We start from the raw sequence: 72,089 nt of genomic DNA on the forward strand, positions 1-72,089 counted from the left end.
GCATTCTTCAATAACATCAACTCACCACGTCCAGTCTGAAAAGTAACAAACGCTCACTACCGCTGCAGCGTGCATTTAAAGCAAACGTGATTTGCATCCCCATAGTGACGCTACTGGCGCTACTCTTACGCGACCGGCGCGAAATTTGAATAGATACACGTGTACAACTCCATGTTCGTGATGCAATTTCTTTCCCGTCGGTTTATATTCATCCATGCCTGCTAATGAAATGGAATGCCAAAGCCAAATTTCCTACACTTCTCTGTTCTATACCACACTTCACAGGCAAACTACTCAAAACGAACTTGAGGTTGCAATTGATACGAGCTGGGGTTATTTCCACTGATTTTCCGTCACTATCTAAGACAGTTTTTGAATTAATCTATGCCGATGAAATGAAGGGAGAAAGGAATAAAAACGATCTCCGTCTAATTGTGTACTTTTTAACAACATAGGTCGGAACTTAATGTTACTAGTCACCGATAAACCTATCTTATGTGACAGCCAGTGTGAATCTCGCTATAAATCCTGTGTGTTTGTTGCAGATATTTGACATTGCAAGTGTATATGAAACGTGACAGTGGAAATCCGGTAGAAAGCTCATGTTGACTTCAGCTTCAATTATCTGTGTTGTCACAACAACACATTCGATTATGTGAATTCGTGACATCATTAAGAATCAGTAGAGTCTGAAGGTAAAACTTTTTTCCAACAGACCATTTCGAAATTTCAACAGCATATCAGTGACCGTCTTCTACTCGTAGTTCAGTGACCTTCGTGACAGTTCACCTACACTTGCAGACATGAGACGTGCAGTGGCAGAAAAAAAAGAATGAATGTAATACAACCAATTCGAAGTCTGTAAATTTAAATTCCTGACTGTTACGTGGTCTACAGGGACTGATCACGGGATTTCCTTCCCTGTTCCATAAAAAAAGAGTTTGGCTTTTTGTTCTGTTAAGCTCGATTTCTTGCCACACTCCTGAGCGGGGCTGTATGCTACCCTTTGTACAGGTGGTTATAACTAACCTTAACTTACTAGAATGGGCCCGTGAAAAACGAGTGATCGTAGGACAATGAAGCAGATCAGGGGTGCACAACACAAACGAAGCAGCTAATCGGGTAGCAGAGTGCTTGTGTACTTGCAGAAGGGAAATAACGAATAAACCATTGAAAGAAACACATTATAATTTACACATGAGAGGGAAACATTGTTTAATAGCGTACAATGTTCATGTTCCAGGTTACAAACGTTGCTCAAAGTGACGCCCATCTGCGTCCACGGCAGTTTGGGACCGCGCTAGACTACCACTTCACAAGTGTTCGCAGCACTTTTCGAATGGTCGACCACGGAATGTTCAGCTGTCGTGCCACTGCTTGTCCGCTGCTTGACAATCGCACATTGCGTCCAGCGTTCTCAGCCAATAAATTTCGCGCGTGTTTCTTTGCTTACGTGATTCAATCTCGCGTTTTTGTAAGAGTGAATTCATTCAGTCTGTAGCGCAATAGTTGCTCACTGAACAGCCAGCTACATAGCTCATTAACGCATCAGCGTCTATCGGTGACACGTCAGGAGGATAGCAAGTTGTATATCTAGGATTCTGTCTGCTTTTATAGTTTACTTTTTCAGTTAGTCTTGATAACACGGTTAGGATGTGTGCCTGCAGGAGGAGCTGGCCGCAGGTCGCCAACAACTGAGTGCGCTTTCGGCTACGGCCAGTCACCTTCAGGCTGCTGCCTCGGGGTGTAGCGGTGGCAGAGATATTGGAGTGTAACATAGGGCTTCTCAGGTGTCACTTGTTTTGCCCGTGGGCTCTGCTTCCGAGGCACATCCTGCTGTACCCGACGTGATGGATCCGCCCTCACCGCAGCGTGAGTGACGGCTGGTGACACATTCGCTTCGCTCGAGGCGGAGGGCCAGTGTGGAGAGCGGCCGCCTGGCCTCGCCCATTCACCCTAAGGCCGTCGGCACACGGTTCGTTGAGCGTGCCGAGTTTCTGACGTCACAGCGTGGAAAAAGCACGTTGGGGAGTCTTTCCGAACGTGCAGAGCAACGTTTAGCATGCCAGATATTCTGAACTTGCGTTTGAACGTTGACCAATGAGATGGAAGAACGCCACCTACGTCACAACCAGGTCGTCTCTCCACTCGGCATTCAGTAGTATCAGAACTTTCGAAGGAGAAATATGGCCGCCTGGACACGCGATGAATTGTGTGTGTTAATAGACGCGTTCAAGGAAGAACAGTGCTTGTATAACGTTAAATCGAAGAACTATCATAATAAAAATTTCCGGTCGGAAGGTCTAAGTAGAGTGTTCCTGAAAGTTAAAAGTGTTCGGTCGCATTTACAGAACCCAAAGGAATGCCGAATCAAGTTTTCCAATATGAGAAACATGTTTAACGTGGAAAACAACAAGAGAAAAGAGAGTATGAAAACCGGATCAGTAACAGATGATGTAAGTATTTATTTTCCTTAGATTTGTCTGTTATAGTGATATTGTAGTTACTAGCGATCTAAGTAAATTGCAGCACGTTGTTTTTATAGCATTTACTAGCGATATAAATCGCTGTGTGTTTTTATAGTATTTAGTAGCGAAATAAATAAATCGCTGCACGTTTATTTTAGGTATACACACCAAGTTTATGGTATTTTAAAAATCTGCTCTTCCTGGAGGAGCATTATGTGCCACGGAAAACGAAGGCAACTGAGTTGCCATTCATGGCAATTGCCCACGATTTTCAGTTTTGTATAAGTACTTATATGTATAAATGTTGCTCCACATTTGGGAATCGACAAACTAATGTTAATTTATTGCTATAACGTACTTATTTGAAAGAAATTACGACTATGGGGTACTGTCATTTGGGAAGAAACTCTAGTTGCAGTTAGTCTATATGTATCTTGCCACCTGCACAATGGTTTGTGTGTGTGTGTGTGTGTGTGTGTGTGTGTGTGTGTGTGTGTGATTGGGATGGCTGACATTGTGTGTAGCGCCGGAACTATTTTGTGGTAAGTAGTCGCTTTTTTTTTTGGTCTATTGTTCGCGTGTTATGATGTTCGGTGGGGTTTTTGTGTTTTGTTGGGTCAGTGTTATTTACTGCTTGTGTTGGTGCTTGATGTTTTGGTATCAGGTCTTGTGGTTCATTTGTGTATCTTAGGGGAAGTACACGATTTCAATTTTTTTTTTTTTTTGGTATAGTCAGTAGTATGGAAAGAGATTCAAATTTGTCGTCGTAGCTATATGTGTTTTGGTATCGTGAGCTGTTGTTGACCTATATAGGGCAAGGGAAGTGTCCGATTCCAATGTGTCGTCGTAGCTGCAGTTGACTCATATAGGTCAACGGAAGTGTCAGATTCCAGATTTTGTTGTTTTAGGTGTTGGTTTTGTGGTATCGATAGTTGCGGCTTGATTATAATTTTTGGAGTAGTTGGTTTTTACTTCATGGTATGGAGAAATGCGGTTGAGCTATGTAGGTGAAGGGAAGTGATCGATTCCTGTCGATATTGTAAGTGTAGCGGAATTTGGGATCGTGGTGTGTGTATGTATTTATATTTAGTTTGTCCCCACGCAACCCCCCCCCCCCCCCCATTTTCCGCGCTGGTCCCGTTACTTTGATTATATTTTTGGAGGGAGATGTGTTTGTTGGTTTTATATGTAAAGCCCTTATTTCCAACGACATTTCACTTTAATTTTATTGGGACAGTTCAGATAGCATAAATATATATTAATGTCTATTTTCCAATTGTTGCTTGTGGTACTTTTGTAATGTAATGAGTAAGTGCAGAAGAAACTACAGTTGATGTTGGTCAGACAGCCAGCTCAAACATACAAAAGTTAACTGTCATAAAGTTTTATTTCTGTTCATTGCAATTTTCAGTGAATAATTTCTATACAGTCTTCACTAAAATCAACCTGGGTGTTTTGTGTACAACTTTATTTTATGTTTCAGGTAGATGATTGTGGCACCTACAAACAAAGTGATCCAGCTGCTGCAGATTGTGAACTGGAGGTGGACCCTGCAACTACCAACATTGAGGATGTCTGCAGTAACAATAACAGCAGCATCAGTATGCTTGCACCAAATGAGCAGGCATCCTCTCAGACAATTCAGGAGTCAGTAGATATGTCCGCACCTACACCCTCAACTAAGAGAAGAAAGGGAAATGAAGACTATGGGTCTGCAGTTAGCCTAATTGCAAAGGCTCTACACGAAGATGATGAGAGTGATGAAACAGATCTGTTTGTAAAATTTCTAGGAGCAGAAATTAAAAAAATTAAACGCGACAAAAGGAAAAGACGTGTAAGATTGGAACTAATGAGAGTATTGTATGAAGCATTAGACGAATAAATTTAATTTTGAAATGTAATATGCTTCTAGACTATTCTGTGCCTGTCCCACTACCTGTATCCTAACATTACCTTCTGAGAGAGAGAGAGAGAGAGAGACAGAGAGAGAGAGAGAGAGAGAGAGAGAGAGAAATATGGGACCATTTGTGTCTCCAGGCAGTGTTCCTTCATATGATCAACCCGACTGCATTTAATCTCTCTAAATCTGATCAAATGGAGAACAGACTGCTGTATCACTATTCTTGTGCACAATGATCAGTTTAAGTAATTCAGCCATCCAATGTGAACCATATTATAGGAGCATGTGAAACATCACATTATAAGAACCTAATTTGGGTAGAATTAAATTCAAGGTTAATAGCAACATTATATAATACTGGTAGTTTCCATGTTTATGTACTTTGGTTTTGTATGATAACATGCTTTCAGTGAGGTGAAATTTACCTGCTCTTTTTTTAGTACCTATTTCATTGTCAGTGTGAAATGATAAGTTTAATCATCTACATGGTTAAAGGGTAACATTTCATGTATTTCCATTTAAAATGTCATTGTTTATGTGAATGCAACATGCTTTGTAACTTTGGCAAAAATATGAGTGCAGTTCTCTATTCATCTAAATAAAAGGGAATTTGGCAGTGAGTACTACATACATATAATATACTGGACATTTTCCAGAGTGGACAGGTGGCCGGTCCGAGGACGAGGAGGCACATCGGGGGGAAGAGGCGTTTACTAGTTATTGGGAGCTGAAACGTTAGGCGCGTTATGGAGCCCCTTAGGCACACAGCACTCAGCGCCGGAAAGAAAGCCAATGTGTCTGCCAGGTGGGGAGGGGGGCAGCCTTGCCTGTGGCTATGAAGTGTGCAGGGTGCAGTCGTCTGCAAGTTGTGGCTCACGACGCATGTCGTTTGCGTTCTGACACCCTCCTCAGTTCGTACAGGCAGGTGGTGAAGACTGCTGAGCTCGAGCGCGGTGTGCAAGCAGAGCTCGTAATTTTCTACGTTGTTACCAGGCTCGATCGGGGTCCCCTGGTTCGGAGCCAGTGGAGGGTATCAACCAAACGCTTTGTCGACTCTGAAGGCTGCAGGTTTAGAGACCTGCGTTATCGTGTGCGGATTTGCAGAACTCCCCTCGATAGATCAGTAGTGCACTACACAAAGGAAGCAGCTACTCGAGTAGCAGACTACCTGTGGAGTGCACAAGAGGGTTTTTTAGGCTAGACGGTAGTTTGAGGTGCTCTGATAAACACTCGCCTATCGATACGCAGCAAGGGAAGTCAGGCGGAGCTCAGAGTAAAGACAAGTCGACTTTCAAAATTTTATCAATAAATTGTCGAACTATTCGTAATAAAGTTCCCGAATTACTGCCCTCCAGGATCGTTATCGCACTCAGATTATTCTTGGGACCGAGAGCTGCCTGAAACCCGAAGTGGAGAGCTCTGAGAAATTTAGCGAGTTGTAGAAAATATATCGGAAAGACAGATTATAGGCCATAGGAGGGGAGTGTTCATTCCAGTTGACAAAAATATTGCCTCTACTGAGGTCGAAGTTCAGTGTGACGGTGAAGTTATCTGGTCACATTCGACAGGTGTAGGTAAAACCGAGTTAATTGTTGGCTGTTCTTACTGGCCACCTGACTCCGCTGTGACGGTTCTAGAGTCATTTAAACAAAGTCTACCGAGTATAAAATGGGATCACCGTGGATTCACTGCGAGCGGTACAGACAGACAGTCATGCGAAATACTTTTGAACACGTTTTCTGAAAACTGCCTTGAGTAGCTCTCTTGGCAGCCAACATGTAATGGAAGTATCTCAGACCTAGTAGCTACAAAGAGGCCGGACCTTATCAACAATGTCAGTATAGAAACGGGAATTAGCGATCGTGATGTCATTATAGCAACTGTGTTTATGAAAGTTAATAAATCAGTCAAGAAGGCTAGGAGAGTGTTTCTGTTAGAGCAGATAAGCGGTTGTCAACATTTCACATAGACAGTGAATTGACATCACTTAGTTCCAGTAAGATGGACGTAGAGGAACTATGGGCAAAGTTTAAGCAGATAGTAAATCGTGGACTGGAGAGTAATGTGCCTAGTAAGTGGATAAAGGATGAAAACGACCCACCGCGGTTTAATAAAGAAATTCGGAAGATCCAGAGGTAGCAGAGGCTGCTGCACTCCCGGTTCAAAAGAAAACGCACAAATGACAACAAGCAAAGCATAGTAGAGATTCGTGCAGCTGTGAAAAGATCTATGTGCCAAGCATACAACTACTACCACCATCACACCTTAGCAAAAGATCTGGAAGAGAACCCGAGAAAATTCTTGTCCTACGTATAATCGCTAGGCGGGTCCTCGGCTTCCATTCAGTCCCTTGTTGACCAGTCTGGTGTGGCGGTTGAAAATAACAAAAGGAAAGTCGAAGTTTTAAGTTTCACGTTCGAGAAATCGTTCACGCGGGAGAATCGTACAGACATGCCGTCATTTCACCATCGAACAGACTCCCGTATGATCGACATAGTAATAAGCATACCTGGCGTAGAAAAACAATTGGAAGATTTTAAAGCAAATAAATCACCAGGTCCGAATGGAATCGGTTTGACAATGAGTACTCTACAGCATTGGCCCCTTACCTTGGTTGCATTTATCGCGAATCTCTCGCCCATCATAAAGTTCCAAGCGACTGGAAAAAAGGGCAGGTGACTCCAGTATATAAGATGGGTAAAAGAACGGGCCCGCAAAATTACAGACCAATATCCCTAACTTCGGTTTGCTACAGAATCCTTAAACATATTCTCTGTTCGAATATAATAAACTTTCTCGAGACTGAGAAACTTATGCCCACGAATCAAACTCAGCTTGACCTTTTCTCTCGTGATATACTGCGAACTATGGAGAAAGGACAACTGGCAGAGATTCCATATTTCTAGATTTCCGGTAAACATTTGACACGGAGCATATAGACAGTCGTTTTTCCCTCGCTCTATTTGAGAGTGGATCAGGAACGGAAATGACTACTAGTGGTACAGGGTACCCTCCGCCATGCACTGTACGGTGATTTGGGGAATATTTGTGTAGATGTAGATCTAGAAGTGGCAAAAGTAACGTCTTCAACACTTTGTGGCGCAGTTAGCTGTCGGCCTCTCCTAGGAGAAATTCTCAAGCTGCTAGTTAATTCGAACTTCCTCCGATGCAGAAAGAGGACCCTTGTGTATTTCCTTAATGTGTCGATATTCAAGCAGCAACACTGTTGTTGTTTTGATGAAATACCTTCGAGTAAAGCCCTACTTGCTTTGTCCAGACCGATGTTGACTGTCTGCAACACGTCGTCGTACCTGTACCGGGGCCTAGCGGCAAGTCATGACACTAACACTACTATTAACGCAAATCCTGAAGCGCACTGTCTGGACAACATTTCTGTAACGAAAAATGGTTCAAATGGCTCTGAGCACTATGGGACTCAACTGCTGAGGTCATTAGTCCCCTAGAACTTAGAACTAGTTAAACCTAACTAACCTAAGGACATCACAAACATCCATGCCCGAGGCAGGATTCGAACCTGCGACCGTAGCGGTCTTGCGGTTCCAGACTGCAGCGCCTTTAACCGCACGGCCACTTCGGCCGGCTATTTCTGTAACGTTGAGTATCCATATGGTAAACAGAATTCCGTCTACACTGACTCAAGTGACGAAAGTTTAATTATATCCACCCTGTAGTTTGGTAGTGGAAGGTGACTTTACAAAGTAAATATGATGATGTAGGTTTTGAAATTTTAAAATATTCGCTGATGCAGTGTAAAAAAAGAAGAGGAGTGACTGTGGGATTACTACATTACAAGAACCATAACTTCTACATTTTATATTTCGTGTACTGTGGCCCTGGATGTCTATTGGGTAGAGCAATAGGCTCCAGCTCTGGAGGTTCTAGGCTCAATCCCTCCAGTTCCTCAGTCCAGTTCCCCCAGGACCGTGAATTTAGATAATAGTGGGGACAGTAATGCTATGCTGATCCCAGCACATTTTGACACTGAAGTGACCTTCAAGATGATCACTTGATCATCACATGATCAGAGTCATGTATGATGTCATCTTCACCATTATCAGTGTTGTCATCAATCAATAAAATAAATAAAGTGAGTTTTAAAAATCCAACTACTTCAGTTGTGAATTATACCCCCCGATCTGTGTTTCGGAGAACGTGGGCATTGGCTTCACCACCTAGACCGCGAGGAAGGTACACATCTATGTAAAAAAAAACCTCAACCTCAAGGTATGCTACGTGCTGATGAGATGAATGGCTGTTGATGTAAGATAGTTTCTAGAGGGCAACCTCTGGGGGCACCTGCCACCTCTAGTGTATAAGGTTTGCTCAGGCCTGCATGGGTCTGCCTGTGTCGATGGCTGTTTCCCTAGCGTCTCGTAGGATCCCTGTGTAACGATCTCATCAAACTACTAATCCTGAAGGGATGGGAGTACCGTCAGGTAGTACCTACACCCATTCATCAAAGAGAGCTCTGTTGGTCAGTCCTCCTGGAAAGAAGTCTCAGAATCATAGTAACATGGCATTAGTGTGCCATAACACTTTCATTGAAATCAAGCGAACAGGGGAACCTTTGAGAAGGTATCCCCTTTCTATATTCACAAGGCATTGGAAGGTATTGCTGGGTCCCTAAAAAGTGTCAAACGACTTAGTAATGGAAACTTCTAGTTGCAACTGCTAATTCAAAAGAAATATCTAAGCTTCAGGGATGTAAGGCCTTAGGTGACTACCCAGTCGAGGCTCAGTTGCATAACACCATTAACATTAGTAAGGGCTTGGTTACCTGCTCCGATGTAATGGAGGTGGACCCTGCGGAGTTACGTGAAGAATGGCAAAATATGGGCGTCACGGAAGTGCAGAACTGTATGAGGAGAGTCATTGGAAAACTGGAAACGTTTGCAACATTTATTCCAACGTTTACTACTCAAGAATTACCTGAACATATCCTTGCAGGCTATATTTGTCTTAAGGTTCGCCGATTTGTTCCTAACCCAATAAGATGTTTCAAATGTCAGAGATTTGGCCATACCACTCTGGGATGTAATGGGAGGGCGACGTGTGGCAACTGTGGGGGCTGAGCTCACGAATCAGGCAATTCTTGTACACTTCTTCCGAAATGTGTAAACTGCTCTGCGGATCACCCTGTGTGGAGCAGAAAGTGTGAGGTTTACAATGAGGAAAGGAAAATTCGGGAGTTGAAGCTACGGTGGAGCTAAAACGCTTTTCAAAGCTACGCAACTTCCTGTTTTCGCTACTTCTTTTACATCAGCCGCTAAGACGCCAGTCGCCAAGTGTGATGCCTTCACACAAAGTCAGACCACAGATTGAAGTACGAGCACATGCACTTATCGGTGTACTTGTGGGGAAACGCTACACTTGAAACAGAAGTCATTTGGAAGCCGTCAGCTATGGGCTTACCAACTAAGCCACATACCAGTGCCCTCCATCAGAAGCCTACTAAGCCATTCCCTTAACCCAAGCAACCACCTCCTCTCATAAGTACAGAAAAACGTCCATCGAAAAGTTGTTCCAAGTCGAAGAAGAAAGTGGTAGTTAAACCTTCGAAACAGCGACCTCTCTCCCTCTCTGATGGGGAGTATGCCCTTGAGAATATGGACTTCCAATTGGAGGAACCAGAGAGCTGGGAACTTGCTAACATTTCCCCTGACATCCTTGGTAAATCACCACCTCCAAAAGAGAAAGAAAAGAATAACCGTCGTTAAACAATGGTTTCCACAGGGACTTCTGTGTTGCAGTGAAATTTAAATAGATATCAGTCTGGTCCCCCCCATGAACCATGGACCTTGCCGTTGGTGGGGAGGCTTGCGTGCCTCAGCGATACAGATGGCCGTACCGTAGGTGCAACCACAACGGAGGGGTATCTGTTGAGAGGCCAGACAAACATGTGGTTCCTGAAGAGGGGCAGCAGCCTTTTCAGTAGTTGCAGGGGCAACAGTCTGGATGATTGACTGATCTGGCCTTGTAACATGAACCAAAACGGCCTTGCTGTGCTGGTACTGCGAACGGCTGAAAGCAAGGGGAAACTACAGCCGTAATTTTTCCCGAGGACATGCAGCTTTACTGTATGATTAAATGATGATGGCGTCCTCTTGGGTAAAATATTCCGGAGGTAAAATAGTCCCCCATTCGGATCTCCGGGCGGGGACTACTCAAGAGGACGTCGTTATCAGGAGAAAGAAAACTGGCATTCTACGGATCGGAGCGTGGAATGTCAGATCCCTTAATCGGGCAGGTCGGTTAGAAAATTTAAAAAGGGAAATGGATAGGTTAAAGTTAGATATAGTGGGAATTAGTGAAGTTCGGTGGCAGGAGGAACAAGACTTTTGGTCAGGTGATTACAGGGTTATAAATACAAAATCAAATAGGGGTAATGCAGGAGTAGGTTTAATAATGAATAAAAAAATAGGAGTGCGGGTTAGCTACTACAAACAGCATAGTGAACGCATTATTGTGGCCAAGATAGACACAAAGCCCATGCCTACAACAGTAGTACAAGTTTATATGCCAACTAGCTCTGCAGATGATGAAGAAATTGATGAAATATATGACGAGATAAAAGAAATTATTCAGGTAGTGAAGGGAGACGAAAATTTAATAGTCATGGGTGACTGGAATTCGTCAGTGGGAAAAGGGAGAGAAGGAAACATAGTAGGTGAATATGGATTGGGGGGAAGAAATGAAAGAGGAAGCCGCCTTGTAGAATTTTGCACAGAGTATAACTTAATCATAGCTAACACTTGGTTCAAGAATCATAAAAGAAGGTTGTATACCTGGAAGAATCCTGGAGATACTAATAGGTATCAGATAGATTATATAATGGTAAGACAGAGATTTAGGAACCAGGTTTTAAATTGTAAGACATTTCCAGGGGCAGATGTGGATTCTGACCACAATCTATTGGTTATGAACTGCAGATTGAAACTGAAGAAACTGCAAAAAGGCGGGAATTTAAGGAGATGGGACCTGGATAAACTGAAAGAACCAGAGGTTGTACAGAGTTTCAGGGAGAGCATAAGGGAACAATTGACAGGAATGGGGGAAAGAAATACAGTAGAAGAAGAATGGGTAGCTCTGAGGGATGAAGTAGTGAAGGCAGCAGAGGATCAAGTAGGTAAAAAGACGAGGGCTAGTAGAAATCCTTGGGTAACAGAAGAAATATTGAATTTAATTGATGAAAGGAGAAAATATAAAAATGCAGTAAATGAAGCAGGCAAAATGGAATACAAACGTCTCAAAAATGAGATCGACAGAAAGTGCAAAATGGCTAAGCAGGGATGGCTAGAGGACAAATGTAAGGATGTAGAGGCTTGTCTCACTAGGGGTAAGATAGATACTGCCTACAGGAAAATTAAAGAGACCTTTGGAGAGAAGAGAACCACTTCTATGAATATCAAGAGCACAGATGGCAACCCAGTTCTAAGCAAAGAAGGGAAGGCAGAAAGGTGGAAGGAGTATATAGAGGGTTTATACAAGGGCGATGTACTTGAGGACAATATTATGGAAACGGAAGAGCATGTAGATGAAGATGAAATGGGAGATAAGATACTGCGTGAAGAGTTTGACAGAACACTGAAAGACCTCAGTCAAAACAAGGCCCCGGGAGTAGACAACATTCCATTAGAACTACTGACGGCCTTAGGAGAGCCAGTCCTGACAAAACTCTACCATCTGGTGAGCAAGATGTATGAGACAGGCGAAATACCCACAGACTTCAAGAAGAATATAATAATTCCAATACCAAAGAAAGCAGGTGTTGACAGATGTGAAAATTACCGAACTATCAGTTTAATAAGTCACAGCTGCAAAATACTAACGCGAATTCTTTATAGACGAATGGAAAAACTGGTAGAAGCGGACCTTGGGGAAGATCAGTTTGGATTCCGTAGAAATGTTGGAACACGTGAGGCAATACTAACCTTACGACTTATCTTAGAAGAAAGATTAAGAAAAGGCAAACCTACGTTTCTAGCATTTGTAGACTTAGAGAAAGCTTTTGACAACGTTAACTGGAATACTCTCTTTCAAATTCTGAAGGTGGCAGGGGTAAAATACAGGGAGCGAAAGGCTATTTACAATTTGTACAGAAACCAGATGGCAGTTATAAGAGTCGAGGGACATGAAAGGGAAGCAGTGGTTGGGAAAGGAGTGAGACAGGGTTGTAGCCTCTCCCCGATGTTATTCAATCTGTATATTGAGCAAGCAGTAAAGGAAACAAAAGAAAAATTCGGAGTAGGTATTAAAATTCATGGAGAAGAAGTAAAAACTTTGAGGTTCGCCGATGACATTGTAATTCTGTCAGAAACAGCAAAGGACTTGGAAGAGCAGTTGAACGGAATGGACAGTGTCTTGAAAGGAGGATATAAGATGAACATCAACAAAAGCAAAACGAGGATAATGGAATGTAGTCAAATTAAATCGGGTGATGCTGAGGGGATTAGATTAGGAAATGAGACACTTAAAGTAGTAAAGGAGTTTTGCTATTTAGGGAGTAAAATAACTGATGATGGTCGAAGCAGAGAGGATATAAAATGTAGACTGGAAATGGCAAGGAAATCGTTTCTGAAGAAGAGAAATTTGTTAACATCGAGTATAGATTTAAGTGTCAGGAAGTCGTTTCTGAAAGTATTTGTATGGAGTGTAGCCATGTATGGAAGTGAAACATGGACGATAACCAGTTTGGACAAGAAGAGAATAGAAGCTTTCGAAATGTGGTGCTACAGAAGAATGCTGAAGATAAGGTGGGTAGATCACGTAACTAATGAGGAGGTATTGAATAGGATTGGGGAGAAGAGAAGTTTGTGGCACAACTTGACTAGAAGAAGGGATCGGTTGGTAGGACATGTTTTGAGGCATCAAGGGATCACAAATTTAGCATTGGAGGGCAGCGTGGAGGGTAAAAATCGTAGAGGGAGACCAAGAGATGAATACACTAAGCAGATTCAGAAGCATGTAGGTTGCAGTAGGTACTGGGAGATGAAGAAGCTTGCACAGGATAGAGTAGCATGGAGAGCTGCATCAAGCCAGTCTCAGGACTGAAGACCAAAACAACAACAACAACATCAGTCTGGTTCAGGAGAAACGCTTCTGCATCTGCTTACAAGAAAAGTATGTTACAGTCACCAACACATCTGAATTATGGGGCTACCAGGCGTACAGGAAGGATGATATTACTGGAGACGGGGTTAAAGGTGAAGTGGCTGTTTTCATTGATCACAGGTGACACTCCTCTCCTGTCCCTCTTACCACGACCATCTGAGCAATCTCCGTGAAAGTTCTAGCACGGTTTATATCACAGTGTGTTCTTTGTATCTTTCACCTAATGGTGCTTTGAATGCAGACGCACTGACAGAACTCTTATGGGCACTCCCACGCGCATTCCTCCTTGTGGAGGACTTCAGTGCACACAATGCGCTGTAGGGCTCGGCTACCACTTGCTCCGGGGGTCGGATGATCGAGCGACTCATCCATTCTGAGAGTATTTTCTTTCTGAACTCGGGCTGGATGACACACTTTTCCGCCGGCCAGTGTGGCCGAGCGGATCTAGGCGCTACAGTCTGGAACCGCGCGACCGCCACGGTCGCAGGTTCGAATCCTGCCTCGGGCATGGATGTGTGTGATGTCCTTAGGTTAGTTAGGTTTAAGTAGTTCTAAGTTCTAGGGGACTGATGACCACTGATGTTAAGTCCCATAGAGCTCAGAGCCATTTTGAATACACACGTCTCAAAAATGATATCGACAGGAAGTGTAAAATGGCTAAGCAGGGATGGCTAGAGGAAAAATGTAAGGATGTGGAGGCTTATCTCACTAGGGGTAAGATAGACACTGCCTACAGAAAAATTAAAGAGACCTTTGGAGAAAAGAGAACCACTTGTATGAATATAAAGAGCTCAGATGGAAACCCAGTTCTAAGCAAAGAAGGGAAAGCAGAAAGGTGGAAGGAGTATATAGAGGGTCTATACAAGGGCGATGTACTTGAGGACAATATAATGGGAATGGAAGAGGATGTAGATGAAGATGAAATGGGAGATATGATACTGCGTGAAGAGTTTGACAGAGCACTGAAAGACCTGAGTCGAAACAAGGCTCCCGGAGTAGACAACATTCCATTAGAACTACTGACGGCCTTGGGAGAGCCAGTCCTGTCAAAACTCTACCGTCTGGTGACCAAGATGTATGAGACAGGCGAAATAGCCTCAGACTTCAAGAAGAATACAATAATTCCAATCCCAAAGAAGAAAGAAAGTGTTGACAGATGTGAAAATTACCGAACTATCAGTTTAATAAGTCACAGCTACAAAATACTAACGCGAATTCTTTACAGACGAATGGAAAAACTGGTAGAAGCCGACCTCGGGGAAGATCAGTTTGGATTCCGTAGAAATGTCGGAACTCGTGAGGCAATACTGACCCTGCGACGTATCTTAGAAGAAAGATTAAGGAAAGGCAAACCTACGTTTCTAGCATTTGTAGACTTAGAGAAAGCTTTTGACAATGTTGAGTGGAATACTCTCTTTCAAATTCTGAAGGTGGCAGGGGTAAAATACAGGGAGCGAAAGGCTATTTACAATTTGTACAGAAAGCAGATGGCAGCTATAAGAGTCGACGGGTATGAAAGGGAAGCAGTGGTTGGGAAGGGAGTGAGACGATAAATAGTTTAGACTAGAAGAGAATAGAAGCTTTCGAAATGTGGTGCTACACAAGAATGCTGAAGATTAGATGGGTAGATCACATAACTAATGAGGAGGTATTGAATAGAATTGGGGAGAAGAGGAGCTTGTGGCACAACTTGACTAGAAGAAGGGATCGGTTGGTAGGACAATTTCTGAGACATCGAGGGATCACCAATTTAGTATTGGAGGGCAGCGTGGAGGGTAAAAATCGTAGAGGGAGACCAAGAGATGAATACACTAAGCAGATTCAGAAGGATGTAGGCTGCAGTAGGTACTGGGAGATGAAGAAGCTTGCACAGGATAGAGTAGCATGGAGAGCTGCATCAAACCAGTCTCAGGACTGAAGACCACAACAACAACAACTCCACCACGATCCTTAACCCAGCGCCATGCCCCCTTACCGACCAAAGTTGTCGCTCAATCATGCACTAACGTGTACTAATGTGCATAGTGCATGACTTAATCCAAGATGGTGGGGCGAAATGGTGGGAAAACGACTCTCTCTATTATGGACATAACTTATTATTTTGCAATCAATGTCTCCACCATGAGATCTAGAGTCCAACCGACCTAGTACACATCACTACCACCAGAAGGTACTATCATCCCTCCTATGACCTAATCCCACAGCATGGTCTGTATGGAGAAAATGGCGCGAAAATGACTCAGGTGGCCCTTGGCTGCTGGGGAGAGTAAGGAAGGAGTGCACTCTGTTTATTTTGGAACATTTTATTCAGCGATCGAGTATATTTATCACACTAATACAAAATACTTGCCCTGATGTGCTAGGGGTCACAATACACAGTCTGCAGACACGCAAATAACTCCTAATTTCAGTACAAACCTGCGAACTGCTCATAAATGCGCGGGATTAGGCGAGCGGTCTGGGGCGCTGCAGTCATGGACTATGCGGCTGGTCCCGGCGGAGGTTCCAGTCCGCCCTCGGGCATGGGTGTGTATGTTTGTACTTAGGATAATTTAGGTTAAGTAGTGTGTAAGCTTAGGGACTGATGACTTTAGCAGTTAAGTGCCATATGATTTCACACACATTTGAACATTTTTTGCTCCTAAATAATGCTTCACAGTGATGTGTAGACATGCTCAGCACTCGTAAACTGTCCAAATGGCGCATTGCGAAATAATGCAATCAACGCGCACAGGCAGCCCAGCAAGTGACGTATCTGTCAGCTGTCAAACCACACACAGCTACACACAGTCATGAGGCGGATACATCCCTTTTCATACTTGACACTAGAGAAATTCCTATCGCAATAAATGTTCACCTAGACGCCGATGATGACGCGATCGGATGGGAGCGAAGACATATTTACAGCGCACAAACGCTAGAAGCTGGTCCGCACACTTGCGGTCGATGCGGCCGTCAGCTGTCAAAGCACACAGATGTCCGTTTAGGACCGTGCTCTGTCGCAGCCCCGAGCCGCGGTCATCAAACTCAGGTGTAACTTCGGTCTATACAGTCACCGTTATACCGATGTCGCAGATTTCCAAGGCGCAGCCCCTATACGCGAAACACCTCCTGGCAGAGATGTCTTTACCGCCTATGACACAATAGCACAGGGCGCACTGCTCCTAGCGCGACATGACCTTCGACCATAGATAGTAATAGACTGGGCAAACAGTGCAGAGGCTATACATCTGGCGTGGCTGCAACATAGAATCACGTGACTGTTGGCAGAACGTCGGCGGGAGTTCAAGGCAGCATTCTGATTCCTGATTTCACTTCCAGTATTTCTCAGTGGATTTCCTGCTAACTTCACCACATTAAATGTAGCTTATGCAAACACAGCTAGAAGTGATAAATTATTGCGTAACCACTGTACAAATTTAGTTTTACAGCCATTACTTCACAATGAACTTTGTGAACTGCTGAAACACTTTCGATGTTCGGCAATATATTCGCCGCGAATATTTCAGTGTTACCAATTATGAGATGCATTCTCTACTAACAATACGCGTTATGCACTGCATAAAATGTAAATATTGCGTGTGTGTGTTTTAGTGCCTTGGTTGTAGAAAGTGTTATAGACTTCATAAACCGGCATAAACAACGAAACCTGTAACGTAAACACACGTGTTCACATCGAATGTAACGAACTCAGTTGTGTCGTTCACCCACAAAACGTAAAGCAGTTTCATTTGAAAGCTCTTTTTTGGTTTAAATAGTTTGTTTCGTAGATGTATCAAATAAGATATCTACAAAATCAGTACCTACTTACATGAATACTTGTTCCACAGACCATGAATACGATACTTAACAATGATGTGTCAGTTTAATGAAAGGTAGACCTATCATTACATGACAATTCTTCCAATCACTTATTTATACCTAAAAAATCGTCTACTGAGTAGGAGCTGTCATTCATAGATTCTTTTAGTTTGATTTTAAATGCTGGTTGGCTATCTGTCAGGCTTTTAATGCTTTTTGGTAAATGACCAAAGATTTTTGTAGCAGCATATTATTTATCTCATACATTACAGCTTATTATCTGGAAACTAACATAGGCCATACAACTACCTTTTTGCAAATGGTATTCAGTATTTGTTTCTGATATTCGTATGTTTTGTAACTGGGAAGTACAAAATAAAACTAAACCCAGATGAGAAATCAAACCCCTAACTTGTTTTTGCTAATTGTTCTTTAAAATAATACCAGCATAATTCACCCCTTTTTGTACCAAACTCAGATTTAATCCAGGATAGTAAAAATCATCCTTTCTTCTTATGTAGTAGCAATGCACACTGCCATTGCTTTTGGAGTGGGAAGGGTTATTGGTAATAAATATCTCTCACACACACACTATATATATATATATATATATATATGTGTGTGTGTGTGTGTGTGTGTGTGTGTGTGTGCGGATGGATATGTGTGTGTGTGTGTGCGAGTGTATATATATATATATATATATATATATATATATATATATTCTTCAAAGTGCTTCGAACAGATGCGTGTGTGCGCAGTAGGCTTGAAATCTTTTCGTTTCACTGGCTGTATCCACATCTGCCTGCGCCCTTCATCCTTTGGAAACCTATACGAAAGAGAAAAAGCAGCTTTGTAGCTTACCATTTCAAGAAATATATACGATTGCAATGTGCGCCTGGAAACACACACAGCACTTCAAACCGCCAATTTACGTAACTGTGGCGTTCTGGGTAAGGATATGATACACACAATAGTTTATCAGTATTCAAGAAATGCCGCTAAATTATACTAATAATACTTACACGTGAAATTTAATGTTACTTCCCTTCACAAAACGCTCGGTACAAACATAAGCACAACAGGATACCACCATTGTTTTGCCAATAGTCACGTGGTATAGCAGTAGAGATGTTGGTGCCACGAAATATACGTCATGACCAGTCTACCAATATCTATGGTCGAAGGACATGACACACGCGTTTAACCCTCGCATTACCAAGCAGGGTATTCTGTCTACCTCAGGTTGATTTTTTCCCTATAATAATGACATCTGAAGGGCCACATGCTTATGGTTTCATCACTTTGTACAAAAATTATTGACGTTGAATTCATACTCACGACTGTCTAATTTTTTTGGCTTTATCATTGTTATTCAAAGTATTTATTGGTGGGATTGTGAGACTACCCCGGTTAGTATGAAACGTCTTATTTTCTTATTTGTAGAAAAAGAAGATTATGCGAAATATATCTGTCATTCATCTTCTTTGTTGAGTTTTGCCATAGATCCAATGTTTGTTATTGTTGCTGGTTACTATTGTTGAGTTGAATTTGACGTTCACTGTTGAGCTGACATTACGCGAGTCAATATTTCATCTGCAAGTAAGGATCTCCAAAGGACTTTCTAGCGAAGAGATCATGGAAATTCTATGCAATTCTGATGTCAGTGACGATGAAAATGAATGGGACATTGATAATGAACTGAATGAATATATGGAACCTCTTGACAAAGACCATATCATAGCATGAGATGATAAAATATCAGAAGACACTACACATTCACCTGAACAAGTAGGAGAAGAAGAAGAGGATGATGAAGAAGAAGAAGAAGACACTGGAGATTTGTTCGTTTCTAGAAGTGGACTACAATTTTCTAATGAACCACCAAAAGGTGGGCGGCGTCAACGTCACAACATTTTGAACGTAACACCTGGCCCAGTGAATGATGGAAAGGCAATCAAAACAATAACAGAGTCATTTTTATTATTTATCTCACCGGAAATTGTGAGCATCATTGTAGAAGAAACGAACAGGGAAGCCAAACGAGTAATTTCTTTGTGGAATGCAGCTTATTCTTCGAACAAAACGACATGGAGAGATATAAATGCAACTGAAGTGTACACTGTATTAGCAATTCTAATAGGAGCTGCTCATGGACATTTCACAAGTGCTTCCGATCTGTAGGGAGGTAATGTTGCCTTTCGGCAACCATTCTTTTCTGCTGCCATGTCAAGAAACCGATTTTTGTCTATAATGAAATTCTTGCGATTTGACAACAGTGTCCCACAAGAGCACAGAGAACTGAAGCAACCAAGGACAAGTTACAAGCCATCAGGGCAGTGTTCGACAAATTTCAATCTAACTTGTGCAAGAACTTCTATCCTTATGAATACGTGACTACTGATGAACGATTAGCAACCTACCGAGGAAACTGCCCTTTCAGGGTTTATATGAAGAGCAAGACTGGCAAGTATGGCATTAAAATTTGGGTTTGTGCTGATGTGAAGACATCTTACTTGTTACAGATCCAAATTTACGCAGGAATGGTGGACAATACTCGGGAAGTGAATCAAGGACAGAGAGTTGTTTTGGATCTGATGGAACCATTTCTGAATAACGGTCATGATGTAACAACTGATAATTTTTTCACCAGTTTTCCATTGGTTGCCAACTTTTAAAACGAAACATGACATTGGTTGGTACTTTGCATTCCAATAACAAAGAGATTCCGAAGGAATTCTTGCCCAACAGAAAGAGAGAAGTTCACTCTTCAATGTTTGGTTACACAAATGACTTGACCCTAGTTTCCTATGTTCCAAAGAAGGGAAAGGCAATAATACCACTCTCTACTCAGCGTAATGAGAGACAAGTGAGTGGTGAAGAAAGTGAACACAAACCCGAAATCATACTGCACTTCTACAAAACCAAAGGTGCTGTAGATAATGGGCACAAAATGACAAGAGAATACAGTTGTGTTAGAGGAACGAGGCGGTGGCCACTAAGAATTTTCATGGAAATGATAGATATTGTAGCACTGAATGCATATATTTTGTACACTCAAAGATTTCCTGAATGGCAGAAGAATAACCGAAGCCGAATTAAACTCTTCACGACTGAACTGGTATTTGGACTCAGCAAAGGCAACATGGAAGAAAGAGCCAAAAATATCAACGGTCTTCATAAAGATGTACAAGATGCACTAAAGCTTGTGGTACTGCAATTCCTACAGCAGTGATCCAGACCCAGTGTTCCAAGTTACCAACGCCACAACGATGTCAAGATTGCAAGAGAAACGAAGATCGGAAAACAGGATTCTGTTGTGTAACGTGCAAGAAAGCTGTTTGTAATATACGCAGAGAAGAAACTGTTACTGTGAAGTGCATGCAGTGCAAAAAAGTACTTGACTGAAAAGTTGAAAAAAGTCTTGTGTTATTTTACTGCAGTGACTGTTGAGGTACATACATTATTAATTTTCTGCTCGTTGAGTGCTGAATTTAGTGAAAGATATAAAAAAAATTTAGTATTTTGTATCTGTGATCTGATTAAATACTTCTAATAACCTGAAAAGCTGTTTTTCAATACTAAATAAACCCATTCAGTGAAAATTACGAAATCTAAGAACAAATATTATAATAAAACACATAACTCTTTTGGGGAAGCCCAAATATCGCGCTTGATAAAATAGAGGTGTGAAAAAGCTTGGTAACGGGATGGTTAACCATACTTAACTACCCAGCGTGACTGACTCAACTCCGCCAGGTGCACGCACATAAATACAAATGCATCTAACAACGCCCCCATTGTTGTTCTTACATCACATCTCTTTGTAAGAAAATAACAGCCAAGTCAACCTCTCGGGAATTGTATACTGTTCCAGAAATAGTTAGCCCCACTTTCTTCATGCCTCAGCTTGTATGCACGGAAATTCCTACCCTAACAGAACCTGTTTACGAAAATAACATCGAATGCACTCTCCCCAGCGATCCTAACATATTGCCCTTCCTGCTCTCAACATAAGCAAATGTTCCCTACGTTATGTAGAGGCTCCTATATCCCAGCACAAACGATGGAGTATCAAAATTGGCTCTTATAGAGTTTACCCGACGAATTACTGATGCCGCCGGTATCGAACCTCCATCCACCTACTCTTCTGGACCCTTCAGAGGTAAAATTACTTTCCACATATGGCTAAATTGCATTGACAGTTAAACCTGCAAAGTTGTCTACAGATCGTAAAATACATACTACACTCACAAGAATATTCTCAGCCAAGAAGATACCGTGTGATCAAAAAGTCAGTATAAATTTGAAAACTTAATAAACCACGGAATAATGTAGATGGAGAGGTAAAAATTGACACACATGCTTGGATTGACATGGGGTTTTATTAGAAGCAAAAACAAAACAAAGTTCACAAAATGTGCGACAGATGGTGCTGGACAGCAAAACGCCAGTGACTGCGCATGACAATCGTGTATAAAAGGAGCTGTAATGAGAGAGAGAATCCCCCGGCCTCTCACAAGTCGAGTGGACATTCGCGCGCCGGAGATCATCGCCCTCAGTTTCTCATGTGTGTGCCGTCGTTTTGTGATTTAGTGTTTTTCGCCGCCACGCTCCTTCGTTCACTTGTACCGTCCAAGTCATCAGTGTTTGTGCGCAGTGCCGACAGTTTTTTGTGTTTTTTTCGTCAAGTGTGAACGGCTTCGTGTTTTTAATTTTTGTGTCTACTATTTTTAACCACCAATCTGTTACTTTTTGTCTTCATTGTCTCTTTACTTGTAATTCTTGTGGCTGAAGAGCTGAGTATCTTTATCCGCTGCCAGCCCACCTTTGTATGAGGTGAAAAGTAACAATAAAAGGGAAAAAAGAGAGAGAATCAGATGCGCCAGCAGTCGCAACATGTTGATGTTAACTGAAAAGGTGCTTTTAGTGAAGCTGTATTATCAGAATGGGGAATGTGCTAGTTCAGCGCTACGATCCTATCGCCATAGGAGGGAATTCGAATGGGTAAAGGTCCGTTGACAAATGCAGCTGTGGCGAGAATGATTTCGAAGTTCGAAGCCACGGGTTGTTTAGACGATAGAACGCCCACAATTGCAGAATTTGGGCTACTGAAAATTCTAGAACTGTCGTGGAAACTCCATTGCAGGACGAGAAAGTCACGGTATTGGTTGGATTTACCACATCTACCGTTATCGGGCCTTTTTTCTTCGAGGAAATGCGTGATTCGGGTTTTGTAACTGCTACCGTGACGGGTGAGAGGTGCGCCGATATGTTACAGAATCGCATCACCCCCAGCCTGACTGATAAACACCTGCTGGAACGTACGATATTTATGCAGGATGGCGCTCCACCCCATTTTGCTGGACGCGTGAAAGATCTCTTGCGCGCGTCGTTTGGTGATGATCGTGTGCTCAGCCGCTACTTTCGTCATAGTTTGTCTCCCAGGTCCCCAGACCTCAGTCCGCGCGATTATTGGCTTTGGGGTTACCTGAAGTCGCAAGTGTATCGTGATCGACCGACAGCTCTAGGGATGCTGAAAGACAACATCCGACGCCAATGCCTCACCATAACTCCGGACATGCTTTACAGTGCTGCTCACAACATTATTCCTCGACTACAGCTGTTGTTGAGGAATGATGGTGGACATATTGAGCATTTCCTGTAAAGAACATCATCTTTGCTTTGTCTTACTTTGTTATGCTAATTATTGCTATTCTGATCAGATGAAGCGCCATCTGTCGGACATTTTGTGAACTTTTGTATTTTTTTGGTTCCAATAAAACCCCGTGTCATTCCAAGCATGTGTGTCAATTTGTACCTCTCTATCTAAATTATTCCGTGATTTACTCAGTTTTCAAATTTATGCTGACTTTTTGATCATCCGGTATTTACCAGTATCACTACAATTAAAAATTACAATTGCTGCTACAGTCTGCCACTGATCAATGTACATGTAATGTCTCCTCTTGATGACCTTGCTCCAGTATCTATAGCGTATATAATTTTACACATAAAAAATCTCTCTCATACCCTCGTGGTTACTATGCTCGAGGTCTTAGAAATATGTAGAGCGCTGTCTGGTATACTTTGACGATTTATGTTTTCGAGAATTAACTGTGAATAGGTGTACTGAGTAGTCATCTACCCGTGTTCGCAATGATACTCGCAAAGTAGAGAAGGGATGTTTTAGCTATGACACTGAAATTTGGGAAAGATGCTGTTGCATGATTGGTCGGTGTTGGAGTTACTGTAAAATTCTTTGCGCTATCAAGTGTGTTGCTTAATATTACAGTACAAGGCGGTGTCTTTTCCATCCCATCCGTGCATTGGTGCGCTGTTGGTTACCACATAATGACAGACAACGCTTGTTTAAGTTGGGGAAAAAGTTTTGTGGATGGGAAACAACTTCTGGGCGTTGCTAGTAGTGAAACAGTGATCCCGTACATGAGTGCAAAATGAGGAATCACCCGAAATGGAATGCGGAGCCATCATCTATTCCGTCTCTGTGACATGCGATTTTAAATGTTAGGTCGTGAATACCTTTTGGACGGTAGTTTGGAAGCTCTCCACAACGCAACCAAACTCTTCTAATTTCCTTATCTTGTAACTGTCTTTTATTTAAAATTATCCAGTTTTGTGCTATCGGCCGTAAGAATGTCATTTACACCGTGCGATATCTAGTTTCCTGTGAGACTCCGTGGATCAGATCGTCTTAATGTCAGTTTAGAACCTGACACAGGCTTGGAAGTCGTAACAGAAAAAGGAAATGTTTGGCGTTGTGCAAAAGCGTGTTAGAAAACAGTGTTTTTGGCCGGCCGAAGTGGCCGTGCGGTTAAAGGCGCTGCAGTCTGGAACCGCAAGACCGCTACGGTCGCAGGTTCGAATCCTGTCTCGGGCATGGATGTTTGTGATGTCCTTAGGTTAGTTGGGTTTAACTAGTTCTCAGTTCTAGGGGACTAATGACCTCAGCAGTTGAGTCCCATAGTGCTCAGAGCTATTTGAACCATTTGAACCAAAACAGTGTTTGAGACAAGTAAACAGGGCCAGAGGGAGCGTGTCATACGATAATTCGCCTAGAGTATAGGTGATCAAACTTTAAAGTGGCCTCGGCGGCGTCCACATATTTAATAGAATCTTGTCATACATACAGCAGCGGTATGAGAACAGTTTTAGGTGAGAGCCTGTGAGGAAGGGGTTATACGGCTAGGAATGCTTGGATGCCTGCATGCTACGCCATTGTGGGAAATATTGTGGAACCTGTTTCCCCAGAGGCCGACCGCAGCTTTGCGTCATTGCGCCCGCATCGGTGCCTTGGTGACTTCTAAATTTTATGAGCGTTTATAGTTGGTAATTTTTATCTGTTCGGCTGATTGATTTGAATGGACGTAGATCTGTAGTACTTGTATCTAGTTTGGAGACGAACTACATTGAGTGTATTTCCACCGAATGGTCAAAACACGGTCCCGTTGCAGTAATTCAGGTCGTTCTGTTTCTACACAGGTTGCTGAAGGTGGTGGATATGTCTTTCTCCGACTTCTGCTCAGTTCAGACTTAAATTGGACCGATCACATGCGCGAAGCTGTAGAAACGGGAGCAGTTGCACGATGCGTAGGGGGTGACTAAAACCACGTTGGAATTTTACTGTAGAAGCTAGGTTTGGGAAAGGTGACTCGTTTCGAGATATGAGAGAGCGAGAATTATGATTGATTAGTGGTTGTAATCCGATGCAGGTATGTGCTTGAATGGAGAGTGGTAATTCCAAATGATTGACATCATTTCGAACGTATAGCGTAACACTAGAGATCTCGGTCAGCACATCATTTGCTACTATTGTTTGTGTTCCTTCTCAATCAGTCATAGCCTATAACTAGGTGGATATATTGCCGAACCTCTAATATGATGTCGAGACAGAGTGTGTTACAAATAATAAAGAATTATCTAGTTGGGGTGGTGGAGGGAGTCGCAAATACCGTTTACATACCACGTTCCTTAGACTAATCACTTTCAAAGGTCAGTGACTTTATACCGATGTTGCATCGTTGGCTGATAATACGTATTCCTACGATCACCGTCACGGTATTTGTCCAGAAAAAAACAACCTCATTCAGAGGTAATGTCGTACCTCGATTCGTAAACCGGGTATAGGTTTTAACATGGATACTTGTGTGCACCTGTAGAAGCAAGACTGATAGTGACAGTAACGTGCAGTAGTTGCTGGGATCGGTGTTTTCTTTAACATCTCGCCGATTACGTGTCTCTTTCTAGGACAGAGTGGGAGGACTCGAAAGAAGAATTTAAGAGACACGCATGCCCATCGCTGAGTTTCGATCAGTATTATTTGGTATCGTAGGCAATCAGTTATTGATGAAGTAATAAACTTAGTAGTATTGGTGGGTGCATTTATAAAGTATGTGTGTTTGTGGAAAGGAGATTACTATGTCCTGTTGTAGGGAAGGTAAGGATTTGACTTGGAGTACTGTGAGAGCAAAGGGGGAGTACGTCCCATTGTAAGGAAGGTATAGATATTTCCGTTTCCAAAGCAATAGCCTTCAGTGGGAGGGGGGGGGGGGGTATTCCCGATACTTCGCTCATTGCCGAATGCCATTCGATTGAGACCGCGATCGTAACATTTAATTGTGATAGAAGATATATGTGGCCGGTTTTCTAGAATGTTTGGGTGTATGCAAAGTTTGTGGTGCTATTGAATCACGTTCGCCGTTAACAGCAGCATTCTTCCGAATGCAGAGGCCTGTTGGAGTGTTATTCTACCCCATGTAAAGTATAAGAGTTAACTATGCGGTACTGTACACGACTGAATAGCGAACTAATATTTGGTATGTGTTGGGCGGCTTTCGTGATCAAGTGGAAATTTGAGAAGATGGTGAGTTTGCTGTGGAGCGTTATTGCCTCTCGTGTAAATTGTTGGGTTGACTGCTTCTGCAAATTTGGCTCATTTATTTAGTTGAGGGAAGATCGATTCTGGTGTATGGAATACGCGTTTGCCTGTTCTCTAGACATGGGAAACACCTTAGTTGGCTTGTAAATTATATGGGTGATTTAGTGGTGTACAGAATGCTGCACCTCGCAGAAGTTTTGGGTTTGTAGAGAAATAATTTCCAGTCTATATCTCGGGAATTATGTTGCAGTAGCGCTTGGTAGGATGCTGTCTAGTGATTGATATCGAGAAGTACGGCGAAAATGGTACAATATTATGGCGAAAATACGGGTCTTCTTGTAATCACTGAGTCTGGATATGTGCGTAGAAAAGCGAGCGAGCAAGGAAGCAGAGACAGTAATGTGTTTGTGCCGAGGGGGAGATGATCTCGAATTCGTAGAAGAGTTCTGAGAGCAACTTCGGTTCGCTGATGTAAGAGGGATGGATTTTGTATGGCATAGGATCGGAATTGTATGTTTACTACATCGACACGGTATGTGTTGATGTATTGCCGCTTTGGAGATCGGTTTCACGCACTAATATTCAAGCTCCTGGCATGAGTGGGAGGACAGTGTAAATGAGCAGGAGTCTTTACGTATTTGACGATATGTATGGCACTTTGTGGGGATTAGTTGCCAAACAATGCAAAATAGTTTATTGCGGCTGAATGACATGTCTGTAGAAAGAAATAAAAGATGGACAATGCATCGCTAGGACTAAGGAGCATTGTGACATACAGCCGTGTGAGTGTAGGCATACAATAATGTTTTTGGGTGCTGTACAGATATAAAAAATAACTGCACTGTTTGTGTAAAATGTGTATATATTGTATTGTAAAGTTAGTATGGAATATGTTATGGCATCACCAGAGAGGATGATTGTGTGTCCTATCGTGAGGGACGTATAAATCATCATATCGATAACCATGAGGGTATGAGAGAGATTTTTTATGTGGAAAATTATATACGTTATAGATACTGAAGCAAAGTCATCAAGAGGAGACATTAAATGTACACTGATCAGTGTCAGACTGTAGCAGCAATTGTAATATTTAATTGTAGTTATATTGGTAAATATCTTCCTGGCTTAGAATATTCTTGTGAGTGTAGTATGTATTTTCTGATCTCTAGACAGCTTTGCAGGTTTAACTGTCAATGCAATTTAACGATGTGTGGAAAATAATTTTTCCTCTGAAAGGTCCAGAAAGAGTAGGTGGATGGTGGTTCGATATCGGCAGCATCAGTAATTCGTCGGGTAAACTCTATAAGAGCCAATCATAATACTCCATCGTTTGTGCTGCGATATAGGAGCCTCTAAATAGCGTAGGGAACATTTGCATATGTTGAGAGCAGGAAGGGTAACACGTCAGGATCACTCGGGAGAGCGCATTCGATGTTATTTTCGTAAACAGGTTCTGTTAGGGTAAGAATTTCCGTGCATACAAGCTGAAGCATGAAGAAAGTGGGGTTAACTGTTTCTGGAACAGTATACAATTCCTGAGAGGTTGACTAGGCTGTTATTTTTTTACAAAGAGATGTGATATAAGAATAACATTGGGAGTGTTGTTAGATGCATTTGTAACTATGTGCATGCACTTGGCGGAGTTGAGTCAGTCACGCTGGGTAGTTAAGTACGGTTAAACGCATGTGTCATGTCACAGTAGGAGCAATGCGCAATGTGCTGTTGTGTCATAGGCAGTAAAGACATATGCTGCTAGGAGGTGTCTCGCATATGGGGGCTGCACCTTGGAAATCTACGACGTCGGTATAGCGGTGACTTTCACCTGCATTTGGTGGCCGCGGCTGGGGGCTGTGACAGAGTGCGGTCCTGAATGGACGTCTGTGTGTGCTTTGACAGCTGACGGCTGCGTCGACTGCAGGAGTGGGGACCAGCTTCTAGTGTTTGCACGCTGTAAATATGTCTTCGCTCCCGTCCGATCGCGTCATCATCGGCGTCTAGGTGAAAACTTATTGCGATAGGAATTTCTCTAGTGTCAAGTATGAAAAGGGATGTATCTGCCTCATGCCTGAGTGCAGTTGTGTGTTGTTTGACAGCTGACAGATACGTCACCTGTTGGGCTGCCTGTGCACATTGATTGCATTATTTCTCAAGCAGGTCTGTAGGCTGTGCTATGCGCTATTTGGACTGTTTACGAGTATTGAGCATGTCTACACATCACTGTGAAGCATTATTCAGGAGTAGTTCGCAGGTCTGTACTGAAATTAGGAGTTGTGCAGCATTATAGGGGTGAGGGGTGCTAGGTCATGAATGAACACTGCGCTCATAGTGGGAAAATGTGGAACTTGTCATTTGATAATTGAATATTGAAATTGTAAATTAGATTATTGAATATGATTAGAATTGAATTGGAATTAAGTAACTGATAGGTTAGATGCGCGATGTTGGTGTCACAAGTGTTCAATAAAATTCGTTAGCATATTTACAGTAGACTATCTCTGGCACGAGTATGAAGGTACAGGGTCGAGGCGGTGACGTTAGCGGCCGCACGTTCGTGGGCCGCTGATGCGGCGCATGTCCGGTTATAACAGCTAGGGGAGAGAGAGGAGACAATCTTGTGTCATCACCATACATGACTGTAGCGCCCTCTGGTTTCCACGATATGAACTAAGTCAGTTGGGCTCTGGACCTCGTAGTGGACTGACTGACAGCGGCGTGAGAGAGAGAGCAGACGATTTGCGTCATCACCCATTGTCCCGGTAGCGCCCTCTGGTGGCCACGATATTAACGAAGTCAGTTGAGCTCTGGAGCTCACAGTGAACAGACTGGGTGCAGCCATCTCGAATAACGGTACTTGTGTCATCACCTGACGTCAGGAGAGTGCCGTCTCGTGGCACCAATGTGAACTAAGCCAGTTGGAGTCCAGACCCAGTGGAGAACACACCTGCTTGAAATTGGTTAAATAGCAAAGAAAAGTACTTTTTCCCCTCCATTTTCTTTGCTTAGTATAGATAACTGGGGTGTGGCGCATTATCCTGCTGGAATTTGAACTTCGCGTCATTTGTCTGGGTGGGGAGGGCGTGGCACATTCCCTCCAAAATTCAAACTTCCCGCCAAAATCTGCCATCTTCATTGACGTGATCGCCGCCATCTTCGATGACGTCATTGCCGCCATCTTGGATAACGGCACTTTGGAATGGCACAGGCCTTGTTCCAATACTGCCACAGACCTTTGTTTTACCTTTGTTTTTGTTCCTGAACTATTGCAAGCTCAGTTCAGTGGGAAGTGGCTACAGCTTTACATCCTAGTGACCACTTCCCAGAGTTGATCTGTCTGCCAACTAGGATGGTGGCTAACAGGAAACCACAAAGGTGGATGGTAGCACATGCGAGGCGAGTAATAAAAGAATGGAAGAAGCTTCCTGGAAGGAATTCACAACTTTCATTAATTGGCCCACTTCCACTGCACCACTTTGGGACTCAATAAGGCGGTTTGCAGGCGAGGGCCTTACTCGTTCCCTTACAGCCTTCTCAAGTAATGGGGTCTTGGTGGACAAGTCAGAAGACATGGCTCAGGTTTTCGTGGAACACTTTTTTATTGCCACTACTGTTATGGCGTAAAGTCAAGCCTCAGCACGCCGGTTGGGAACGACAAAGAACAGAAAGCTGTGAGAAGCTGACAGCCAATTGTGGGCTGACTGACATCACTCCCAGGACTACAATGCAACAGCAACCGTCCCTACATGATGAGGACATAAGCGCTGCGCCCGACTGGTGACGGGCCTACCTCGATAGCAGCACTTCTATAGCAGTTCAGGAAAGAATTTTGTCAGTTAGAAATCAGCAATCAGTGAAATGACTGATAATTTCGTACGGCTCCCTCTGCTTACGACACATCTGTGTAACTGTCAAAGTTAAGTTCTGTAATTGTATTTTTGTAATAAAACTCATTCATACGAGTTGTTTGTTTGTCTTGCGAACCTAGTAGGTAGGCTTAGTAGACGCAAGAAGATTGGCGATAAGGTGAACGAATGCCATAGCGACAACCCAGAGCAACCAGCTACCACTGATTTTATTTTATCGTGGGCTTTTGTGTTTTGCTGGCACCTAAATTCTACCTTACCTTTCCTTGCAGGGGCGTATTTATGTGTTTAACAGTCTCTAATAGTGTTTTTTCTATTCACTGTTTTCAGATGGGCGTTGTGGAATTTATTTTTGGCTTGTGTGCTTATTTTTATTGCTTGTATTATCTGTTTATTGCATTTGCCACTTGCAAAATGAGCAACTCACCTCTCCCACCCCCTGCTCAGGCACCTCAGCTGCAAGTGATAGATGCAACGCAGCTAACACAGATATTTCAGTTTTAGACACAGCAGATCGCAAGCCCACTTAGTAGCTCCAAGTGCCATACCTCCTTTTCGACAGTTTAACGTAAAAGAAGAGGACTGGCTTGAGTGGTTGCAACGGTATTAATCCCACATCATTGCTCAGAAAATGCCAGGTACTGTGAAACTATATTACTTTTTATACACACTAGGAAGTGCAGACTTTCGCTCATTCAGAAATTGTTCCCTAGCGCCACTCTGAGTGAACCTTCCTATGAACAGGTTACAAGTCCTCTGACTAACTGTTGTGGCCACATGTAGTAAGCGTTGCTTCACGCAGTGGAGCATGGCAAAACAGAAGCACGCCGGCGACCGAGGCATTGCGAAGTAAGCTCGCAAAGATAGCCTGGCTGACAGCACCAGTCTACCAACAGCCTGACGCAAGAATGCACACAGACCGAGCGCCGAGCGAAGCCTGGAGAGTACTGAGTAAGGGGAAGTGAGGCCAGCACGCTAAGTTACGCTGCAATATACTGCGGGAGTAATAACAAAAAGCTACCATCAAGTCTAAAAACGTCCTCCTGCCGGATATAAAAAGTGGAGCACAGGCAGCAACAGACAGAAGCCACTAGGAAGCAGTTCGGATCTGAGGACGGATGTGGTCCATGTCCGAATGTTCAATCTTTGTAGGTGACTATTCCGGAAGTCTGTTCCAGCTCAAAGGAGTCATCCGTTCGCCGCCAGATGTCAACTTCAGCTCTGGAGGTCGGCCAGAGTTCAGTCGGCATCATGGCTAACTAACTACAGTGAGAATTTCCAGCAAGACCGGCCGCAGCGCAATCTTGGTCACAGGCGCCGCCGGACTTCACGACAACCCAGCCCCACAGCGCGTGGTCCGTCCACGACGGGACCTCATGGACATCACGATTGATGGCTTCCCAGCCGCTGGTGCAGCAGGCATTGGCAGTTGACCTCACGGTGACGCGGCTCTGTGGACGTGCCCATACTGGGGCGCCGAGTGGCGACGAGTTCATCTCAACCACAGGGCATCCTGGCTTCAGCAGAGCACTGGTGGCTTGAGGCTCCCGAGTGCGATCAGAATCTACACGGCAGCAGCCAGGCGGAGGGATCCGCAGGGCTGGCCAGTGACGACAAGGGAGAAATTGTAAAGAAAGTTCAATAAATAATTGTAAAACTCCATGCTGTCTCAGTCTTTGGCGCAGCTGCTAACAAGTGGTGCAGAAGTCGTAACAAGTGGTGTCAGGCACACCCACGCCACGACTTTGACTAGCACCGTGCGGAGCAACTGAGAAACACCGAATAGGGTGAGTCCAGAAACTGCCTTCTCTCTATGTTTTCTGTGTAGCTAGACATGTTGATGGTAATGTTAAGGGATGTCAGAGTATCATTTGAAAGGCCTAGCAGCCCTGTAGACTTATCGCAGTTTCGTGGGAATGATAGTCACGTTAACTTAGTACCATCTAAATGTGTAGTGTGTGGATTAACAGGTCACGTCGCTCCTTGCCATAAATTTGTGCCAAGCACTTGTGATGTGTGTGGCTTCTATGGTCATGTAATGGGGCAATGTGGTAAGTGTAGATGGCTTGCCATTAGACGTGCTAGGAATTAAATTGCTTCTGGGTAACACAATTTTATTTTTGTGAGGTGAGTTATACCACACGGAACATGCCAGAGACACATGCAACCGAGACAAGTGACGCCGTAGCCGCATTGACAGAGCAAGTTAAGAAACTGATTGAAGAAAATAAGTTGCAAAAGCAGCACATACAGAGGATGGAGCAACAATTGTTGCAAAATACTCAATCAGGCTCGAGAAGCGATAGTGTAGAATGCAAGGGTACTGTCTCTGCCGGTGTGGCAGATTGTTCAGCGGCTAATTTGATACCTTCCTTCTCGGGCAAAACATCAGAGGATGTGAATGTATTCATTGGTGATGTACGTAGTACGGCTAGACTGTGTGGCTGGTCGGATGAAATGTGTTTGCAAATGGCGAGGTTACGGTTAGTAGGTGACACAAAGGCTTATGTGGCATACCACGAAGGGTTAAAGGATGCTACTCCGCTCACAGAGTTGGCTGAGGGATTATTGTAAAGGATTAGGAAACAAAACAGTACCAGATTTTTTAGAGAAAAATTGGGGAGGATGATGCAAAAAACGAGTGAAACGGTAGAATAATTTTTAGACGGAATTAGGAGAACGAATGCGCACATGCATGAGTTAACGAAAGAAGCAGAGAATAGAGCTTTAGACGCATTTTTGCGAGGGGTCTAGCCGGATTTTGCACGCTGGATACGGATGGAAAATCCAAGTGACTTAGCAGCAGCATTGCGCATAGCTACACATTTGCAGGAAGTGGATAGCGCCACTAGAAGTCGCAATGAAAAGAAGATTTTTTCGTCTTCCAAAGAGTGTTACCGTAGTGGGAAGCAAGGTCATTTTAAGGGACAATGTCTGGAACCACAGTGTTTCAATTGTCAGAAAATAGGGCATAATGCACAGCAGTGTAAAGCCAAGAAATGGGTTAATGATACAGCAGGTAAAAAACAGTTAAATGAAAAAGGGAATGTTCCTGCCGTCGGGAGGCATTCCCAGTAAAAAGAAGTACTCAGAGAGTGCACGAAGATGCGGATTCTAGTTTGATGGTTTGGATAAAAGATAAGTGGAGAAGAGTTTTAGTGGATACTGGAGCGCATGTATCAGTTGTCAGTGTGGACCTCGTGGCCAAGAAAGGATAGGAAGCTCCGAGATACAGATTGCGTGCAGTAGGTGATAAAAAATTAGATGCACTAGGGACAGCACAGCTCAAGTTTAAGATAGGGAACGTGTGGTTCCGGGAGCAAATGGAGGTGTTGTCAATTGTGGGACAGGGATTTTCTGCGATATTTGGGTTGGACTTTCTGATTAAACATCACACTAAAATTGACCTTTCGCAACATACGCTGGAACTCGATGGGAACTTGTTCTCAATGGGTAGAGCCGTTGCAAATGTTTCATAGTCGCAAGGTGCACCGATAGCTAAGGTGATACTAACTAAATTGCGTACAAGTACATTAAAGGTGATTTCGTGTGACAAAGTACGAACAGGTACAGGGAAGTTGATTTGGGTACCAGTGGATGTCGATGTGCCACAGCAGTGGTTATTCTTGGTAGAGCCACTACCGAGTAATGAGGTTTTAGACGAAAAGCATTGCTTTATTCATAGGAGTGTATCACGGGTAATGGACATAAACGGGCAGTTTATGGTTCCAGTGAGTTTAGATAACTTCGGGCGGGATGATGTCGATCTGCCGAATGGATTAGTAATAGCCGCAGTAGAGTTAATGGATGAAGAGGACATCGATAGTTCGAGGCTAGACTATGATGTAAAGCAAACCGTCTGCACTTCGTGACAAGGTAAATCATTTGAGAGGAAATGATCGTTCGGGAATGGAAGCATTATTACTAAAGTATAAAGCATTGTTTGAAGCACAGGGTACGTTACCTGCTACACCGATAACACAGCATCGTATTCCGACAGGGAATCACACTCCGGTGTATCGTAAGCCATACAGACTACCGAAACAATTACAACTAGTAGTAGAGCAATTAATAGAGTAACAACTGGAAGATGGGATAATCCAGCACAGTAATAGTCCTTGGTCTAGTGTAAGTAGGGTGTTTATGTTTTCTCTATGTAAGTAGGCTGTTTATGTTTTCTCTATGTAAGTAGGCTGTTTAGGTTTTTTATTGGTAACGCCACCTCTGTATGACAATCACTGGCTGTGCTGTGTGCAGTCTGTGGCTGCTTTGCATTGTTGTAATACTTGCCATTGTAGTGTTGGGCAGCGGCAGCTGGCTGTGAACAGCGCGTAGCGTTGCTCAGTTGGAGGTGAGCCGCCAGCAGTGGTGGATGTGGGGAGAGAGATGGCGGAGGTTTCTAATTTGTCATGAACTGATATATATATTATGACTTGTGATGATATTAAGGTAAATACATTGTTTGCTCTCTATTAATATCTTTCATTTGCTAACTATCCCTATCAGTAGTTAGTGCCTTCAGTAGTTTGAATCTTCTATTTAGCTGGCAGTAGTGGCGCTCGCTGTACTACAGTAGCTTGAGCAGCGAAGATTTTTGTGAGGTAAGTGATTTGTGAAAGGTATAGCTTAATGTTTGTCAGGGCCATTCTTTAATAGGGAATTTTGAAAGTCAGATTGCGTTGCGCTAAAAATATTGTGTGTCAGGTTAAGCACAGTCTTGTATAAATTGTTCAAAGGGGACGTTTCATATGTCGACCCTTAGCCTAGGATACCTCACTGGAATCTTCTGATTTTTCTTGTAGTTTGTGTATTTAGTGTAGCTTTTGTTTATTGCTAGCGCGTAATTGTAGAGAGAATCTCCTTTGTAGTTGTAGCCTTTCATTGTTGTACAGTAAAACAGTTGTGGCATGCATATAGATTTGCACCAAGTATTTCGCAGCTGTAATTAACTAGATATTATTTTCAGTGTTATGTTAATGTGTTCTCTTATTTTTGCTCTTCAAATTGTGTTTTTCTGTGTTGTCGTGTGAAATACTGTGACAATAATGACGTGTGAAAAACGTAATACTAGGCTCCAAAGTAAACTGAGAAATGACAGTGAAAATGAGAGCAGTGTGTTAGCGCCACCGAGTTATGAATTAACTGATGTTCAAAGTAGTAATTTGGTAACTGTTCATAGGGAAATGGAGCGGGCGGCAAACAATGGCGTGGACAGTGAAACAATTAGTGAAGAGGGACGCATTATCGATCGATCGGTCGGCAACAGCTCGCCTCAGGAATCCGAAATGACAGGACACAATTTCGCAAATACTGTAGATTCAGGTTTTGGGTCATCACCGTTTTCTCAAATAAGTCAAGACACATTTTCTGTTTGTCAAAATGTGAATGTTGTCGGTGCAAATGCACTGCCGAAAAGCGTAGAGAAACAGATTCCAGACACTAATACATTATTATTGCAATTAATGCAACAAATGGAACAAAATCAGAGACAAACACAGCAAAAGCTTGAAAAGTTAGACACAATGGAACAAAATCTTAAAAAGTTAGACACCACACTTGAACAAACACGTGAAGATTTAACTACTGAGTTACATAAAATCGAATCGAAATGTCAAAAAGTCTGTAACGACGTAAAAAAACAAATTTGTGAGCATTTTCAACCTATTTTTTCGCGGCATGAAAATGCATTACAGAATCACGAAGCAGCCATAAAAGAACTGCAAATTATTGTTCATGAAAATCATGAGACCTTGCAAGCTAAAATTGACTCAGTTGCATCTACCGATTCGGTTACGCAACTTGCAAAAACTCAGGAAAACTTAAAGGACACAGTAGAAAGACACATGGAGGAAATTAGTTCATTATCAGAGAAAGTAGTCGAACTTTCGGATCAGCTAAATAACTTATCTACAAAGGTAGATGATGATCTGAATGACACAACACCTGTAGCCTTCACTGACACAGAAGAGTATGAACAAATTAGGAAATTCAAACAAAATCAGAATCAAATCAATACACAGTACAAAAGAGAAATCCGGGAAGTGCAAGATCAGTTGGCACAAGTAGTACAAGAATTACGTATTTCAGAGGACACTCGCGCTCCAACACGGGAAGAGAGACTTAGAAATACGGAAAAGCCGCAAAATAATAACACAGGGCATTTCGGAAGTTATGAAAGAAATTGGCAATGTGCACCGAATTTTGAGATGGAACGGCCGACACGACCTAACAATGACCGATATGCGACTCGCCGACATGATGATTTTGACTATAAGCTGTTCATTACTACACGTAAATTCAAAACATTTAAGAATTCTGGCAACGACATTCATCCACAAGCATGGCTCCATCAATTCTCTCATTGTTTTCCTCCCAACTGGTCGTTGGAACACAGATTAGAATTTATGTGTGGCTACTTGGAGAATGAACCAGCTATAAGAATGCGATCGGTAATTCACGATTGCCACAGTGAAGGAGAGTTTTACCATGCCTTCCTCTCAGCATATTGGTCTCAAGCCACACAAGACCGTGTAAAACATAGCATCATAATGATGAAACGTTTCGAACAATCTGAATTTTCCAGTCTTATGAAATATTTTGAAGACATGTTGCATAAGAATCAGTATCTTTCAAACCCATACAGCCCCTCAGAACTCATCCGCATTTGCTTAATCAAACTGCCTGAACATTTACGACGTATTATTTTGGCAGGACGTTGCAATGACGACATTGAAGCATTTCAGGGACTCTTACAAGAATTAGAAATTGACACTGACAATCGCGGAACGCGAAACCAGGAACACAGCAATTACAGGTCACATCCGTCGCAATTCCGCGATGAAAGAAGTAATAACTTTACACGACAAGGCTATTCTCACAACACAAATCGTGACCAAAACAGACACCACCCGTATGACAACCGTTGGCAGAGTAGTAATAACTACAGGGAAAGATCACCTCTCCGTGGTAATGACTATCACAGAGACAATAAGATAAACAGACAATACGGGAACCAAAATAAATACTATCAAGGGAGACAGAATAACTTTAGACGCAACGGACCAGCGCGCAGTTACGATTCAGGGAGAAATTCTCCACCATGTGACCGACAAGAAAGAAACTATGGAATCTACCGACATGACGACAGACGATATGATCGTAACGACAGACCTGAATTGCATCAGAACTGGCGGGATTCAAACAGAGCAGGGCCCTCTCGTCACGGTGAATTTGTAGAAGTTAGGTCTCCAAATCCCAATAACGACGCGCGCCAACAAAGAGACAATAGGCAATGACTCACACCGCTGGCAGCCACAAAACATACTTATGAAACTGACGACGCAGCTGCCGTAGCTAGTAATTACGTAAAAATGGAAGACATTAGGGACATCTTACTCCAGGAACACGACATAAAACATAACAACATTGCATATCCTGTGATTCACATTACAGTAAATGACGTAAAATTTACGGCAGTACTTGACTCTGGCAGTCCCATTTCAGTAATCAGTGAAACAGCCTTTAGCAAATGCAACAAATCGAACGATTGCCCCACACTTCCGTTACGTAAGATTAAATTACAAGGTGCAATCTTTGGAAAAAGTGTAGATGTACGCCAACAAACCAATTTAGAATTCTTTTGTCAAAGCCACAGCTTCTCTATGAACTTTCTCATTGTTCCATTATTGTCGACGGAAATTATATTGGGAGTAGACTTTTTGAATGAATTCAAAGCAATCTTAAACTTTCACGATGCTGAAATAACTTTAGAAAAAGAAGGTAAGTCAATAGCTTTGAAATTTGAAGATTGGCTCTCAAACCATGATGAGGAAATTAATCGGCTTTACGTTCTGTTAGACAACAGTTCGGAATTTTCTACGGAACTAGACACTAACAATCACTCTGCAAGTACTGACAGGGATGACATCGACGGCATATTTGAAATTAATGAGTTAATTCAGAATAAAATTCAAACAATTGAGAATTGTAATGACACTGATAGGCAGGACCTTTTTGAGATTTTACAAGCACATTCCACAGTTTTTACTCATAAAACAGGAACAATCAAGGGATTTCAATACCAATTTCGTGTTCGTGAGCATACTAAATTTTGTGTTAGACCATATGTAATTCCAGCACATTATAGGGACCGTGTTAGAACAGAAATACAATCTATGCTCGACGAGGGCATTATTGAGCCTGCAGTAAGCTCATACAACAATCCATTACATGTTGTTGAGAAGAAAAATGGATCGATCAGGCTTGTCTTAGATTCGAGACAAATCAATACGATCATTATTCCTGAAACAGACAGGCCGCAAACGTTAGAAGAACTTCTTCAAAATTTTAATGGTGTAAAAGTGTTGTCTTCCATTGATCTCAGATCCAGCTTTTATCAGATCGAACTTCATCCAGAATGTAGAAAATACACAGCTTTCCTTTGTTTCGGCGTTTGTTATCAGTTTCGGAAACTTCCTTTTGGTTTGAACATTTCTTCGGCAGCATTCATTCGTGGGTTAAATTCCATATTACCTGAATTCTTAAATCGTCACATCACCTTATATGTAGACGATATTCTGATAGCAGAAGCCTCATGGGAACAACACAATCGCATCCTCAACAGCGTGTTACATATTTTTGCAGAATCTGGAATTACAGTTAACTTGGAAAAGTCTGAATTCGGTAGGTCAAAGGTGAGGTTTTTGGGACATATTATTTCTTCTGAAGGCATTCAGCCGGATCCTGAAAAGTTAGAAGCAATCAGAGCCATTCCAGTTCCATCCACAAAAAGACAAGTCCGCAGTTTTCTAGGTCTCGTAAATTTTTACCGTCGTTTTCTGAATATGAAAATTCTTGTTACACCAAAACTTTGTTCTCTCACTGGAAAAAATACTATTTGGAACTGGGATGAACAAGCACAGTTGGAATTCAATTCTTTGAAAGAAGCGTTACTTCACGCGCCAATCTTAGCTCACCCAGATCTGTCACAAGATTTCTGCCTTAGCACGGATTCTTCTAAAGTCGGTCTTGGTGCCCATTTATTTCAAGAAGGCATAGAAAATGCCACTACCATTCAGAAAGCCATTGCTTTTGCTAGCCGAGTGCTCACAAAATCTAAAAAAAATTATTCCATTACTGAATTAGAAGCTTTAGCTATCGTTTGGGCATTTAACAAATTCCGTTTCTTTCTTTCTGGTAAGCACGTAAAAGTATACAGTGATCATCGTGCATTACAATTTCTTATGTCTTCAAAATTAAATCATGATAGGTTAAAACGTTGGGCATTGTTTCTGCAAGAATTCCGCTTCACAATAGTCTACATTCTCGGTAAGGAGAACATTGTTGCGGACGCACTGTCACGCGCACCGGCTGGGCTTGAGAAAAGTAACACAGAAGGCAACCTCGAGAAAAATTTCAGTATTCTTTACATTCAGAAAGTCGCCTTTGAAAACTTCATCACCACATCTTTAAAGGACATTGCTCATGAACAAGATAAAGATCCGATTTGGAAAGACATCAAGAGCAAATGGCATGAAAAGACACACACACAGATTCGGCATTATTACCTGGTTAGAAACAACATACTCTTCAAACGCTGCACTGTTGATGACAAGCTATGGGTACTTTGCATTCCTGACGATTTTGTTAATAAGCTCATTTGGTACATTCATTTCAGCTACGCACATTTTGGCCCACGAAAATGTTATCATATTCTTCGAACGACTTGTTATTTTAACAATATGGAAAAGCGAATTCGAAGAGTCTTGTCTATTTGTAAACTTTGTCAAAAGGCGAAACCATCGACTGTCTCACATCGTGCTCCGTTGTTTCCTATTATTCCTTCTAAATTAAAAGAATTTGCGGCTGTTGATCTCTTGTGACCGCTTGTCAGAACATCTAATGGATTTTCGTACGTTCTAGTCGCTGTTGAACTTACTTCAAAATTTGTTTCTTTCACACCGTTACGTAAAGCCACTGGACGGTCTGTATCCAACGCCTTTGTTAAAAATTTCTTACGTGAAGTTGGACACGTTAGTAAAGTCATTTCAGATAACGGACCGCAATTCAGATCTGCTGTTTGGTCACGCATGCTTCGCAACCATAAAATCAAACCTGTTTTTATTTCATTGTACTCACCACATTGTAACCCCTCCGAACGGATTATGAAAGAAATCAATAAGCTTTGTAGACTTTATTGTCACAGAAAGCATCAGCATTGGGACAGATATTTACACTTATTCCAAAACGTGCTGAATGAAATGCCTCACGACTCCACTGCTTTACCACCTACTCTTGTACTGAAGAATGAAGAACCACCGAACAGAATCAGAGAGCTTGTACCTTTCCCGAATACACGTAAACTTCGATACAAAGACATAATTGATTTGGCTCTTAAAAATATAAAATCTGCAGCAGACAAAAGGAGAAAACTACACGGTAAAGCAAATGCAAAGAAGTTGTATATTGGTCAGAAAGTTCTCATTAAAGCTCATTCATTGTCACATAAGAAGAAACACTTGAGTCACAAATTCTTTCTAGTTTACAATGGACCTTACAGAATCCGACGTATACCACATGATAATTGCGTTGAAGTTGAAACTCTGCGTACTAGGAAGAGTAAAGGTTTACACCACATTTCACATGTAAAACCGTTTATTGAAAGATAATCTGCTTTTTAACTTAGTCTTTGTCATAAAATTTTTCGCTTCACATTACTAATATGCTTTGTCAGACTTAGAATCTGTTAACATTCAACAATGTTTGAAGTTAAATATCCAATCCAGAACCAAGAGAACTTATTTAAACAGAAATGACGAATGCATTGTTATAGTGAACAGACGTCACAGTGTTATTGTGTGTGTACATTCTTGCTTGTTAGTTGTACGATTACGTAACGACTATAAGGCTCACATACTTAGAACATTTACCAGTACTGCTAATGAGATTTTAATGCACCATTTTGGTTACCTGAAAATACATTCTGTATTTAAAGTGCTTTCTGAGAGATACCAGATGACACAGAGGTTAGTTTATGTGCAGCTACACGATTTTTATCACGATGCTACTAATGAGTGACAATTTACAATGTTACTTTTGCGGTGTATCTGTTTTATATCTGCACAGTTTTCTGAATTCTTCTGGAAAGAAAAACATGTTTTAGTAGTAACTTTTATGGTATAGCTACAAGGAGACAGCCTTTTCTGTAGCACAACAATACGTTACAGCACAGTACTTTCTTCATCACGGCAATAAGCGTAATAAGTATGATATCTATACGCAAAGCATTTCACTTTTGTTTATCATGAGGTAAGTACATTGGCTTCTGCAGAACTTAGCTTTCGGAGGAAAATAACTACGACACTTCCACAGAGATTATCTTACAACAAGATGCACATTTAGCGCTACAGGACACGCATTTCAGTGATCAATTTTATACTTAAAACATTTAATTTTAAAGATTTTTGAATTACAAAGAAAGTTTTCCGTGATACATTTCATTGCATTGCTGTAATCTGTAACACCTGAGGGTATACTTACATTAATCCTCAGGGGGGTACACGCTTACTTTGTGTACCATGTGTGTGGCAACCACAAGGAACCCTAGCTAATATGGTATTTGCTTATACAACTTTACACATCGGTACCTTATTTCTCTAACACACAAATTACACAGCTATCTGATCATTTAACTGAGAGATAAACATTTTTTTACTACGTCAGTGACAGATGTTTACGTAATTACACAGCTGGATAACTTCACACTTATGAAACTGTATTTTGTCTGTGCATTGTAAACTGTTCATATTTTTTTGGAACCATTGTGATACTATGAGAGCTTTGAAAGATGTATTTGGTAAGGGAGCATGATTTTAAAGTACGTTTGAGGTAGATGACACTATTGAAATGAGCAGAGAATTTTTTTTACGTTTTGAAATTATTGGAGGAAGTTACGACGATTTTAAGATTTGACTGAAGTGTTATGATGTTATTATTACGACGACGATGTGTACTATGCTGTTGAGGTATGTTTATGATAAATAAGCTGATGCTATATGAGGAATCTGATTATGCTATGTAGCTATTATGATGAAATATTGAAGACGTGTTGATGAATATGAATATGTATATGTGTAATAAGGTAAGGAATAAGGAGTAGGGGTTAGGGACTCTGATTTATGAAAAGGTTGTTGGAAACCAAGAATCGTACTTTAAGAGTTATGAAATGTGTGTGTATATGCATGAATGTATTACAATGCCACTGAAAATTTTTTTGGACACTGTTATATTTATAGGGTTTTGTTTCTACAGATTTGCAACGCTAATTCTTGACCTGTGAAATATTTTTATATGAGACTACCACAGTAGCAGAATCTCCTGTTGTAAATATTTCCGTACGAAAGTTAAGTGACCACCTGCACGTAATGCGTCGCGGGCACCCAGCTGTGTCAGACGCCTGGAGAAAAAGCCATTATTGCGAGCCCTTTTCAGCGGCACAGGTAGCACAAAAAAGAAAGGGAAGGCCATTATCCTGGCCATTATCATTCCTTTAGAGAAAGCATCGCAAAAACGACACGGTCGAACTTGAAAACATATGATTACACTAGCTCTTAATTTACGATATTTACTGAAATGCCTAATAAAATGACAAGAAATATTTTTACATCTGCACACCTGATTATGACAAGCGTCTTTCTATGAGAGTTGAGAGAATTTCTACTAACTTACGAAATGCCACATGACTATTGAATGATATTTTTATGCTTTGCTTTTCATAGTTGCTTATTTCATTTGACATCTGTTTTCCAGCTGTGTTGCAGCATTGCTTTTATAAAATAAAATGCATTTGCTAATGTGAACACTTTCTGTCAACAGATCTATTAAATAATTATTTTATGATCCACATTCTTTAAAAAAGGAGCACTTGGAAAGGAAAGAACAATAAGAAGGAACTAGTAACTGCATTCATAATTTTCTTTTCAAGTAATTGGTAACTTTTTGGTAGAATAACTTCTTGTGGTGCACCACTTTAATTACTTAAACATTAAGATGTGAATATACATTTCCCTTATCTGCATTGTTGTTTAGTGTAATATTTTTTCTGCTTGCCCTATGTCATGTTTAGGTATAAGTTGCTGCTGTTTGCCAGGCATAGTGTTATTGAATTTGACTTTTGCTAATTTATACTGTAGCTTGCTTTGCAATTTTCCATTTTTTTTATTGCTGTTTATATTGTGATGCTGCATTGCCTCGTCCCTTAGTTTAGCATCTGAGCTCAGTAGATTTAAGTTAGCTTAAGAGGGGGTAGCCTCTAAGAGAATGAGTTGCGATGAATTGGAAGAAATGCATTGAGAAAACAGGTTTAGGTAGGATTTTCTTGGAAATAAATGTTGAGGTAAGAAATGTGTGAACATATAAATACAGAAAGCATGCTTAGATAGAATTTTTTTTGGTGGAAACAAAGGATGAAATAAGAGGAAAGATATATGAAGTTTTGGGTTGGACTGCAGTACCAAATGTTACACTGAAAACGAACCCTGTCCTTTCCTATTGGTGTTATCCCACTATGTGTTTGTGTACCCTTGTGTATTTGGTTTCTTCCTGTCTCTGTGTACTGTTTCATAGAATTTTTTTTCTCTTCTAATACTAAGCTATATTCACTATGAGGAGGAATACTGTTATCCTCAAATATAAGTTGCATTAATAATATGTTATTTTCTTTGTAAAGTTGTTTACAATTCAGTTCTGTTTCAATGTTCATGTGTGAAATTAATGTTTCGAAAACTATTCTCATTATTTTATGTATGTACTTATGTCACTATTTTTGTAACACTCATGTATATGTTTATTTCTATTCTTTTGTAAAGCCTGTACTACAAATGTTATCTGTATTATTATGTTTTTAATGATGTATTTTGTACCTTTGTAATTGTATTCTTATGTTATAAAATTGTAATTGTCACCAGTTCATGACATTATTAACTTGTTAGTTACATTTCACTGCACACGTTTCAGTTGGTCATAGTATGTGGACAATATGTGAGAAGTAGGGACTGTTAGTGTTTGCACGTGTGTTAATAACTCAGCAAGGGACTGGATAACAGCATTGCTGGTTCTAAGGACAATTTCAAAAACTTTGTGAGTGCACAAGTGGTGGTTTATGGACTTGCTATATTATCCGCAAGACGCTTCAATGGTGATTGTGCACCTGCACAGTCACAACAGATGGCTGCTGGCCATCTCTTCAAGGACTACAGTGGGTCTACATCTTTGATGATCCATCAGTACCATTATTTCTACAAGGACTGCAGTGGGTCTGCACCTCTGGTGGCCCACCAATACCGTAATCTCTTCAAGGACTACAGTGGGTCTACATCTTTGATGATCCATCAGTACCATTATTTCTACAAGGACTGCAGTGGGTCTGCACCTCTGGTGGCCCACCAATACCGTAATCTCTACCAGGACTACAGTGGGTCTGCTCTGTGATGACCTACCTACCAATATTCTTCCAAACTTCGAATGACTCTGCTGTGGGTTTGCTCTGTTGTGGCCCATTACCTGTCTGCATGTCGAGAGTCAGCACTGTCTTTCCGTTGGAAGGTCAACACTACTTCTTCAAGACTGCATGGAAATCCACTACTTCTATGTGCATTTTCTTTTACTGCTTGGACTTTGAGAAAAACTCTGCATTTTTACTGTGATGAACAATGTGGACTGTCTTTATGGACTGTGAGAAATTTTGATCTTTTGACCAACATAATATTAATAAGTGTGTGCATTTTATATCTTTGTTACTGTAATTGTGAAAAATTTTTGTCAAATCTGTATTGGCCAGTGCCCAACACCATTTGTAAAAATTTTTGTGGGGAGCATGGGGGCTATGTAAGTAGGGTGTTTATGTTTTCTCTATGTAAGTAGGCTGTTTATGTTTTCTCTATGTAAGTAGGCTGTTTAGGTTTTTTATTGGTAACGCCACCTCTGTATGACAATCACTGGCTGTGCTGTGTGCAGTCTGTGGCTGCTTTGCATTGTTGTAATACTTGCCATTGTAGTGTTGGGCAGCGGCAGCTGGCTGTGAACAGCGCGTAGCGTTGCTCAGTTGGAGGTGAGCCGCCAGCAGTGGTGGATGTGGGGAGAGAGATGGCGGAGGTTTCTAATTTGTCATGAACTGATATATATATTATGACTTGTGATGATATTAAGGTAAATACATTGTTTGCTCTCTATTAATATCTTTCATTTGCTAACTATCCCTATCAGTAGTTAGTGCCTTCAGTAGTTTGAATCTTCTATTTAGCTGGCAGTAGTGGCGCTCGCTGTACTACAGTAGCTTGAGCAGCGAAGATTTTTGTGAGGTAAGTGATTTGTGAAAGGTATAGCTTAATGTTTGTCAGGGCCATTCTTTAATAGGGAATTTTGAAAGTCAGATTGCGTTGCGCTAAAAATATTGTGTGTCAGGTTAAGCACAGTCTTGTATAAATTGTTCAAAGGGGACGTTTCACTAGTAGCGTGGTCCTAGTTCCAAAGGAGACACCACGGGTCGAAAAAATTTCGCTTGTGTTGCGATTACAGGCATTTGAATGAACAGACAGTGGCGGACGTATATGCGATTCCGAATATCACAGAAACGTTAGACTGGATTTGCGAAGCGGTTATCACCAGGTTAAAGTATGTCTTTAGGACAGGCCAAAAACAGCTTTTACGATGCATTGTGGTCACTTCGAGGATAAAAGAATGCCGTTTGGACTAAAAAACACTCCAGCAACATTTCAGAGGTTGTTGGATGGAGTCTTTCGCGGGTTGAAACCGAAAAAATGCATGGTGAATCTGGATGAGATAGTTTTTTCAAGAGATATAGAGCAGCATGTGGAACAGTTAGAGCAGGTGTTTAAAAGATTAGAGGCAGCACAGCAAACATTACGTTTGGACAAATGCCATTTTGCGCAAGCACAAGTAAATTATCTCGGGCATGTTATCAGTCAGGACGGGGTACGGACAGATCCTCGTCTCACTTCTGTAGTACGAGATTTTCCGGTTCCGCAAACGGTTAAACAACTGCAATCGTATATTGGTCTTGCGAGCTATTATCGGAAATTCGTACAGGGGTTTACAGAAATAGCGAGGCCACTTACTAAGTTGCTAAGAAAAGGTGTTACCTTCCAGTGGGCGTCAGAGTGCGAGAAAGCATTTCAAGAGTTGAAACAGACATCAGATCCAGTTTTGAAGTTTCCAGACTTTTCGAAGGAGTTTATACTACAATGTGACGCATCTAATCACGCTCTTGGGGTTGTACTTGGGCAAGAAATTGATGGCAAAGAACATCCGATTGCATTCGCGTCTCGTCAACAAGGCGGAACAAAATAACTCCACAATGGAGAAGGAATTGTTAGCGGTAATATACGGGATTTCGTACTTTCGATGTTATCTGTACGGTAGAAGCTTTAAGGTTGTGACAGATCATTCAGCTCTGAAATGGTTATTAGGTCTGAAAGACCCAGCGAGTAGGTACTGAGGTGGGCGTTGAAACTCAGTGAGTTCGATTATGAGGTAATACACAAGCCAGGTGGGAAACATGCCAATGATGACGCATTGAGCAGGAAAGTGGCAGTATCACGGGTAACAGGGGTGACTGAAGATGAGTGGAAAAGGGCACGATCCGTGGATAGTGATTGCCAATTATTCAAAAAGCAACCGCAGTTCCTAGTACAGGACGGGTTACTTTGCAGGTCGACAAAATGCGGCCTGCGCGTCGTCGTACCAGCAGCGTTAAGATCTGAAGTTTGCCAAAAGGCGCATGACCATTTTCTTTCAGGACATGGCGGAAGAAGAGCTACGGATAGGTGGATAGCGGAGAAGTTTTGGTGGAGGACACGACGTCAAGACGTGGACGATACGTCAGGAGTTGTGTGCCATACGCACAGCATGCGGACTTGAGCCATCAAAAGATTCAGCTTCAAAGATTACCAGAGGCAGACAGACCTTTCCAACAAATCTGAATTGACGTATTACGCCCATGTAATAGGAATGCAGCAGGGAATAAGTATGTGTTAACAGTGATTGACTACTTTTCTAGGTATTTAGTCATGGTCACATTACCCGATCAGAAAGCAAGTACGGTGGCACAAGCTTTAGTTACTAACTGGTTACTCAGGTATGGCATACCTCAGTCCTTAATGTCGGATCAAGGTACTAATTTCACGTCTGATCTGATGAAGCAACTGTGTAAGCTACTACGGACTAGTGCATTCCATCTGCAAGCAAACGGACGAACACAGAGAGAGCATCGTACGATCGTTAAGATGTTGAGTCACTACGTAAATAGTCAACACACCAACTGGGATGTGTACTTGCAATTTGTAACCAGTGCATATAATAGTAAGGTACATACGTCGACAGGATTGTCGCCGTACGAAGTGGTGTATGGGTGGAAGATGCCATCACCTTTTGACGTGCTTTGTCCAAGGCTGGGAGCGGAGGGCGAGCATGTAAGGCAGTTTGCGAAAACCATTAAGGAAGTATGACAGAGAGTTAGACGAGCTAACACGAAAGCGTTGGAACGACAAGAACAGATGGGAGATACAACGAGGAAGTTGCCACAGTACAGAGTAGGCCAATGGGTGCTACTAGCAAATCTGTATGTTCCAAAAGGGAGAACCAAGAAGTTCACAAACAAGTTCCAGGGACCGTACCAGGTAGTAGAAATGACATCACCTGTCAACGTAAAATTACAATTGCCTACCAATGCAATGGTGGTTCACGTTAGTAGAGTTAAGCCGTTCCAGGGGGTAGTAGATCCATGTATATGTACTTCTCCTTCTGGCAGAAGGCGAAAAGAAGCGCCAGAAGCAGACAGTAAACTGGGTATTAAGTATACGTTGCGTTCGAGGGATGTGTAGTTAGCAGTAATTATCATGTGTGTATTATTTTTGTTCACGGACTAGGGTTATTTTATTGGTATTAAGGGGTAGTTATGGGAGTTTTTTCCTTCTCTCTCCATTCTGTAGGTGATGCAGGATGGGGTACAAGTGGATAGTATGGGGCGTAGTCCTCTGGCAGCTGACACAAGCTGGCCAGGTACAGGATATGTTGTTGTGAAGTGGGGTGTTGTTCGGGAAACAATCAGATGTGGTCCTCACGAGTCACGAGTGGACACTTCGGCTGGCACTCAACATCCTGCAGGTAAGGAACGAGATGTGGCAGCTACAGGAGTGTCGGAGAATAATAGTGAAGCCTACGCCACATTTTCAGCAAGTTGGGAGGCATTGGTTGTATTCAGTATTTGCTACGGAGAGGATATCAGCCAAGTGTTATGACAATAGGAATTGGACAGCAACCACGGAGATCGAATTACGGGACAGTGGTTTGCTAATCAACGGGACAAATTGTGAAATAGTTGGGGATCGTTTCAGCTTACCAACAACAGTCACGGGAGTCACCAAGGTTACAGATACTTATCTGACGTTGTACTGGCCAGATGCGTCATTCAGCATCGCTCCAGGAGAAAATTTGACATACAGTATATTAACAACACCTTGTATGCTACACTATTACAAACGATAGATAAACTAGTAGATTTGGAGAAAGGTCAAATTTCAATGCAGCAATTATTAAGGTATGTGGAGGAGTACGATACCAGTTGGAAACGTAGCATAGTGACCATTGGTATTTCAACCAGTACTATTACCGTGTTGATTGTATTTATCGGTGTGGCATATGTCTTAGTACAACGGAGGATTCAGCATGTTAATGCAAGACTGCTCCATGAGATTCCTGTAGAATGGATTACCAGTAGGGCATGAGTCAGGGCAACCTGGATGTATATAGGGAAGAAGTAGAATATAGGATAGAACTAGAGTTAATGATAGGGTACATTCGAGGACGAATTTAATTTTTAGGAGGAGCCAGTGTTTCCGCCACATGTAGTAAGCGTTGCTTCATTCAGTGGAGATGGCAAAACAGAGGCACGCCAGCGACTGAGGTGTTGCAAAGTAGGCAGGCACAGATAGCCTGGCTGACAGCACCAGTCTACCAACAGCCTGACGCAAGGCCGCACACAGACTGAGCACCAAGCGAAGCCTGGAGAGTGCTGAGTAAGGGGAAGTAAGGCCAGCACGCTAAGTTACGCTGCAATATACTGCGGGAGTAATAACAAAAAACTACCACCGAGGGTAAAAAACGTCCTCCTACCAGATATAAATACTGGAGCACAGGCAGCAACAGACAGAAGCCATTAGCAAGCAGTTCGGATCTGAGGACGGATGTGGTCCCTGTCCGAATGTTCAGTCTTTGTAGGTGACGATTCTGGAAGTCTGTTCCAGCTCACAGGAGTCATCCGTTCACCGCCAGATGTCAACTCCAGCTCTGGAGGACGGCCGGAATTCGGTCGGCACCATGGCTGACTAACTACAGTGAGAACTTCCAGCAGGATTGTCCGCAGCACGGTCTCGGTCACAGGCGCCGCCGGGGCGACACCCCCTGGATAACAAGGCTGCCCAGCAGTGTTAGTGACGTCACACTAAGCGGCCCATAGCCAACGCAGCAGTCCACGGACACCTCCGTATAGATGCGCCTGATGCTAGCGATCTTCTGTCCATCATACAGAAAGGAGCGAACTAATCGATAATTCTAACCAAAGACCAAATTATATATATTCTTGTAAACAGCATAAAGGTTCATAACGAAATACCGATTACATATACGGGCAGGAATAAGTTTAATCGATTCAGGAACTTTGCCACTATTTGCTAATTGTCAGAACACTATTTAGCTTTAAAACTCGCATACAGGTGGTGACAAATGCTAACTGCCAGCAGGACTTAACATTTTCAAGCCATTACACTGCAAGTAAATTATCTTAAACACTGTCATACGTACCAAACCCTCACAACTTTCGTTTACAATAAGATAACAAGAGTTTGCTTTATCTCATAAAACACCTGACTGTTGCGAATTTACTCATATGTTCATGGTGACAGCTCTTTTCAAGAATTTTTACAAGTGTATCCCAGTAATAAAGAATGGAAACAAAGGATAGAGATCAAATATTCTCCTTTTAACATAGACATCACTGAACACAAGATTCTGTCTGTATATTTCTCTAGGGGCAATTCACCATTCTGCAATTTTAAACTTCTACATTTGTCCAACCAAGTAATGAACTTATCCAGGAAATTGCACTATAATACTAAGGGACTGCTCTTTCCTTTAAGAAAACCCTGAGAATTTGAAGTTCACTCTGCTATTGAAGATACACTTCTAGAAACAATATTAAAAAATGTTATGAATGGTAAGATTAGTAGGAAATGAAAAACAACCAAGTGCATTACATGTAAGAATGTGAACAAAAGGCTGAGGCTCTCTTTACTTACCATTTTCAATGTCTCTACAGGTTACTTCCTTTGTCACATAGAAATCACCAACTACAAGTCTCATTATTGCTGTCTGGTACTGACAAAGTGCTTTTCTATTTAGAAAACCTGACAATTTGATGTTCATTCTGGTACTGAAGATAAACACTTTTCAAAGGAGTTCTAGAAGTAGGCATATATCACATATAGTAAGAAATGTTGAACAACCAAGGCCACCTGATGCGTTACTAAACTATTAAGCCTTCCTTTGCCTGACATAGCAATGTACTGAAGTAGCAAATATGACATCTGTGCACTCTAAACAACGGAGTTTTCTTAGCAATCAGTGACAATAGAATCCAGCAATGTATGTTAAAACTGGTACGTCTGTTTCAATGTTTTTTAAATCATCACTGACACATATTACAAAATGAAGCACCATCAACATACACATTGCTAGATTCTCATCATCACCAATCATCTGTACAATTTTCAGTTTCCTATGTGGATGCACATTTGGTTCTAAGATACTCATAAGTCTTAAAATTCTTTTCTGATTCTACCAACTACCTACATGACATATGATACTACCTACATGACATATGATACTACCTACATGACATATGATACTGACTTCCACATAATTAATTGTACTTAAGATATAAAGATTTCACACTAGTAAAAGTATGCCACACATCTTTAACACAAAGTGAGATAAGTATTTAACACTACCTTAAAATGTTTTGTTGTTAGTAACGCAAAAATGCTACTCATCAAACGAAAAAACCTTAGGGCCAGAGCATTTGGTAGCCTGACTTGCATTTGTAAGTGCTAGCCTAAATCAAATATACTTCTTACATTGTTATCTATAGTTTTACGTTAACTTACACACTTTACAGTTAATACATACTGAAACATTCTAAATCGGAACAATAAAAATCGTTTAAACAATACTTTCAATGAAAGTAAACAGTGGAGTCTTTGTAGTTGTAATTTATTCTTACGAAATTAGCTTCGCTTTTTTTTGTTAATAATGTAACTTGTTACTACTTACCACTGAATGTTCAGAGGGAGTGAAGTTCTGCCATCGAAAAGCGTGTGTCCACTTCTTCCTCAGTTCAGCGTCCTTTGGAAATCTGAACACAGATATCTTTTTCCCAGTCCGGTAGTTGCCAATACAGCCCGGTACACAGCACTTATTCACCATAATGTAACGGACAAGTATTTTGCGGTGGTGAATGAGATGTATCAAAATAACAACAGTTTCAGCAACTCACAGCTCGAACTCGAAAGCAATCCACTCACAGCAATACACTATCGCCATATTGGGCCGCTTGTCGTGACGTCACGGTGACGTAGCAACCCCCGTTGGTTGGCCTTGTTTTCTCGGAGGTGTCGGCCGGGGACTGATGCCCGGACTTCAAGGGACCTCGCAGACATCACGACTGACGGCTTCCCAACCGCCGGTGCAGCAGGCGTCGGCAGCTGACGTCACGGCGACGCGGCTCCGTGGGCGTGCCCGTACTGGGGCGCCGAGCGGCGACGAGTTCATCTGAACCGCAGGGCATCCTGGTTCCAGCGGAGCACTGCTGGCCTGAGGCTCCTGAGTGCGATCAGCGGCGCGCGTTGAGCGCATTGTGGGAGAATCTACACAGCAGCAGCCAGGCGGAGGGATCCGGAGGGCTGGGCAGCGACGACGACGGAGAAATTGTAAAGAAAGTTCAATAAATAATTGTAAAACTCCACGCCGTCTCAGTCTTTGGTGCAGCCACTGTGTCTGCTGCTAACAAGTGGTGCAGAAGTCGTGAATGTGGTGGCAGCTAGGTACCAATTCTTTCATTGAAAAAAAAAAAAAAAAGGTTAGAACAAACGTATCGCGGTATCGCGAGTGTGTAAAACATTTGTAGGGTACGATGTAGAAACGCAAATTCATAAGTGCTTGTGGTGCTTTATATTCATATGTTATGTTGCATGATGCGATTGTACACAATGTAACTGATGTAAACCTTAAGAGAACATATTCTGAAACAGTCAGATCTCCCATTTCATCATGTGGTGCAAATTCCAGATCAGTATGATTTAGGTGCCATAGCGGCCGATAAATCTGAGCAGCCACCAATTTGTTGAGTTGAGTCGTCCCCTGGTCATGACTGGCCAAGTTGGCAGCAACAGCAAGCGCGCGCCGCGCCGCGTAAACAGTTTTCTAAACATACAGCTACATCGGTGAACAGAATTAACGGTACAAAAGCCAGCCAGGATTACCCGCCCAGATAAGCACAGTGTTACGCTTGTGGCAAAAAAGATCACGTACAATCTGTATGTTTACAACAGAACAAACATAAGGATTCTGCCCACTCACAAACATCTAGTCACAAGGCCCATGTAATCAACGCAGTGTATTCAAAGCCTTCTGCAGGCATTAGCAAAACCAGCAAGCAAACAGTTTCTGCAATGATACGCCAGTGAAGCAGACTTCTCGTTCATTGCGTCTTAGTGAAAAACGTGTGAAATTTCAGTTGGACACAAGTGCCTCTGTTACATTGTTGAATCGTACACATAAGAACTGTTAGGCTCCCCGCGCCTGTCTAAAACTAGCACACACCAAACGGCTTATAATAGAAAAGACATTCCCGTTCTCAGAAAATGTACTTTGCCTGCCACGTATTGCTCAAATGGCTCTGAGCACTATGGGACTTAACTTCTTAGGTCATCAGTCCCCTAGAACTTAGAACTACATAAACCTAACTAACCTAAGGACATCACACACATCCATGCCCGACGTATTGCTCGCATACGCGAACTGTGACTTTCACTGTGCTACAATCACATATTTGACCTTGATTCGTTTGAACTGTTTGGCTTTCAAATTCAGGATACTGTGTTGTCAATGACTGCATTCAACGCCAACGACAGCTGAAAGAATTCCCTGAACTCTTTTCTGGACGTTTAGGCAAGGCTAACACCTATGTTGCACATATTACTATAAAAGACAATACTCAGCCGAAATTTTGCCGGGCCAGACCTGTTCCCATTGCATTACGGGACAATGTGGCTGCCGAACTTAAAGAATTGCTAGATAGCGGAGCTATTGCGCCCATACAAGCTAGTCAATGGCCAAGTCCACTGGTTATGCTCCACAAACCTTCAGGTTGCACTCGCCTCTGTGCTGACTTATTGTTTTGCGCGACACATATCTTCAAATACCTCTAGATGAAGAATCTCAAACCGAGTGTGTTGTGAACACTCATTTGAGGTTGTTCAAATATCTGCGCTTGCCTTTTGGCAGTGCTTCCGCACCTGCCACTTTCCAACGGTATTTGGAACAGCTGACTGCTCAAGTACCAAACTGTTCAAACTGTTTGGACGATATTGTCGTAGTAGGTCGTACACCTGAAGAACACATTGCAAATTTGCGTGCTTTGTTTCGTGTGTTATCTGACGCAGGGCTAAAGGGTAGAGTGGGTAAGTGTGGTTTTTAAAAACTGAGTTGCAGTATGTTGGTCATGTCATAAACAGTCAAGGTGTACATCCTCTTCAGTCACATTTGTTGGCCATACGTGACTTGCCAGTTCCTGTCAATGTCACGGAACTGCAGTCAGTCTTAGGGAAAATGAGTTATTATATTCGGTTCATACCGAATGCTGCATAAATTGTAGTTCCATTGTGCGCAAGGACGTCCTCTTTGTTTGGACAGATGAGTGCCAAGAAGCTTTCCAAAAACTTAAAGACGCATTGCTCAGTGATCGATGCTTGGTTCACTTTGATCCCGACAAACCAGTTGTGCTACAAATTGACGCTTCCTCTTATGGAACCGGTGCAGTGTTTTCTCACTTTTTTTTTTGTTTTTTGTCATCAGTCTACTGACTGGTTTGATGCGGCCCGCCACGAATTCCTTTCCTGTGCTAACCTCTTCATCTCAGAGTAGCACTTGCAACCTACGTCCTCAATTATTTGCTTGATGTATTCCAATCTCTGTCTTCCTCTGCAGTTTTTGCACTCTACAGCTCCCTCTAGTACCATGGAAGTCATTCCCTCATGTCTTAGCAGATGTCCTATCATCCTGTCCCTTCTCCTTATCAGTGTTTTCCACATATTCCTTTCCTCTCCGATTCTGCGTAGAACCTCCTCATTCCTTACCTTATCAGTCCACCTAATTTTCAACATTCGTCTGTAGCACCACATCTCAAATGCTTCGATTCTCTTCTGTTCCGGTTTTCCCACAGTCCATGTTTCACTACCATACAATGCTGTAGTCCAGACGTACATCCTCAGAAATTTCTTCCTCAAATTAAGGCCGGTATTTGATATTAGTAGACTTCTCTTGCCCAGAAATGCCTTTTTTGCCATAGCGAGTCTGCTTTTGATGTCCTCCTTGCTCCGTCCGTCATTGGTTATTTTACTGCCTAGGTAGCAGAATTCCTTAACTTCATTGACTTCGTGACCATCAATCCTGATGTTAAGTTTCTCGCTGTTCTCATTTCTACTACTTCTCATTACCTTCGTCTTTCTCCGATTTACTCTCAAACCATACTGTGTACTCATTAGACTGTTCATTCCGTTCAGCAGATCATTTAATTCTTCTTCACTTTCACTCAGGATAGCAATGTCATCAGCTAATCGTATCATTGATATCCTTTCACCTTGTATTTTAATTCCACTCCTGAACCTTTCTTTTATTTCCATCATTGCTTCCTCGGTGTACAGATTGAAGAGTAGGGGCGAAAGGCTACAGCCTTGGTCTTACACCCTTCTTAATACGAGCACTTCGTTCTTGATCGTCCACTCTTATTATTCCCTCTTGGTTGTTGTACATATTGTATATGACCCATCTCTCCCTATAGCTTACCCCTACTTTTTTCAGAATCTCGAACAGCTTGCACCATTTTATATTGTCGAACGCTTTTTCCGGGTCGACAAATCCTATGAAAATCTTCACCCTCATAGAGGCTTTCAATGTATTCTTTCCACCTATCTGCTCTCTCTTCTGCATTTAACAGTGGAATTCCCGTTGCTCTCTTAATGTTACCACCGTTGCTTTTAATGTCACCAAAGGTTGTTTTGACTTTCCTGTGTGCTGAGTCTGTCCTTCAGACAATCATATCTTTTTCGATGTCTTCACATTTTTCCTGCAGCCATTTCGTCTTAGCTTCCCTGCACTTCCTATTTATTTCATTCCTCAGCGACTTGTATTTCTGTATTCCTGATTTTCCCGGAACATGTTTGTACTTCCTCCTTTCATCAATCAACTGAAGTATTTCTTCTGTTACCCATGGTTTCTTCGCAGCTACCTCCTTTGTACCTATGTTTTCCTTCCCAACTTCTGTGATGGCCCTTTTTAGAGATGTCCATTCCTCTTCAACTGTACTGCCTACTGCGCTATTCCTTATTGCTGTATCTATAGCGTTAGAGAACTTCAAACGTATCTCGTCATTCCTTAGTACTTCCGTATCCCACTTCTTTGCGTATTGATTCTTCCTGACTAATGTCTTGAACTTCAGCTTACTCTTCATCACTACTATATTGTGATCTGAGTCTATATCTGCTCCTGGGTACGCCTTACAATCCAGTATCTGATTTCGGAATCTCTGTCTGACCATGATGTAATCTAATTGAAATCTTCCCGTATCTCGTCCTCTTGTGATTTTTGAACAGGGTATTCGCTATTACTAGCTGAAACTTGTTACAGAACTCAATTAGTCTTTCTCCTCTGTCATTCCTAGTCCCAAGCCCATATTCTCCTGTAACCTTTTCTTCTACTCCTTCCCCTACAACTGCATTCCAGTCGCCCATGACTATTAGATTTTCGTCCCCCTTTACATACTGCATTACCTTTTCAATATCCTCATACACTTTCTCTATCTGTTCATCTTCAGCTTGCGACGTCGGCATGTATACCTGAACTATCGTTGTCGGTGTTGGTCTGCTGTCGATTCTGATTAGAACAACCCAGTCACTGAACTGTTCACAGTAACACACCCTCTGCCCTACCTTCCTATTCATAACGAATCCTACACCTGTTATACCATTTTCTGCTGCTGTTGATATTACCCGATACTCATCTGACCAGAAATCCTTGTCTTCCTTCCACTTCACTTCACTGACCCCTACTATATCTAGATTGAGCCTTTGCATTTCCCTTTTCAGATTTTCTAGTTTCCCTACCTCGTTCAAGCTTCTGACATTCCACGCCCCGACTCGTAGAACGTTATCCTTTCGTAGATTATTCAATCTTTTTCTCATGGTAACCTCCCCCTTGGCAGTCCCCTCCCGGAGATCCGAATGGGGGACTATTCCGGAATCTTTTGCCAATGGAGAGATCATCATGACACTTCTTCAATTACGGGCCACATGTCCTGTGGATACACGTTACGTGTCTTTAATGCAGTGGTTTCCATTGCCTTCTGCATCCTCATGTCGTTGATCACTGCTGATTCTTCCGCCTTTAGGGGCAATTTCCCACCCCTAGGACAAGAGAGTGCCCTGAACCTCTATCCGCTCCTCCGCCCTCTTTGACAAGGCCGTTGGCAGAATGAGGCTGACTTCTTATGCCGGAAGTCTTCGGCCGCCAATCCTGATTATTTATCAAAATTTAGGCAGTGGCGGGGATCGAACCCGGGACCGAAGACGTTTTGATTATGAATCAAAGACGCCACACCTTTTTTTTTTTATTTTTTTTTACTACCAACTTTTTTTTTTACAAAGGATGCAGTTGGTGTATTATTGTGATTTTTTTAAATTTTATTTATTCATTTATTTATTTTGAATTTTTTTTTCATTTTTTTTTAAATTTTTTTTAACAGTAAGGAACTGAAAACTAGTAAGTGCACTCTTTGCGTCGAGTTGGGGACGCACATAACTAAAACCATGCTAATAGTTGTAGAAAAAGGCATAAAGAAAGAGAGCAAAGTGCGGGGCGAAGGAAACCATGAAACAAAACTGAAGGGTGGAATCCATACCACCATTAACCAGTGCTACATCTTGCACCGGATGGGGAAACTAAAACTGCGAAGACCTTTTCGCACCGGGGACAAAAAGAGGAAATGGGGCAAATACTGCTACAGAGTATGAGGGTTCACAACGAAACTCTCCATCTGCTGTATCATCCAGGTATGACTTCTCGTAATGATGAAAGTAGATCCCACGTCGTACCGTGTGGTGTTCTATCATCGTATTGTAATTTTAGCTTCTCTTACCCGTGATGTTCCACCTACGTGGAGGGTCGTGGAACGCACTCCACAAAAAATTGGAAAAATATTGTCGATACTTAGGGTTACGGAGGATCTTGCAATGTCGTTCCTGCAAATAGTTCCAAAAGTCTAAAGTGTCCTTAGTGCCGTCTTGAAACAAATAATGCACTGCATGTCCACGAAGCCACGTCATTGCATTAGTTTTAGTGCGTGGGTAATACGTTTCATCCGGGAATAAGATAGTCTTGGGGTCGATATGATTCGGCGTTACCCGAAGGAAGTATGCTGACATTTGCCTCACTAAGTGCCACACTGCCGTAGACTCGCCACAGCTGAGACGGTGTTCATCGTCGTCTTGAACGCCACAGTTCGTGCACGTGGGTGAGTCCACCATGTGGATCGCATGTAGCCTTGATCTGGTCACCTGCTTACCGTTGACAGTGATATACCACATCGCCGTGACGTCAGTGTCCAGTGTTACGTGGTGAATTGTCCTCCACACTACTCGCCAGTTGACGTTCGGGTGCTTACTCTCCACGACGTTATCGGGTCGTCCACGTTGCAGGACCCTATAAACCGTCTTTGCCGTCGCCAGTTGAGTCTCTGGTAAGGCAAGTCGAACGTAACTGAGTTCGAGGTAAAAGACACCGATGTAGAAGAGCGAGGAGGGGACATGGTGTATCGGCACAGGCGGCAACAGGGAGGGCGGTGCTAGTTCTTCTATTAACAAACTGGTCAGACTGTCCGGACGGCGGTGCCGTAGTTTGACTAATGTGCTCACAAATAGGGCGGCCGCTCTGTCATAAACGTGATAAAGGCCAAGCCCTCCCCGATCCGGAGGAAGGGTGAGAGTCTCATATTTGATCTTGAAAAGCATTCCTGAACTCACGAAGGACCCAAAAGCCGCATGTATACGGCGTGCTAACATCACCGGTATAGGTAATATCTGGGCGATGTGCGGAATGCGTGACGCTAAATGTGAGTTAACATACTGGGTCCGTTGGACGATGTCCAGGGCTCGTAGGCGGTTGTTGGCAATTCCAGTCCGAACATTCCGTAAAAGCCGTCGAAAGTTGTGAGCAGCGGTCCGTCGTATATCGTCTGTAAAGTCAATGCCGAGACATTTCAAACTATCTCTGAGCTGTAAGGGGGTGACACTGTTCTCAGACAATCCGACCCCGATGTTCATCGCCACCGATTTTGCGACGTTGATACGACTACCAGCGGCCATGCCATATTTCGTTATCCAATTTAGTGCGCTAGCGGTGTCGTCACCGTGGCGGATGACAATCACCAGGTCGTCAGCGTACGCTTTACACCGGAAAGTGTGGCCTCGTAACGTCATACCCGTTAGTCGTTGGCGCAGGCCGCAGAGGAGAGGTTCCATGGCCACAGCGTAAAGTAAAGTGGACAGAGGGCACCCTTGGCGTATCGATCGAGAAATGGTGAGGGGCTGCGAAGGTCGGCCGTTGACGATCACCTTGGACGTCGCGCCACGGAGGAGTCGCATGACGACAGTGACGAATGGCTGTGGGTACCGCATATGTTGGAGGACCGCTTCCAAATAGTTGTGGTCCACTCGGTCGAAAGCTTGACTAAAATCGATTGCCGCCAGTGCACCCTTCAGACGACATGCCCTCGCCAGTGAGATCAAGTCACGATATTCACTGAGTGCTGTTTGAATATTATTGTCGCCTCCTAATGACGTTTGATCGGGTGAGATAACATTTCTTAGGGTCTGGCGTATCCGCGCCGCCAACAGTCGAGAAAAGATCTTAAAGTCGCAGTTCAATAGCGTCAACGGGCGGTAGTCCTGCAGTCGTGAGCCACCGGACGGTTTGTGAATAGGAATAATCATCCCTTCCACAAGGGCCGCAGGGAGCGGCACGTCCGGGGATAGGAGTTCGCGACAGATGTCCGTCCATCGGGAGGCTAATAAATATTGAAAAGTCCGGTAAAATTCCAAGGGGAGGCCATCAGGACCCGGAGACTTGTTGACAGCACCTTTTCGAAAGGCGTCGATCACTTCTTCTTCTGTAATTTCTTCCATCAAGGCCGCTTCCATTGCCGGGGTGACGGTGCCGTAAATCGTCTGAGAGACGTCCTCCAGTGCTGTCGGATCAGGGGTCTGAGCGGAATAGAGTTGGGAATAATGATTGTAGAACGCTGTGTTTATGTCTTGTTGCGTGGTGAGGCGATGACCGTCCTCCGTGTCGATGAAGCGTATCAGCGCTCGTTGGCGTCGTTTACGTTCACGAAGGACGTGGAACATTGACGGGCGTTCGCTCGGTATCCGATCCTGCGTCCTCGAGCGGATGACTACCCCCTCTAGGTGGCGTCGCATATGAGCGAGGATCTGAGCCTTAGCACGGTGGACCGCCGTTTGTCGTTCCGGAGACGGCGCCATAGCATCGCAGTCGCGCAGGACCCGGAAGTAAAAGTCGAGTGTATGCCTTCGCCAGGTAGCGTGGTCACGACCGTAGGTTATCAACGTTCGCCTCAGTGCCGGTTTGGCGCAGTCTAACCACCAGTGGATCGTTGTGGGATATGCACGGAGGCGATTTTCACACGAATGCCACGTATCCTCAACGGCTTGGCGGCAATCCGGGTACGACAGGTGAGCGATGTTTAATTTCCACGGGCTGCGGCTTCTCCACACTTGTTGCCGCCGCAGGGTGACGGCACAAATGTAAGCTGAGTGGTCCGAGAATGCTGCAGGCCACAGTTTCGCATCCTGTGTTCCAGCGGCGAGAGAGCGTGAGACATAAATCCGATCGATACGACTGGAAGAGTGACTTGTGAAGTGCGTGAATCCCGGTCGGTGGCCGTGAAGATGTTCCCAAGTGTCCACCATCTGCAGGTCTCGAATTAGCGTCCCGAGTTCCGGGCACGGATTATGTCGTGGGAGTTGATCTCTGGGCGCCAGTACGCAATTGTAGTCACCTCCAAACACCAGATGGTCGTGGCGGCCTTGGAAGAGCGGGGCGACGTCTTCCGCAAAGAATCGTGAACGTTCGCGACGTTTGTCCGTCCCGGAAGGTGCGTAGATATTGATAAGGCGGACCCCCAGTACTGTGAGTGCTATTCCTCTTGCCCCAGGCAGAAACAGGATATCGTCCGCCACTATCCCTTCCCGAAGAAGTACAGCGACACCGCTGCCTGTTGGGGAAGCTGGAGAGACGCAAGCATCGTAACCGTACATGCCTGGGAAGTCGTCGACGTACACTTCCTGGAGAAGGGCTATGTCGATGGAAGCAGAGTTCAACATATCCTGAAGCAAGGATAACTTAGCGCGCGTCCGTATAGTGTTAATGTTTATAGTTGCAACGCGATAAGTTTGAGGACTATCCACAGCATCCGTGTTGGCCATCAATACCCTGGTAAGGCTGTCTCGTCACTGTAACTGACGGCGGGAAAGGATCAACACTGATGGGGTAAATTTCCCCCCGTGTCGTCCGACACGATGGGCAAGGAGTGTTCCTCACAGTCGTCCGCCCAGTCGCCGTGAAACACCATCGGCTGTTGGTGGCTGTTAGTGGCTGCTGCGGCACTCGGCGCTGACTCCATCGGCTCTGCTGGCTGGGAATCGGCAGAGGATGTCTGCTTGTGATCCTGCTGTGCTGTGGGGTCTGAGGGGCTGAAGCCGTCACCACGGCGATCTGTTGAGTTTGAAGTTACAGCGGCCTCTGTACCGCCGGTACCGTCGTCGGAATTTCCATAGTCCATGTCAGACGATCGCTGCAAACACTCGTCCGGTGGAGCACGCCGCCGTCTCTTGTGTTTTCACGGGGAACGCTGTTTACGGACGTGTGTTTCAGTATCTGAATGTGGGTGGATTTCGTCAGCTGCTCCGGTGTCTGGAAGAGAAGCCGCTGTCGGCACAACCCGTGGGTCAATGTCCATTCTGGCATCCACGCCTTCGTGCAAGGTCGATCGGTGATTATCTTCAGGTGGGGGCGCCGTTGTAGAGGCCGGATCCTGTACTGCAGAAGCCATTTTGGTCTCTCCATCGGGGGCGGCTATCGGACTACTGTCGTCAGCATCGGAAAGAGTTGCTGCCCGTGTAACTTCGGCGTAATTGAGAGGAAGGGTCGTCACCGTAGAAGGAGTCATAGATTCACCTGTCGGGATTTGAGTAAGCCGTCGTCGGAGACAATCCGACCGGACGTGCCCTTCTTGGCCACAACCAGAACAAGTGCGTGGCTGACCGTCATACATAATGATCGCCCTACATCCGCCGATGACAAGATATGACGGAACATGTTTGGTCAGTTCAATTTTAATCTGTCGTACCCCGTTAAGAACGGGGTACGTTGTAAAGGTGGTCCATTTTTCGGCCATATGGCTGATCACTCTGCCGTAGGGCTGGAAAGCCGCGGTGACTACGTCCGGTGGTACTTCGAAAGGGAGTTCGAAGACGCGTATCGTACGGAGGCCAAGCCCCGCGTGATCGATAGAGACCGCCCCAATATGGCCATCAGAATGTTTGAATTTAAGATCGTTCGCATGTGCGCTCACGATTCTGTTGCACACCTCGTCACTTACTAGCTTGACGTAGATAACACTGCTCGTGATAGAGAGATGGATACCAATTATGTCTCGCGGGTCAATTTTAACGTCGTCACGTAGAAAACGTTCCACTTCAAAAGCTCGCGGTCGTGCATGATCGGTTTGAAAACTGATCTTGATGGTGGTTTGTCTGTATGAATGTGCCATGTTGCGTCGGTAGTGATGGACTCTAAACTAGCGGCGACGAAGTAGTAAACAACTACGGGCACTCGCGACCGCGCGGACGGGACGTAAACAAGATGTCCTCGCCGCAGCGCTGCGGAAAGCAGACTGTCCTTCTGCATCCTCATGTCGTTGATCACTGCTGATTCTTCCGCCTTTAGGGGCAATTTCCCACCCCTAGGACAAGAGAGTGCCCTGAACCTCTATCCGCTCCTCCGCCCTCTTTGACAAGGCCGTTGGCAGAATGAGGCTGACTTCTTATGCCGGAAGTCTTCGGCCGCCAATCCTGATTATTTATCAAAATTTAGGCAGTGGCGGGGATCGAACCCGGGACCGAAGACGCCACACCTAGACCACGGGTAGCGTGGTGATAAGTGCAGGCCTATTGCTTTCGCATCAAAATTGTTGTCCAAAGCTCAGTGTAACGATTCACAAATAGAGAAAGAGGCATTAGCTATTGTGTATGGCGTCATCAAATTCCACCATTATTTGTATGGCAGAAAATTCTACTTAGTAACGGATCACAAGGCACTAATTGTAAAGGTGGGCTTTGTTGTTGTCTCTATACCAGTACGAGATTGTGTATCGTCCGACAGCTCAACATGGTAATACGGACGCACTTTCACGTCTTCTGATTGACCCTGATACAGACTTTGACGTTTCTGCTGCCTCTTGTTGTCACATCGACGTTTACCATTCTGAATTGCTTCAATCATTTCCTCTGAACTACAGGAAAATTGCACAGGTCACTGAAGCTGATTCAGATTTGAACATTTTGCTAATATACATTCGCACATCTTGACCTCGCTCATTGCATAGCATAAAGAACTCTGTAGTGCGCCGATACTTTGCAAGTCGGCATAGCCTCGCTACATAGTAAGGTGTGATTCTTGCTCAAAATGACAGTGGACAGTCACGTGTGTTGATCCCCAAAGCTTTGCAACAAAAAGTGTTGCGTTTGCTTCACCAAGGGCACTGTAGGATTGTTCGTACGAAACAGTTAGCGCGTCGACACTATACTTGGCAGGCAATGGACACCCAAATGGAACAGATGACGTCACAGTGTTGCGGATGTACGGAAAATCAGTCCGCTCGGCACAAAAATTCTCTGCTTTGGCCTAAGTCGCAGTCACCATGGCAACGTGTGCACATAGACTTTGCGGGACCTTTTTGGAACATTCGTTAGATCATTGTGGTAGACCCTTATAAAAAGACTCCCTTTGCTGCTCAAATGAACTCTACAAATTCACGTAGCACAGTTCAGGCGTTGTCCTCTATTTTTTGCCTCGAAGGTTTGCCTGAAGTCATAGTGTCGGACAACGGCCCTCAGTTCACGTCAAATGAATTTGAAACATTCTGTAAATGCAATGGCATACACCATCTAACTAGTGCACTGTTCCATCCACAGTCAGATGACGAAGCGGAATGTTTTGTCAGAACCTTCAAGCAGCAGATTCACACACACCAGAGATCAAGCATTGCAACTGTTTCTCGCCTCTTATCGTTCGCACCCACGAGATGGACCGTCGCCGGCGGAACTGCTTCACTTCCGCCGCCATCGGACACTGCTCCACCTGCTCCACTCTGCTCAGCATCCGGCGCCGAAGGAAGGCCGTAAGTAGAGCTCCGCGCCGCATGATATTGTGCTCTTCAGGGTTTTTAGCGGCAGCAGACAGAGGGCGCGAGTAGAGATCCTTCGTCGACTTGGTGCCTGCATGTGTCTCATTTCAGGCCCAGACAGATTGCAGCGCCGACATCACAATCGACCTCGCCACTGCCACGTGCACGGTGATCCTTGATCCTTCTGTATCTCTTCCCCCAGATTCACGGATCCCGAGGACCGCGCGGCTATAGCAACCGCCAGAGATTGTCGTCACGACACCGCGGGACGACCCCACGGAGACCTCTTCCGCCTCCTTTCGGCCTACCGATGGATCTGGACCCGCCCACGCCGCATCAATCGACGCCTTCTACATCTGGGTACCTTTCTGGGCGTTTTCCAGGGGACGTTTGCACAAGAGCAAAGGCCGAATGTCTGACGTCCCCGGCTGCTGCAGCCACAGCTTCTGGTCCATCAGAGCGTCCACGCTTCTGCCTCCCCCCCCCTCCCCCTCCGTTGTTGTGCTCCATGTGCGACAACGGTCCGTCGCTTGGGGGGATTCGGGGGAGGGGAGAAGGAATGTTACGGCGTAAAGTCGAGCGTCGGCACGCCAGTTGGGAACGACAAAGCAGAGAAGGCTGTGAGAAGGGGGCAGCCAATTGTGTGCTGACTGACCTCCCTTCCACGACGACAACGTGACAGCAACGGCTCCTATGTGAAGAGGACATAAGCTCCGCGCGCGACTGGTCGTCACCAGTCACTTGGACAGCAACGTCAACGTTAGGCACTTCAATAGCAATTCAGGAAAGACTACCGTCAGTCAGAGGTCAGCAATCACTGCAAAGACTGATTATTTCGCATGTCGCCCTTTGCTTGCGACACATCTGTGTAAATGCCAAAGTTGTCTTTTTGTAGTAAAACTCATTAACACAAGTACGTCACCCAGACAAGCTCCTGCTTTTTAGGTGTTCCGTAGGACTGCGGAGGTGAGGAAGCTGAATTTCCTCTCGTATAATGAGGAAGTCTACAATATTGCGTCCTCCATATGAAGGGCTTATTTCAATAGTGATACAAGTCCATTACCTCCACTTTTCTGCCTATAATGCTTCTGAAATTAATGATCCAAACAAACAGAAAGAAAGGTTCAAATGGCTCTGAGCACTATGGGACTTAACATCTGAGGTCATCAGTCCCCTAGAACTTAGAAATACTTAAACCTAACTAACCTAAGGACATCACACACATCCGCGCCCGAGGCAGGATTCGAACCTGCGACCGTAGCGGTCGCGCGGTTCCAGACTGTAGCGCCTAGAACCGCTCGGCCACTCCGGCCGTCAGAAAGAAAGGTTCATCTCTAACAAGCAGCCATATGCTAGAATATTTCTGGTATCTCAACTGCAGATTTTTCGGCGATCATTTAACTATTTAACTTTAGGACTCTGTATCTCATAATGAACAAAAATGGACTTGTACCACTGTTGAAATAAGCCCTTCATATGGGAACTGGAATCAGGTTTGTCTGGTGCCAGAGACACTGCTCCAGGACCTGATGAGATCCATTATGCCATGCTTCGTCATCTGTGTCCTGAAGCGAAAGTACAGCTCCTGTCTTGCTTAATCAGATTTGATTTGATGGACAGTATTTCACAACTTGGAAGAGATCAATATTAATTCCATTCTGGAAACCAGCCAAGGACTGTAGCGCGCCTAACAGTTAGGAGAGTGTAGCCCTTACCAATTGTACATCTACCTACATCTACATATATACTCCACTAGCCACCAAGCGGTGTGTGGCGGAGGGCACTATTCACACCAAAGTCATGTCCCCCCCTCCCCTCCTCTGTTCCATTCGCGGATCGTGCGAGGGAAAAACGACTGTCTGAACGCCTCAGTACGAGCTCTAATTTCCCTTATCTTTGAATGGTGATCATTGCGCGATTTGAAAGTTGGTGGTAGTAGTATATGCTCCACATCCTCGCCGAAGATCGGATTTTGGAATTTAGTGAGCAGCCCCTTTCGTTTAGCGCGTCGTATATCTGCAAATGTGTCCCACTTCAAACTTTCTATGAGATTTGTAACGCTCTCGCGATGGCTGAATGTACCAGTCCCGAGCTTCTCAATCTCTTGAATCGTATCCAACTGGTAAGGATCCCATACAGACGAAAAATACTGTAAGACTGGACGAACTAAAGTATTGTAAGCTATTTCTTTTGTTGAAGGACTGCACCGCTTCAAGATTCTACCAATAACCCGCAATCTAGAGTTCGCCTTACCGGTTACTTATGTAATCTGATCGTTCCTTTTGAGATCATTTCGAATAGTCACACCCAGATACTTGACGGATGTTACCGCTTCCAAAGATTGGACATTTATTTTGTACTCGTACATTAATGGGGAATTTCACTTTGTTATACACAGTAGGATACACTTACTAGTATTGAGAGATAACTGCCAGTCATTACATCACACATTTATTTTCTGCTAATCCTCACTGATTTATTCACAACTTTCGTGTGATACTACTTTCCTTGAGACTACAGCATCATCGGCAATCAGTCTAATGCCTATGACAATACCATCAACCAGATCGTTGATGTAAATCGTAAAAAGCAACGGGCCTGTTACGCTGCCCTGTTCTCTGTCTGTTAGAAAACTTTCTATCCAACCGCATATGTCATCGGATAAACCGGAGCAAGCGACAGTGCGGAACTGAGTCGAACTCCTTTCGAAAGTCGAGGAATATGGCATCAACCTGGGAGCCGGTATCTAGAGCCTGTTGTATATCATGCACAAAGAGGGCCAGCTGTGTCTCGCATGACCGCTGTTTCCTATAACCGTGCTGGTTTCTGCAGATGAGCTTCTCAGAGTCTAGAAAGGTCATTATGTCTGAACACAAAATATGTTCCATGATTCTACAACAAGTCGATGTCAGTGAAATTGGCCGGTAATCATGTGCAGCGGATTTTCTACCTTTTCTTATAGATTGCTATGACCTGGGCCTTCTTCCAGTACCGTGGAACTTTCCGCTGTTCTAATAATCTTTGATAGATGATGGATAAGAATGGTGCTATATTTGCAGCATAGTCAATATAAAATCTTACGGAATACCATCTGAGCCAGATGCCAGATGGGTAAGCCTGTTGAACACATACATGGTCAACTGCCGCCTCGTCTGGTTGCGGGAATCCCGAGGTCACCTGAGCCGCTCCCAGTGCGGTTTCAGGCGCTACCGTTCCACTCTTGACAACTTAATTCTACTGAAGACGGTGATACAAGAGTCCTTCTTATATCGAAACTATTTGGCTTGTGTGTTTTTTGACCTTAAAAAAGCATACGACATTACTTGGAGGCACAACATCATTTGCCAACTTTATGAATGGGACGCCTGCCACTTCTTTTCCAATCCTTTCTCGATGACCGGCATCTTCGATATCGCGTTGACAAAGCTTTGTCTGACTGTTACGTCCAAGAGAATGGGGTCCTTCAAGGCACTGTCCTCATTGTCACATTGTTTGCCATCGCTATCAATGGCATTTCCTCTGCAATCAGGAACCCTGTCAAATGCTCTTTGTTTGTGGATGATTTTGCAATTTCTACTCTTCCTCTGACCTTACGATGACGACGAGGCAGCTACAGCTCACCATTAGGAGGCTAGAAACCTGAGACAAGACAACTGGTTTTCGGTTCTCACCAGAGAAGATTACATGTGTCAATTTTGACTGCGCTCGTCGAAGTTTTAACCAATCAGTGCTCACAATGGGGGTTAACAGTAACAGCAGTAACAAAATTATTTACGCCGTGCGATGTCTAGAGGTATTACAATTGACCTATCTCACCTCAAAATTAGAACTTCCTGCAAAAGGGGGGGGGGGGGGCCTTGGCAGGGAGTTGCAACACTCTCCCGCGATCCTGGGTAGCGGTACTCGCGTCATCAGCTGACGTCAATCACGTCACCGTGCGAGGTCTGGTTTTCTACGAGAGGTCGTGTTAATATCAGTTTACAACCTGACACAATCCTCAAAGTCGTCGCGGGGAAAAATAAATAAATTGTTTGACAGTGTACAAAGCGTGTTAGAGCAGAAAAATTAATGTTTCAAACAACGAGACAGGGCCACAGGGCGCGTCTCTTGCGACTTAGAGTATAGTCCTCGGGGTACGATCTCTGTCCTACGGTACAGGTGATGAAACTTTAAACTGAGGTGTGCAGTTGATCAAAACGTGTATATGTAACAGGATCATCACATGTGATCGATGCCTGCAAGCATGCGGTATTTTGTTTTCGATACATGGTAGGAGAGTGATGTGGTGAAAATCTTATCGAGTTGTCTATTGCATGAAGTTAGTGGAGATTTTTAAGTTGGTAATATTTCTCTGTTGGGTGGTACAGTATAACGAATATAGGTGTGAATGGACGCGGATCTGTAATACTTGTATGTAGTTTGGGGGCGCACCACAGTACGGTAGAAAAAATCATTGTCCTTCTAGCAGTTCGAGTTTCCATCGAATGGTCAAAACACAGTCCGGTCACAGTAACGCAACTTAGCCTGTTTCTACATGGGTTGCAGAAGGTGGTAGATTTATTTTCCCCGACTCCTACTCAGTTTCGATATAAATTGGAACGATCAGATTCGTAAAGCTGGAGAAATGGCACCAGTTGCATGGGGGCTAACTAAAACGAGGTTGGAATTTTACTGTAGCAGATCGGCTCGAGAAAGGTGAGTCGTTTCGAGATATTATAGTGCTAGAAATATGATTCATTAGTGGCTGTAATAAAGGACTTCTCCATAGGATCCTACGCAAATATATGCTTGAATGCAAAGACTTGATTCGAAATCGGATACTGGATTTCTAGCGGATAGCGTAGTACTAGAGATCTGAAAAGCTAGGGTACATTTCTTATGACCTCAATCAGCACATCATCCACTATTTGTGATCCTTCTCAATCAAGCATCGCCTAGAGCCCAGTCGATATATCACGGAACCTCTGACGTGGCATAGAGAGAGAATGCTCAGTCGATATATCACAGAAGTTCTGACATGGCATAGAGAGAGAATGCTTTACAAATACTGGATAAATATCTAGCCGCGGTGGCTTGAAGGGGTTGAAAATACCGATTTCATAACATGTTCCATAGCAGAATAATTTTCTAAATTGGGAGCATCTGGTTTATGAAGTATGTGTTTGTGTTCTGAGATGTGTAAAGGAGATGACTATGTCCAGTGGCAATGAAGGCTTGTATCTGACGGATAATACTGTGACAGCAAAGGGAAGAGTTTGTCAGGTGATAAGAGTGCTACATGTATTTCTATCTCCAGAGCCGTGAGCAGGGTGTATTTCAGATATTTCGCTCATTGTCGAATGTCATTCAATTGTAAGTATAGCAACCAAATATATATGTGTTCGATTTGGTAGGATGATTCTGTTTTAGCGTGACCTGTGGTGGGAATTATTCAAGTTTCCCACTAAAGGTGGGAGGCCATCTGATTGGAGATGGCTGTTGCAATGCGGGAATGTATTTGACCTAACCGTGTAGTCGTCTAGACGACCGAATAGCGAACTAATACTTAGTATGTGTTGTACAGCTTTCGTGATCAAGTGCGAATTTGACAAGATTGACTATGGATGTGTGTTTTTGCTGGGTCATTATTCCGTTATCTTAGAGTGCTTCTTTGAATTTGACTTCTTTATTTGGTTGACAGGAGGTCGATTGTGGTGTATGCATCTAGCAGGCGGGAGACACGTTTGCCGGTTGTCTAGATATGAGAAAGACGTTATTTGACTTTGTAAATTCTAGGGCCTTTTTTGGAATCTGCTAAATCACGGAAATCTGTATTCGCGAGTGGAAATATGGTTTGGACGTAAATGTGTTCGCAGAGGTGATAAGTTTCCAAGTCGAACGTGAAAACCTATATAGATTTTTGCTCACAAAACTGGACTTTCTCCACTTTCGAGAAAAATAGAACATTTATTGTGATCGGAAATGTTTTGCTGTATTATAGGAGAGAAGTTGACGTTAAATAAATAATAATCGAACGCTGAACGGTGGCTCTCGTCTGGCTCCGCTCTAACGTACTACGTGACGTAAAAACAAAGTCTGTGAACGCGAGTCGTTGTGGGGGTGTGCCAGCGATGCTTCGTAGCCATTAGGGACGAACAGGGTTCCAAGTGTTGTCTGTGGCTGACGCTGTCGCTGAGCCAGATGCTGTTGCCTGTCCTGTTTCAGAGGAAATCACTCAGCCTGCAAGATCCGGGCAATCACATGGAGTGGGATTATTGGTAACTGGGAGCTCCAACTTTAGGCGCGTTATGGGGCCCCTTAGGGGACTTGGCTGACAAGGAGCGTAAGAAAACCAATGTGCACTCCGTGTGCATACCGGGTGGAGTATTTCAGATGTGGAAACGATACTCCCGCACTTAGGCATTCCACCCAGTAGAATCAGGATTCGAGTGGTTGATAAGTTGGGGTTTTTACTTGCAGTGAGTGTTTGTGGCCGGCCGCTGCAGCCGAGAGGCTCTAGGCCCTTCAGTCCGGAACAGCGCTGCTGCTACGCTCGCAGGTTCGAATTCTGCCTTGGGAATGGATGTGTGTGATGTCCTTAGGTTAAGTTAGTTTTAAGTAGTTCAGGGTTTAGGGGACTGATGAGCTCAGATGTTAAGTCCCATAGTCCTTGCGGCCAATTTGAACCATTTGAGTGTTTGTGCATTGAATTATTTTCTGGTGATTAAGCATTGTGAGCATCTTTGCATGCATTATTTCAGTGATCTACGAATAATTTGCTCGTCTGCATGGTATGTTTGAGGGAGGAGACCGGAAGTATTGGAGCAACAAGGTTTCTACGCCAAAGTACCCTTATGCAAGATGGCGGCGAAGACGTCATCCAACATGGCGGCGATGGTGTCATCCAAGATGGCGGATTTCGGCGGGAAGTTTGAATTTTGGCGGGAAAGTGCCACGCCCCCCCCCCTCCCAGAAAAATGGCGTGAAGTTCAAATTCCAACATGATAATGCTTCACACCTAGGAAAATGGCGAAAAAAATGAACTTGCATTATTATGTAGCCAATTTCAAGCATGTGTGTTCACCAGCAGGTCTGGACTTAGTTCAGATCATCGCCACCAGAAAGCGCCACAGTGACATCAGATTATGACACAGGTACCGTCATTCAAGATGGCTGCACCCAAAGTATCCACCATGAGCTCCATAGCCCAACTGACTTAGTTCGTATTGTGCCAACCAGAGGGCGCTACCATGAAGTCACGTGATAACACAAGATCGTCTGCTCTCTCTCTCTCTCGCGCGTGCGCGTTATAACCGGACATGCGCCACTCCATCGGCCCACGGGCGTCCGACCGCTTACACCACACACCATCGGCCGCCAACTCCATACACGTGCTGGACATAGTATTCTGTAAATATGCTAACTTAAGTGATACCCACATCGCGCATCTAACCTATTAATTACCTAACTACTTAATTGCATTTCAGTTTTAATCATATTCAATAACTGAATTAAGAATTTCAATATTCAACGATCAAATGACAATTTCCACATTCTCCCACTAGCAGTGCGGTGTTCATTAATGACCTAGCACCCCCCACCCCTAGAATGCTGCACTCTTATTGGCCACGTGATTCACCTCATATAGGTATGAAAAGGTGTTCACTATACTTTGAACTATCTAATTTCAACTACTTTTCAAGGTGCAGACCGCCACCTCCTCCTAGGAACCAGCTCCAAGTTTTAATTCTGGCAGTAAACAAAGACCACTTGCACTTTCGCTACCAACCTAAAAAAAATGGGGGAAAGAAAGGACACTTGTACTAACCTCAGCCATCCGACCACCACTTCCTCATGGAACCAGCGCCAAGTTTGAATTATGCCAGTGAACAAAGCTCACTTACGTTTTCGCTACCAACGTAAGAAAACTGCTGCAAACGAAGCTCACCACCACCACTAACCTAAGTCGCCAGACTGTCACCTCTTCCTAGAGGCGGGTGGTAGAACGACTCAGCCCGCACTAGGCTGATGGAGAGAGGGATGAATATACTTTATTTATTTGGGAGCAATTTATTTAGATGTGCAGTATATGTATCACAGAACACACGCTCTGACATGCCCCACAGCATACAGACCTGCAACTATTCCTACATAACTCATGGATAAT

The sequence above is a fragment of the Schistocerca piceifrons genome, chromosome X (assembly GCF_021461385.2).
Source record: "Schistocerca piceifrons isolate TAMUIC-IGC-003096 chromosome X, iqSchPice1.1, whole genome shotgun sequence".
NCBI classification, from domain to species: Eukaryota; Metazoa; Arthropoda; class Insecta; order Orthoptera; family Acrididae; genus Schistocerca; species Schistocerca piceifrons.